Raw genomic sequence first — 72,089 nt, 5'->3', positions numbered from 1 at the left:
GAAATGGATCAGGGTTCCACTTAAGGAAGCAGTCTAGCCATGAACTGACACAGTTGCTGTGCTGCTCTGTGGGGAATTGCTCCTGGTCCTGACCACCTAGTCTCACTGGCACCTACAGCAGGGGACAATGGCCAACTGGAGCCGCAGTGATGGTGGCCACCCCTTCTGCCCTGGGAATTAAGTCTTCTTAGGCAGTCTCTGGCCTGCTGTGTTGGCTGGCAGGGATTCCAAGCCAGTGTGTTTTAGCTTGTGGGGTTCTGTGGAAGCGAGGCCACTTGGCTCCCTGGCTTCAGCCCCCTTCCCATAGGAGTGGACAGATATACTGCCTCATGGGAATTCCCAGAGCCGGAGTATGCAAATACTCTGTCTTGGTGCCTGCTCAAATGGCCAGCCACCCAAGCAGCTGCCATGTCTTTACAGTTCTGTGCTTGGGACGCAAGGCCCTGGTAGCATGAGCTTGCAAGGGGAACTCCTGATCTGTGGGTTGCAAGGATCCATGAGAAAAGCATGGTTTTCAGGGAGGGGTAGCACAATCCTGCACCACCTCCTTTGGCCCAGGGAGAAAGCTTCCTTTGCCCATGCAGCTCTTGGGTGGGCCCTTGATGCTTTTCCTTGCTTTCCCTGGGTTGCACCAACCACCTAGTCAGTCCCAGTGAGAGAAGCTTGGTACCTCAATTGAAGATGCAGAATTCACTTGCTCTTTTCATCCTTCTTGGTGGGAGCCGCAGAGTGGAGCTGTTTCTATTTGGTCAACTTGGCTGCTCCCGCCCTCTGTTTCTTTCTCCTCACCTCCCCATACACCCTATTTTTTAAAAAATGACCTCTACTGTTATTTATATTACTGCCAATTTTGTAGTTTCATTACGTGTAAATAAACAATGATCAGGTGACTCACAGTACTCATGGTGAACTTTCTCCACCTAAACCTCAACCTCATTTTCATGCCAACAATCTTATATGTGCAAGAAATGATTGATTCGAACATTCAGTCTTGAAAAGTCATCTGAGGAATATACTAATGATTAGATAAACAATGTATTCTTTCCTGATTTTAACCCGTGGGTATATCAAGAATATAATTTGACAAATAATATAAGTTGACAACATAAGTTGAGAAATAATATAGATAATGATATTGAATGAAGTGCTTTTTATCTAATTTTTCTAATTTGCTTGTCATTGCATTGCTTCTGGTCAAGATGTCCATTTATCTATATTGCTAAATGAAAATTTTTAATTATTACTTTTTAAAATTTATGCAGGCACATAGTAGATGTATAATTATTTATGGGGTACATGAGATAATTTGAAACAGGCATGCATGTGTAATAATCATGGAAAACAGAGTATTCATCCCCTCAGGCATTTATCCTGTTACAAAAAATCCAATTTTACTTTTAGCTATTTTTAAATGTACAATTAAGTTATGACTACAGTAACCCTGTTGTGCTAACAAATACTAGGTCTTATTCATTTTCTATTTTTTTCTGTACCCATTAACCATCCCTGCCTCACCCACACCCACCCACTACCCTTCCTCCCCAGCCCCTGGCCACCATCCTTCTACTCTCTATCTCCATTAGTTCAATTGTTTTGATTTTCAGATCCCACAGATAAATGAGAACATGTGAAACTTGTCTTTCCATGCCTGGGTTAACATAATGACCTTCAGTTCCACCATGTTGCAAATGACAGAATCTCATTCTTTTTTACAGCTGAGTAGTTCTCCGTTACATATATGTACCACATTTCCTTTATCCATTCATCTGCTGATGGACACTTAGGTTGCTTTCAAATCCTGGCTATTGTGAACAGTGCTGCAACAAACATGAGAGTGCAGATATCTCTTTGATATACTGATTTCCTTTCTTTTGGGTATATACCCAGCAGTGAGATTGCTGGATCATATGGTAGATCTATTTTTAGTTTTTTGAGGAACTGTGAACTGTTCTTCATGGTGGTTGTACTAATTTACATTCCCACCAACAGTGTACAAGGTTCCCTTTTCTCCATATCCTTGTCAGCATTAATTATTACCTGCCTTTTGGATAAAAGCCATTTTAACTGCGGTGAGATGACATCTCATCGTAGTTTTGACTGACATTTCTCTGACGATCAATGATGTTGAGCACCTTTTCATATACCTCTTTGTCATTTGTATGTCTTCTTTTGAGAAAAGTCTGTTCAAATTTTTGTCCATTTTTTAATTGGAGTATTAGATTTTTTTCTTATAGAGTTTCTTATATAATCTGGTTATTAATACCTTATCAGATGAGTCATTTGCAAACATTTTCTCCCATTCTATGGGTTTGTCTCTTCACTTTGTTGATTATTCTCTTTTCTATGCAGAAGCTTTTTAACTTGATGTGATCCCATTTGTCCATTATTTGCTTTGGATGCTTGTGCTTATAGGGTATTACTCAAGAAATTTCTGCCAAGACCAATGTCATTGAGAGTTTCTTTTAATTTTCTCTTAGGAGTTTCATTTTGATTTGATTTTTTGCATATGATGAGACATATTGTTCTAATTTGATTCTTCTTCATATGGATATCCAGTCAGTTTTCCCAGCACCATTTATTGAAGAGACTGTCTTTTCCACAGTGTATGTTCTTGGCACATCTGTCAAAAATGTGTTCACTGTAGGTGTGTGGTTTTGTTTCTGGTTCTCTATTCTGTTCCATTGGTCTATGTGTTTGGTTTTATGTCAGTACCATGTTGTTTTGGTTACTATATTTCTGTAGTATAATTTAAAGTTAAGTAATGTGATCCGGTTTTGTTCTTTTTGCTTAGGATAGCTTTGGCTATTTTTTTATGTCAGTACCATGTTGTTTTGGTTACTATATTTCTGTAGTATAATTTAAAGTCAAGTAATGTGATTCAGTTTTGTTCTTTTTGCTTAGGATAGCTTCGGCTATTCTGTATCTTTTGTGATTCCATATACATTTTAGGATTGTTTTTTCTATTTCTGTGAAGAATGTCATGGGTATTTTGATAGGAGTTACACTGAATTTGCAGGTTGCTTAGGGTAGTATGGACATTTTAACAATATTGATTCTTAGAACCCACGAACATGGAATGTCTTTCCCTGTTGTCGTGTCCTCTTCAATTTCTTTCATCCGTGTTTTATAGTTTTCATTGTAGAGGTATTTCATTTCTTTGCTTAAGTTACTTTCTAATTTTATTTATGGCTATTGTAAGTTGGATTACTTTCTAATTTCTTTTTCAGATTCTTCACTGTTGGCATATAGAAATGCTACTGGTTTTTGTATGTTGATGTTGTACCCTGAAACCTTGCTGAATTTATCAGTTCTCATCATTTTTTTTTGGTGGATACTTCAGGTTTTTCCAAATATAAGATCATATCATCTGCAAACAAGGATAATTTGACTTTTTCCTTTCCAATTATATGCCATTTATTTCCTTCTCTTGTCTGATTGCTGGGACTTCCACTACTACATTGAATAACAGCGGTGACAATGGGCATCCTTTTCATGTTTCAGATCTTAGAGGAAAGGATTTTAAGTTTTCCCTATCCAGTATGACACTGTGGTATGACATATATAGTGTTTATTGTGTGGAGGTATGTTCCTTCTATACTAAATTTTTTGAGAGTTTTTATCATAAAGGGATGTTGAATTGTATTACATTTTTCTTGGCATTAATTGAAATGAACATATGGTTTTTATTCTTCATTATTTTGATGTATGTATCACATTGATTAATTTGCGTATGTTGAATCATCCTTGCATACCTGAAATAAATCCCATTTGGTCATGATGAATTATCTTTTTAATACATTGTTGAATTCAGTTGGCTGGCATTTTTGTTGATTTTTGAGTCAACATCAGAGATACTGGCCTGTAGTTTTCTTTTTAGATGTGTCTTTGGCTTGGGTATCAGGGTAATATGGGCCTTGTAGATGAGTTTGGAAAGATACCCTTTTCCTGTATTTTTCAGAATTGTTTGAGTAGCACTGGTGTTAGTTCTTCAAATGTTTGGTACAATTTAGCAGTGAAGCCAGCATGTCCTGTTATTTTCTTTACTGGGAGACTTCATATTATAGCTTCAATCTTGTTCATTGTTATTGGTCTTTAATATTTTGGATTTCTTCATGGTTTAATCTTGGTAGCTTGCATCTGTCTAGGAATTTACCCATTTCCCCTGGATTTTCCAATTTATTGGCAGGTAGTTGGTCATAGTAGCCACTGATGATCCTTTGAAATTCTGCAATCCCAGTTGTAATGCTTCCTTTTCCATCTGATTTTATTCATTTGGGTCTTTTCCTTTTTTTTCTGCTTTAATCTGCCTAATGATTTGTTGATTTTGTTTATCTTTTCAAAAGAATAACATTTTTTGTTTCCTTGACATTTGTATTGCTTTCTTCATTTCAAATTCATTTATTTCTACTCTGTTCCTTTTTATTTCTTTTCTTATACTAATTTTGGGTTGTTTGCTCTTGCTTTGCTAGCTTTTTAAGATTAATCATTAGGTAATTTATTTGAAGTTTTTCTTCTTTTTTGATGTAGGCACTTATATAAGTGCTTATAAATTTCCCTCTTAGTACTGCTTTCACTGTATCCCATAGATTATGGTATGTTGTGTTTCCATTATCATTTGTTTCAAGAGTTTTCTTCTTAATTTCTTCACTGATCCACTGGTCATTCAGGAGCATATTGTTAAATTTCTATGCGTTCGTATGGTTTCCAAAATTCCTCTTCTTGTTGATTTATAGTTTTATTCCATTGTGGTCAGAGAAGATGTTTGGTATTATTTCAATTTTTGAATGTTTTAAAACCTGTTCTGTAACCTAACATATAGTCTGTCATTGAGAATGGAAATATCTATTAAGTCCATTTGTTCTATGGTGCACACTAAGTCTGATGTTTGTGGATTTTCTGTCTGGAATACCTGTCCAATACTGAAAGTGGGGTGTTGAAGTCTCCAGCTATTACTGTATTGCGATCAATCTCTCTCTTTAGCTCTAATAATATTTACTTTATATATCTGGGTGCTCCAGTGTTGGGTGCATATATATTTACAACTGTTATATCCTCTTGCTGAATTGACTGCTTTATCATTACATAATGACATTCTTATGAAGGTAAATCCTGCCAAGATAAAATTCTTCCCTTCAAGGCAGTGGGGTCCCTTTTATCCCAGAAAGTGTCTAGAAATGTTATGTGGGAGCTCAGGCCTGGAATGGGGGCCTCAGGACCCAGGGGTGCTGCAGAAAAGGCATAAGCCAGTGCCTACTTCTGAGGCCCCTGGGGAAAGGGCAACACACAGGCACAGGCAAAGATACTTTGCAAGTGAAGGAAAAGTAAAAGAAAAATTCTCTACCCCTGGCAGATGGACAGCTGTATTAGTCCATTTTCACACTGTGCATAAAGACATACTTGAGACTGGGAAGAAAAAGAGGTTTAATGGACTTACAGTTCCACATGGCAGGGGAGGCCTCACAATCATGGAGGAAGGCAAGGAGGAGCAAATCACATCTCACATGATGGCAGCAGGCAAAAAAAGTGAGCTTGTGCAGGTAAACTCCCCTTTTTATTTATTTTTAAAATTATTTTTATTTACTTATTTATTTTGAGACAGAGTCTCGCTCTGTCACCCAGGCGGGAGTGCAGTGGCACGATCTTGGCTCACTGCAAGCTCCGCCTCCCAGGTTCATGCCATTCTCCTGCTTCAGCCTCCCCAAACTCCCTTTTTAAAACCATCAGATCTCATGAGACTTATTTACTATCACGAGAACAGCACCAGAAAGACCTGCCCCCGTGATTCAATTACCTCCCACCAGGTCCCTCCCACAACACAAGGGAATTCAAGATGGGATTTGGGTGGGCCAACCATATTGCACACTCGGCCCCTCTCAAATCTCATGTTTTCACATTGCAAAACACAATAATGCCTTCCCAACAGTCCCCCAAAGTCTTAACTCTTTTCAGCCTTAACTCAAAAGTCCACAGTGCAAAGTCTTATCTGAGACAAGGCAAGTCCCTTCCACCTGTGAGCCTGTAAAATCAAAAGCAAGTTAGTTACTTCCTAGATACAATGGGGCTACAGGCATTGGGTAAATATACCCATTCCAAATGGGAGAAACTGACCCAAACAAAGGGACTACAGGCCCCATGCAAGTGCAAAATCCAGCAGGGTAGTCAAATCTTAAAGCTCCAAAATGATCTCCTTTGACTCCATGTCTCACATTCAGGTCATGCTGATACAAGAGGTAGGCTCCTGTGGTCTTGGGCAGCTCTACCCCTGTGGCTTTATAAGGTACACCCTCCCTCCTGGGTGCTTTCAATGGCCAGTGTTTAGTGTCTGTGGCTTTTCCAGGTGCACAGTGCAAGCTGTCGGTGGATCTAACATTCTGGGGTATGAAGGACAGTGGCCCTCTTCTCACAGCTCCACTAGGCAATGCTCCAGTAGGGACTCTGTGTGGGGGCTCCCACCCCATATTTCCCTTTTGCACTGCCCTAGCAGAGGTTCTCCGTGACAGCCCCACCCCTGCAGCAAACTTCTACCTGGGCATCCAGGAGTTTATATACATCTTCTAAAATCTAGGCAGAGGTCCCATACCTCAATTTTTGACTTCTATGCACCTGAAGACTCAACACCACATGGAAGCTGCCAAAACTTTGGGCTTCAATCTTCTAAAGCAACAGCCTGAGCTGTACCTTGGCCCCTTTTAGTCATGGCTGGAGCAGCTGGGATGTAGGGCACCAAGTCACTAGAATGCACACAGCAGAGGGACCCTAGGCCCGGCCCATAAAACTATTTTTTCCTCCTAAACCTCTGGGCTTGTGATGGCAGGGGCTGTCGCAAAGGTCTCTGACATGCCCTGGAGACATTTTCCCCATTGTCTTGGTGATTAACATTCAGCTCCTCATTACTTATGCAAATTTCTGCAGCTGGCTTGAAATTCTCCACAGAAAATGGGATTTTTCTTCTCTATCACATCATCAAGCTGCAAATTTTCCAAACTTTTATGCTCTGTTTCCCTTTTAAAACTGAATGCCTTTAACAGCACCCAAGTCACCTTCTGAATGCTTTGATGCTTAGAAATTTCTTGTACCAGATGATAACCTAAATCATCTCTCTCAAGTGTAAAGTTCCATAAATCTCTAGGACAGGGGCAAAATACCGCCAGTCTCTTTGCTAAAACGTAACAAGAGTCACCTTTGTTCCAGTTCCCAAGAAGTTCCTCATCTCCATCTGAGATCATCTCAGCCTGGATTTCTTTGTCCATATCATTATCAGCATTTTGGGCAAAGCCATTCAACACGTCTCTTTCCAAACTTTCCCACATTTTCCTGTCTGCTTCTGAGCCCTCCAAACTGTTCCAACCTCTGCCTGTTACCCAGTTCTAAACTCACTTCCACATTTTCTGGTATCTTTTCAGCAATGCCCACTCTACTGGTACCAATCTACTGTATTAGTCCATTTTCACACTACTGATAAAGACATACCTGAGACTGGGAAGAAAAAGAGGTTTAATGGACTTACAGTTCCACTTGGCTGGGGAGGCCTCACTATCACGGTGCAAGGCAAAAAAGAGCAAATCACATCTTATATGGATGGTGGCAGGCAAAAAAAAGAGCTTGTGCAGGGAAACTCCCCTTTCTAAAACCATCAGATCTCATGAGACTTATTCACTATCAGGAGAAGAGCATGGGAAAGACCTGCCCCCATGATTCAATTACCTCCCACCAGGTACCCTCCCTCAACACGTGGGAATTCAAGATGAGATCTGGGTTGGGACACAGCCAAACCAATCAACAGGTAACCATCTTTGGCCTAATATTCCATCACAGCAAGTAGAAGTATCCTACTCCTGAGGTAGTAGTATGAAACTCCTACAAAGACCAACTACAGATAGAAGGCAGAGTTTAGCCACAACACAGAGAACAGACAAAGAGACAGGAAAAGTCCTCATTCCTAAGGCTCAGGTACACAAGACCTCCCTAGTGAAGATGGACTAAAAAGACAGAAACTCTCTGCCATCTCCCTGAGATGGCAGACTGTTTGGCATCATCCTTACCGAGTACTAAGTAAAGAGGAGAGAATTTAAGTAGAGTGAATGGAAAATAAATAAATGGTTGAGTTGACACTTTGTTGTGAAAGCACAAGAACCTCACTTGAATTCTCATTTAGAAAATGATTCAATCTTCAATTAGAAGTATGGAGAAAGGCTGTGTGTAGAAGAGATAAATTGTACTGAAAAAGGATCAATGGATCTGTTCAAATAATTTGCAAACAGAATAATGAACAAGATCTTTGAACATTTATTTTAACCCCATATTTTAAAAAAAGAATTGTACAGAATATCCTGAAAGGGCTATCAAAACAAGTTAGCTCTAAAGCATATCAAGTTGAATCAGTTTATCTAAAAAATAATACCATATTTGTTTTAGAACAGTAGATAAAAATCCAATATTATGTCTTTATAATCAGCTAACAGATCCAGTTACTTCACTGGAGCAATGCTAGTATGATAATAATATCATATTCAATATAGGAAATTCTTCATAGCAATGTGACCTTGTTAATCTACATAACCTCTGTAAATATCAAATTTAGCACCTCCACAATGGACGTATAATGAGCTTCAAAGCATATTCAATTAAATATTTTAGTAAAGTGGCTTAAATACTGTCTTACATATCAAAAATACTAAATTACTCAATAAATGTTTCTGTACTCATAATTACAATCATCATCATCATTTCATAATATTACTATTTAGTATAGTAAAAGACACACACACAATTCTTCCAAGCAGTAAATTTATCTTCCTACAAGGAGTGTGCCAGTAAGTAAATATTCTCTAATTGACCAAAATATTAGGATGTGTGATTATTAGTAGCATTGTGTACTTTCAAAAAATGAATTTAAAATTTTGTGAATGTCTATTTTGAGTATACTAAATTGTCTTAATTTCAGTCACTTGAATTATGTAAATGAGCTTATTTTTATCTTATGTGAAATGTAAACCCACAACATGTTAAAAATACTTTAAGAAATAATGCTGTAAAATTTCTTAAGCAGAACCATAAATGTGCAGCATTGCATCAACTCACTTTTTAAATATACATTAGAAGCCTATTTGTGCTCATCCCAGGAAACAAAGCATAGAAATTGACTGAAGTATCAGACCTTAAAATTTTTCTGACCATTAAATTGGTTTTCAGGGACTTGCTTTCTGTTTGCACAATGAAGTCTATTCAGTAAAACTATTCAAATTAATTTCATGGTGGTGCCTCTCCTATTATGACCTTCCTGCTGCCCATCTGCTTAATAAATGGAAAATGAAAGTTGTACTAAAGAATAAAGTTTAAAATATTCATATAAGCAACTAATATTTTAAACTATATAATATTTCCTCATCACATTAGTAGAGCATCTTTGTGTTTTAAAAAAACACAGCAAACATTCTGTTTCAAGTACAACAAAGTTAAGAGTTACTCAGTGGAACATTCTATTTAAATGTGTACATCGTAAAGAAAACAATTTGCACATGCTTTGTCTTAATAAAATGGTACAATGACTGACTAACTTCTCCATTTCAGGAAACCAGCACATCAAAGTCTACAATTCAATTATGCAATATTAAGGTACAGATATTCTTATAGTACTATAAAATTATTGCCCCAAAACTCCATTTTCAATATGATATGAATATTATTTAATAGTATGTTCAAAAATATTTTGAAGTGAATATCCATGGAAAAATAATTTTATTAACTGAATAGTTTTAAGTATTTTTGAATGATCACTTAATAATGAGTTTAGTGGATTATTTTGTTACAATCTGGCAAAGTAAATCATATGAACATTTTCTTGTTTACCTGCATCAGAGTAGGCCATCTTTGTTATATATTTTTCTTACGTGTAAAACTGAATCAAAGTAATTTCTGATAATAGTAGTTACATAATTAGCAAATACTCCATTATCTTCAATCGTTTATAAATGAATTTATTTCACCACTAAATTTTATATTGGAATAATTGTTAGCCAAAATGGAATTCAACCAGATTAGAGAAAAATTTTCACTATATCTTAGCCAAAATAGAAAGTGGTATATCCATATCCAGAAAAAATACCTTCTTAATTTAATGAGCAATTACTTAAACACTAAAGCATGAAACTTTATGAGCCTCATTATTATCTTTATTTTCACAGTGTTTGTTTCTGAAAGTCATAAAACTAAATGGGTCTTCATAAAAGCTGGGTACTCTTTGACCTTTTATAGAAGTAAATTTTGAAAGTGAAATAAAACCCCCTTAGTAAATCACCTTAATTTTTCCTCAATATTAATTGCCATGTAATTATACCTATATTTTCTGGCAGATTGTAAAAGGAAGTATTTCATTATTTTTAAAATGTTAGTTTTTCATCTTCCTGTTAGTAACTCCAATCAGTATTATTTTCTTCGGGGCTCTCAATAAACCCTTTCTGGTCTGCATTATATTTCCTTACTGTAAAAGCCTGGCAAAGGAAGACAATACTCAAAATGGGGAAAGACTGGTTACATTCCCAAGAAAATAATGCCTACCCCAAATAAATGCCATGAAAGGGGCAAAAACCACCAATTAACTGCTCTAAAAAGTATTAAAAGCTTAACTAAAGAGCCAGAAGTTTAATAGCACACAATCACTTAAGCTCCTACTATGTACCAGGCACAGTGATAGGCCCTGGGGATATAGTGAACACAAAACATAGTCCCTATTATATGGAACTCAAAATGCAACAACAAAATATAAACATTAGATAATTAAATGTGAAGGGCATAAATTTCAAGCTCCTTCATAAAGTATTAAATATAACTTAAATGGAGAGATATGCTACGTAAATAGAAAGACTAAAACTTCTGATAGTATCAATTCCTCCCCCCTCAAAAAATAGGTATGTGCGCGCGCGCACACACACACACACACACACACACATTTTTCCAAAATCAAGTTATATTTGCAACTTAATCCCCATCCTATGTCACACCTACGTCACCCGTATCTGTGGAAATTGGCAAACTTATTCTAAATGGTCAACTGATTTTCAATGAAAGTGCCAAAGAAATTAAATCAGACTTAAAGATAATTTTCTCAAGAAATGGTGCCAGAACAATTATGCGTTTCTATAGTAAAGAAAATTAACTCCTAGCTTCTACTTCACACGATGCACAGAACTTAAGAACATATCCTATGCTGAAATAAAAATATAAGTTTTAAGGGTTTTAGAAGAAAACATTGAGTATCTCTGTTACCTATAGTAGAAAATGATATATTCAATAAAATGTCAAAATAAATACTACAAAAAAGATTTTGCTTCATTAAAATTTAAAGTACCTGCTCAACAAAAGATACCATTAATAAATTAAAGATACAACCCATAGACTGGGAGAAAATATTCACAATATTCTAACAAAGCACTTGTATCCAGAATACACAAAAAATTCTTACAATTCAATTACAATTGTATTCAATTACAATTCATCATTTTTAAAGGATGAGTAGTGTATTTTCAGCAAACAAGCGACATAAACATACAGAAAGCAGGATAAATGCTTTGTAGAATGCTTTTTAGAATGGTCAAAAAGCAAAAAAAAAAAAATTATGTTTAATATCATTTGTTATACAGAAAATCCATATCAAAAACACAAGATGCCACAACACAACAGTTAAAAATGACTACAATTGAAAAGACTAACAACACTCAATGTTAGTAGCTGTGTGGAGCTACTGGAATTCTCATGTATTCCTACTGAGAAAGCAAAATGGACCAACTTGAATGTGGGAATATGTACTAGCAGTTCATACAGAGTTAAACATCCATCTATCCCTCGATCTAGAATTTCCACTAAGCTTTTATAAAAAAGAAATGAAAACATATTCCTATCAAATATTTGTGCCTCAATGTTCATAGCAATTTTATCTTTAATAACCAACTGTTGGAAATAACTAAATGGAAAAAGGATAAAAAAGTTGTAGTATGCATTATACAACAGAGTACTACTTAGCAATAAAGAGGAACAAATTACTGATACAGGCAAAAATAATACACTGTACAGACTTTATGCTGAGTATAAGATGCCAAACACAGTAATATGCTGTGATTCCATTTATGAAATTCTCAAACAAATCTAAAGTGAAAAATTTCTGAACAGTGATTGCCAGGACACAGAACAACTGAGAAGGGACATGAGGAAAACTTTTGGATAGATAAAAATGTTCTACCTTGAGATGAGTGTGGAGGTTTAAGAGTTTATCTGTTTGTCAAATTATATAGCTAAGACACATATTTCAATATATATAAAGCACAACAAAAAAACTGTAAAAAATATATAATAACTTGAGGTGTAGGGAATGGGTGAGAGTAAAAGAATGACAAAAGTAGAGTGTTGATTATCCTGTAGGTCTATGAGGTTCATTAGTCTATACTGTTTACTTTCTTTGAGTATATAGTAAGAAGGTAACATGAGATCTACCCCCTTAACAAATTTTTAAGTGTACAATACACTATTGTTGGTGGTAGTACAATGATACATAACAAATCTGTAGCATTCATTTTTGTTTACCTAAAACTTTATGCCCTTTGACTAGTAGTGCCCCATCTTTCTCTCCCCTCGTCCCCTGGAAACCACCATTCTACTCTTTGATTCTATAAATTTTGCCATATTAGATATCTCATATATGGGGAATCATGCAGTAATCACCCCTCTGTGACTGGCTTATATCACTTACTGTAGTGTCCTCAAGGTTCATGCATGTCCTCACATATTACAGAATTTCCCTCTTTTTAAAGGATGAGTAGTATTGCACTGCATGAATGTACCATATTTTTTTACCCATTCATCTGTCAATGAACATTTAGGTTGTTTCTATAATTTGGCTGCTGTGAATAATGCTGTAATGAACATAGGAATGCTAATATCTGCCTGAGATCCTGGTTTCAATTTGATTCACTTCAAATAAATACCCAGGAGTGGGATTTCTTGATTATATGATAGTTCAAATTTTAATTTTTTGAGGAACCTTTATTCTGTTTTCAGTGATGACTGCACCATTTGCATTCCCATCAGTAATGTGCAAGGCTTCCAATTCTTCCACATTCACATTAACACTTGTTATTGTTTGTGTTTTTCTTTTTTTGAGTCTTACTCTGTCACCTAGGCTGGAGTGCAGTGGTGTGATCTCAGCTCACTGCAAGCTCCGTCCTCCTAGGTTCATGCCACTCTCCTGCCTCAGCCTCCCGAGTAGCTGGGACTACAGGCGCCCACCTGTAACACGCCTGGCTAATTTTTTGTATTTTTTAGTAAAGACAGGATTTCACCATGTTAGCCAGGATGGTCTCGATCTCCTGACCTTGTGATCTGTTGGCTCCCAAAGTGCTGGGATTACAGGCATGAGCCACAGAGCCTGGCCTATTGTTTTTTTCTAATAATAGCCATCCTGAAAAGTATGAGGCGATTTCTCGTTTACTTCTGATTTGCATTTCCTTGACAATTAGTAACATTGAGCATTTTTCCAAGCAGAAGCCTGTTCACATGCTTCTGCTCAAAACTATTAGCTTCACATACCACCTGGGGGAAAAAGCAAGTTTCTAGCACAGGCCTCTACCACTAACCCACTGGTTAGAGCCACTATAGCCTCCTTGCTAATCCTCTAACAAGCCAACCGGTCTCCACCATGTGCTCTTCATACTTCCTTTTTCCTCTGCCTGGAATTCCATTTTCCCAAGTTTATACTCGGCTTTTTCCCTCAGTCTCTTCAGGTTTCTGATGTGCTCCCCTGCCCCGTCCCACCCCTTACCAATCCTACATAAAACAGCACCTCGTCTGTCTCCTTTACGCATGTTATTTTTCTTCATAGCACTTACCACTATCTAATATAAGTTGTATTTGTCAATATTCACATGTAGTCAATGGTTATCCTAATGTACTTAAAAAGTGTCAACGGTTTGGAGTTAAGAAAAGGAAAAGAAGCCTGTCACTAAGGTAGGAGGGGCAGCACAGTATGATGTCACAGATGCTAAGGGAAGATAGGAATAAAAAACAGGATATACAAATGGAAAAAAAAGACTGCTAAATTTGGGTGTCAAACAGTTCTCTGGTGTCCAAGGCCAACTGAGAAAAAGTTAAATGAAAGCCAGACTGCAAGATGTTCAAGTTCAAGTACAATGGTGCTTTTAGGAATCAATCATCCAAACGAGTTTTGTTTTTTGTTTTTTGTTTTTTTTTTTTTTTGCATTGTCTACACTATGGGAAGAAGACATAAAATGCTAGTTAAAATAGGCAAGAAGATCAAGCAAAAAGGTTGTAATTAATAAAACTCATAATAGTTACTTATAAACTTCAGACCAAAGTAAATCTTTTGGCATGACAACTACCGAATAAAACAAGGTTTATGAATATAGTGTCTAAACTGTGAAAGACATAATTCTAAGTGATGTTTTATAATCTTCATTCAACCACCAAATCTCTGCAACTGTGGTCACCTGCTTTAAATGCAACTTTAGATTTCTGCATTTAAATAACAATAGGTCTATATTTCAATAGAAAATTTATGTTCTCCTTTTCTGAGAAAAACATTCTTCTTCAATATCCAGTATGGGAAATACTTGTACTTCCAATGGAACTATAAATTTTTAATAAGATCATTTTCTCCATAAAAACATCTATACAGAAATGTTCTCTATAATTATTTTCCCAACTTTATATTTTGAAGATAGACAATCTATATTTATAGATGGTACAGAGAAAACCTGTAGTCAAAAATTGGTAATGTTGACAACAGAGAAAATGACAATTGCCTGCTTTAATTACGGCAATTCAAATGATATTTTAGTGTGAAATATTTTCTCCTTTAATTTCTTTCTTCATGCTTCATCGTTCCTGAATTTAAAAAATACTAATGATGTGATTAATAAAAACCTAGAGATGACAGCGTTTAGAGTTATTGATAATAGCTGACATTTCAAAGCACTTTGTGATTTACAAAGCTCTTTAACATAGCTTGTCTCATTTAATTATCACATTATTCCATAGAAATTAACGACATTATGCAAAATAATTCCCAGTTTAACAATAAGAAAACTGGGAGTAATTCAGTAAACTGAGTTAATAAGTAACAGAGTATTAGAAGCGAGGTATTTGAACTTTAAGATCAGTACTCTTTCCATGGCAACTTTCCCCCAGATAAATATTAATTTTATAGCTGTATCATTTATTTGATTTTTCTAGATACATCACTAAATGCTATTAGTATAATCAAGAATAATATATATCTGCAACCTGACTTTTTTGTGTATTAAAAATCATTATTAGAAAAGTATTTTATATCTACAATTATTTTGCCTTAAGAAATATCCTAATTCTAAAAATATAAACATTAGCTCAAGTTCAATAAAGGGAATCTCATGTTTGTCACTAACTGCTATTTGAAAATTTATCCTCAGAAGTCAAATTGAAAAACCTAGATGATTAAACACTACCATTTGGGGCAGGCTGGTAGCATGACAGCCGTAGTTTGGAAAACTTTTTTCAAAACTTCATTGCAGCACTATTCACAATAGCCAAGAATGTGGAATCAACCTAAGTATCCATCAACAGAAGAATAAATAAATCAAATGTGGCACATATACACAATGGAATGTTATTAAACCATTTTTTAAAAACAGAATGAAACCCTATAATTTGCAGGAACATAGATGGAACTGGAGATCATTATGTTAATAAGCCAGGCACAGAAAGACAAATATTGCGTGTCCTTACTCACATGGGAGCTAAAATAGTTGATCTCATGGAGGTAGCAGGGAGAATGATAATTATCAGAGGCTGGGAAGTATGCGGGGGATGTAGGATGGAAAGGGGAGATAAAGAGAAATTGGTTAATGGATACAAACATAGTTAGATAGAAGAGTTAAGTTCTAGTGTTCAACATCACAGTAGGGTGACTACAGTTAACAATAATTTATCATCTATTTCAAAATAGTTAGATTTAAAATGCTTCCAACACACACAAAAAAATCATGTTTGAGGTGACAGATATCCTAAATACTCTTGATTTGATTACTACACATTATATGTAACCAAAATAACACATGTACAATTCCATATGTACAAATGTATTTGATACATATGTATCAAAATATCACATGTACAATTATATGTATAAATGTATGTACAAGTATTAAGTATAACAAAAAAACTACTGACAAAACGGAACAAAACTTCATTCTGCATTTTCTAAGAATGTATCAGTAGAACCAGGTTATAAGGAAGCATTTTACAAAAATGTGCTGTGAAAGCACACCATGCTTAATATCAACTCAACAAAATAAAGATTAAGCATCTAAGGATCAAGCAGCTTCCTTTCAAATCTTCCATGTCAAGTAAAGCAAACACAAATGTTCCTTGTCTAACTTTTTAGATTTTAAGTTCTATTGAATGAGATAGATTTGAGAAACAGTCACAAACTGTTAAAATTAAAACAATAATCTGATATTTTAGTGAGACAAGATGTTTTATTTGAGTGATAGATTTTAATCCTGGCTTCTTTTAACATTAAGTTAATAATCTGCATGAGTAATATGTTATTTTATATTATTGCTATTAAACATAATATTCAATAAACAACCAGTACTTAACAATGACTATTCAATGTCACTGGAGCTAAACTTATGGCATAAAGAGCTGCATTGATCTATTTAATAGAAAATTAGCAAACTCAAGCAATAATTCAAAGGAGATCAAGAACTGAAAGTGTGTCAGGCAGCACTGTGAGAAATATGCTGTATCAAATTCCCAGTGAATCCATTAGATGAATATACAAAATCATAGTGAGCATCAGGGCAAATAGTACAAAATACTTTTGAGAAATGGAACGAAGAATAGAGAGAACACTGGTTCTAGTAATATATTCTTCAGAATCATCATACACTTCTAATGTAAAATATAAAATTCTAAATGGTACATTACATCCATAGATAATACAAAATTCATAAACCTTGCAAAAACATTTCTACAAGTACGGACAATACTTGAATAAATGATATCACACAAATTATTTACTGCCATCTTTCACAAGTAAGAGCTTATTTTAAATGTTTTCTCTGCTTCTCAATGAAAAGTCATGTTTCTTTAAATTTATCAAAAATCTTAATATTATGTTCCTATATGATAATTCTATTAATCTAATTTTGGTTTTAATATGCCTCTTTAAGTGAGAAAGGCCCTCTTTTTAACTATATTTAATAAAAATGAATTAATAAATAAAACATGAACTCTGCTTCACATCTGGCATTGATTTTTCCATATAACATTGCCTCAGATGAGCAGATTCACCCCAAATTAATGCATTCACATATTCCTTGTCAGAATAACACTGGCTGTTTACCTAAAATTGTTCACCAGGAATTGCATGCCTTCCATCAATTGTAGAAAGAAGGGTGTGGAGAGATTTGGCTTCTCTTCTATGAATAAATTTATGCCAGGAAATTACTAAACAAAGGTTTCCTTTCAGTAATTCTAAGTTAGAATAAAATTTATTTTCATAAAATATATTAATCATGTACTCTTGAATGAAAAAGGAACTTACAAAATATGGTATTAGTGCAGTTTATATTTAAAAGTTACTCATAAATATGCATTAATATATATGCATTGAGGAAAGTCAAGGCTGTTATTCAACAAAATGGTAAGTGGCTAGCCCTGGGTGGTGAAATTATGGATAGTTTATGTTTTCTTTTAAAAATATTTTTATTTTCATAGACTTAGGGGTAAAAGTGCAGTTGTTTTACATGGATATATTGCATAGTGATGAATCTGGGCATCTGGTGTACCAATCACCCAAGTAGTGGATATTTTACCCATCCCTTACTTTCCTCCATCTCTCCCACCTTTTAGAGTTTCCAGTATCTATTATTCCATTCTGTATGTCCATATGTACTCATTGCTTAGCTCCTACTTATAAGTGAGAATATGTGGTTTTTGACTTTCTGCTTCTGAGTCGTTTCACTAAGGGTGATGGCCTCGAGTTCCATCCATGTTGCTGCAAAAGGCCTGATTTCATTCATTTTTATGGCTGAATAGTATTCCATTATATATAAATGCCACATTTTTTATCCCATCATCTGCTAATGGACACTTAGGTTGATTCCATGACTTTGTTACTGTCAACAGTGCTGCAATAAATGTAAGAGTGTGGGTGGAATTTTTATACAACTGGGTAGATACCCAGTAGTGGAATTGCTGGACTGAAGTCAAAACCACAAAGAGATAGCATCTTTCACCAGCCAGAACAGCTATTATTAAAAAGTCAAAAATAACAGATGTTGGTGAGAATGTGGAGAAAAGAGAACACTCATACATGCTTGGTGGGAATGTAAATTAGTTCAACCTGCACGGAAAACAGTAGATAATTCTCTTTATTTTTTTAATAAACTTTATTTTTAGAGCGGTTTTAAGTTCATAGCAAAATTGATTAGAAGATACAGAGATGTCCCATACACCTCCTACTCCCACACATGCACAGCCTTCCCCATTATCAACAGCCCACAACAGACAGATACATTTGTTAACAACTGATGAACCTACATATCATTGTCACTCAAAGTCCACAGTTTATATTATTCCTTCTGGAGAATTTTCAAATACCGAAATTCCTCTACTAGGAATAAACTAGCATTTTCCTCTCGGCTTTCTATAAATTTAATTATTATTTCAGAAATTAGCCTCTTTACAGGAGAAAATGTTATAAACCACAAAAAGATTATCAAATACATAAGGAAGTGAATATTATATAACAAATGTACCATCTCCTAAACAACTCCCTGCATTCCCTTCTTGTTGGTAAGTTACAATTGTGATAGTTCTGATCATCTGTTTAATTAATTTGCTAGTGAAGCCTTTCACATTTTTTATAACTAGAAAAATCCAGTTTTCCAAAATTAAGGCTCTGGTACATTACACATAATCAACTTCATTCAACTATTTAGTCCAAAAGAAAAACAAGAAAATGTCATTTAAAAAGTAACATACTCAGCTGCTTGTTTGTAGTGCTTCAAATCTTTCTTTAAATTTTTGTTCTCATTTTCCAAAAGCATAATCTGGGTGTAGACATCTGGAACATTCCCAACAGTTCTAAGTTCAGTCACTCCTTTCTGTATTAACTCATACCTAGGATAAAATCAAACAAAAGGGTTTATGTCATTTCTTTCTGCCAAACTGGCTTAATTTATGTACAATTCAAAAAGTTAAGTCTCAGGGAGTATTATAGTAATTACTTGCAGTGTTACATTTATAAGTTAAAATGTCCAATATTCATAATATATTTTAGAATAAAATATGACTTCTAGGTACCAATACCATCATGGTATATAAAATATAATAACAGAACATCTCCTATGTTCCAGGCACTGGTCTAGACAACAGTAAAATTGACAAAAATGTCTAAGTCCCTATTTCATGGAGTTTCCATTCTAGTGGTGAGGGTGATGAGTTCTATGAAGTTAAATAAGATGGCGAAAAGATACAGGAAGAGTGAGGTGGAAACACTGATGGCGGTGCTTGTGCTGTTTTACATAGGGTGGGCATGAATGACAAATATGACTGACAAAAGTGATATCTGAACAGAGATCTAAAGGAAATGAGGGACTGCATTATGTGGATAGTTGGGAGAGCAGCAGCTGGGCCAGATGGAAAAGTAAATGCAATGGCCCTGAACCAAGGAAGTGTTTGGCAACTACAAGAAACAACAAACAGCCAGGGTACCTGGAGTGCCTGGAACTGAAGCCAACTAAGTGACCAAGGAGAGAGTGGTGAAAGATGAGTCAGGAAAACAGCAGGGAGCCATGGTGAGGAAAGGAATTTTACTCTGAATCAGAAGTAAACCATAGGAAGGTTTTGAGACAAGTGACACTGACCAGATTTATGTCTTAAAGGGATTAGTCTAGCAAGCATAGAATCAGAGAGACCAGTTAGCAGGCTATTGCAATAGTCAAGGAGCGAGCATGGTGGCTTGAAGAAAGTTGGTAGCACTGGAGATTATGAGAAGTAAGTACCTTCTAGAAATGCTGTCAAGGTGGGGCCAGCAGGACTATCTGATGGATCAACTGTCAGGTGTTGGTAAATGAGAGAAGGCAAGTGCGACTCCAGGGTTTTTGGCTGAGCAACAGATAGCCATTTATTTACTAAGTGAGGACAAATGCAGGAGGAGCAGAGTGGTTGGAGTAATTAAGGGATTGTTTCCATTCGTGTTAAATGCCTAGCAGACATTTAAGTGAAGATAAACGTTGAGTATACATGTTCAGAGTTCAGGAAAAAAGGGTGGGCAATTTAAATTTGGTAATCAACATTATAGATACTATTTAAAGTCATGAGACTGAAAGAGACCAGCTAGGCAGTGAGAAATGAAAGTAAAGAAAGAAAGAAATGAAGAGATCCTAGGAGTGAGCCATAAACACTACACTGCTTCCAAGTTGAGGGGAAAAGAAAACACTACCAAAAAAGACTAAGCAAGAGAGGCCTGTGAAATAGAGGGAGAATCTGAGAGTTGTGCCCGGGAGCAAATGAAGAAAGTGTTCTAAAAAGGAAGAAATGAACAACAGTGACCAATCCTGCCAGGAGTCTCAAAAGAATACTGAGAATCAATCACTGAAGTTGGCACTGTGAACGTCACTACTGGAAAAAAAAAAAAAAAAAGGAAGTTTTCAATAGAGTCATGGGGACAAAAGACAAAGTGAGAGAACGACTGAGAGACTAGGAAATGAGGAAGTGGCAACAAACTTTTTTCAAGGAGATATGCTCTAAAACAGAGCATAGGGAATCAAAATGAACTTAGAAGAAGATATGAAATCTAGGGTGGTTCTTCTCTTCCTTTTTTAAAATGTGAGATATTATTGTACATCTGTATGCTTATGGGAATGACCCAGCAAAGAGGGAAAAAACTGACAATGGAGGTAAAAGAGGGATGACTACAAGAGTAGTATCCTTAAGTCAGTGAGAGGGGCTGGTATCAAGCAGACAAGATGAGGGCTGGCTTCAGGTAACATTAGAGTCTGCGAGAGAAGAGAACACTGGAGGCCAGAGGCAGTGGGGTAGCAAAGAGGGAGGTGGGAGAGATGGAACTTCTATTTTCTCAGTGAAATAAGAAGCAACGTCAGAGAATCAATTGTAGATTGTAAATAATTACAATTTTAATCACTGTGTATGGAAATCAATAAAGTTAAAAAAACAATTTAAGCACAGAAAAATATTTCAAGTAATAAAGTTATTAATAAATCCCTACAAAGCTTGCTCTAGATGAGCTAAATATTAGAGCTAAAAATTATAAATTATCAGTAGTTTCATATTATAAATCATAATTTAATGTTACATATTTATAAAGTCACATATTTTGTGTTATATACTTTATGATTTTTTCTAAAAAAAAGAGCAAGAGGACTCCCCCATAGAATATCCTGTAGATTAAGATAATAGAATCAATATTCCATCATATTTGCCACAATTTATAAAACAGGAAATAGGTAGCAATTGAATCATAAATTCAGTAAGTAAGCAATTGAATCATAAATTCAGTAAGTACTAGGAATGTGATTTATACTTACCTCAGAAGAGAAGACATAGGGATTGACTGAAGTACTAGACCATAAGCTTTCTCTGACCATAAAATTGATTTTCAGCACCTTGCTTTATTTAATGTGGGAAAACCACTAGAGAAAGTTTCTATGAGGAAAAACGTGACTTAATAGTTTTTCCTCTAAATTAAACACTATAAATAAAATAATGTGATAAAAGAAGCACAAATCCAAATACATTTATTACATAGTATATATCTCAGGATATTCAAAAATTATCAGGTAAATTTTCTACCATCCATATAAAAATATGAAAGATGACTTTAGGCTCATTTTTAGATAATAATACAAGTAATTAGGAATCTTACTGCACAAACTACAGAAGTATACTTCTCAATAAAATCTGAATTCTCATACATAATATTTTTGTGGTTTGCTTCGGTTTGCATGTATCTGTTGTTTTGTTTTAAGAAATATCCTGACTTTTTATTTCTTCTTTTTCACTCACTCTTAATGGATGCAGCTGGAAACCATCATTCTTAGCAAACTGTCACAAGAAGAGAAAACCAAACACCGCATGTTCTCACTCATAGGTGGGAACTGAACAATGAGATCACTTGGACTCGGGAAGGGGAACATCACACACTGGGGCCTATCATGGGGAGGGCGGAGGGGGGAGGGATTGCATTGGGGAGTTATACATGATATAAATGATGAATTGATGGGTGCTGATGAGTTGATGGGTGCAGCACACCAACATGGCACAAATATACATATGTAACAAACCAGCACATTATGCACATGTACCCTAGAACTTAAAGTATAATAAAAAAAAAAAAAAAAGACTGAAAAGTGTTCAGGTGGGAAAAAAGACTGCCATAACTATTAGAGATTTGAAATATAATTTGCTCTCAATGAAGTTGCCAATAAATTATTACTAATAAAATTGCATTAATGCTCTTAATATTTACCAGGAGATCCATAAACTACTTAGAATTATGTAGAGATAGAGAATACATATGAATTTCAGGGAGAAAGTGCATAGAAATTTCATAAAATTTTGTCTACATACCAAATGCATTTAAGACCCAATGCCATAAATGATGAATATTATGACAGAATTCCAGTAAACATATAAATGGTGTCAGAAGAATAAGGATATCATTTTTCCCTCATGGTGGCACCCAAGGCATAGGAGGTAAAAGACAGGGGAAAGGTCATCTAGATTATAATCTCCTTATAAGAAGCCTATAATGAGAACTTTTCCTCCATGTTTTCATAAAGATTTAGGGAAATATATTACCAACATAGACAAAATTATTTTAATTACTGTACAAACTGAGGATGTTAGAATCCCCAGCAATGTCGTGACTATCACTTAGAACCAGACAGTCCCTCTCAGGAAAAATATAGCACAGTTGAAATGTTTATTACTGGCCCCATGATTCCTCAAACCAATATAGAAAATAGGCACAAATTTGGATTCTAAATTAGTATTTTCTTAAGTCCTTTTAGTATCCAGCCAAACCAAAAGGCACCTTTATTAATTTTTTCCAAGATTCTCTTGTATAATTGCACAATATAGCCTTGTGGTTAGGAGACTGGTCTTTAAGATCAGTATGTCCCTAGGTTGACTCTGCCACTTACTGGCTATGACTTGGTGACACTCACTGAGGAGACTTCCTAATCTCCCTATCCCCTTTCCTCATCCCTAAAATAGAAATATGGCTGTGGCTACCTGCTCGATACAGTTGTTGGGAGAAGTAAATGAAATAATGCATGAGAATATACTATATCAATAAAAATGATACAAAGTACATTTCTGAGTGATAAGCCTAAGCCTTTACCCTCTTAAATATTTTTAAATCCCTCATATTTAATAAACATGATATTAATTTTATTTTAAAAATTTTAATTACTCACCTAAAAGGTTGCCTTCTTAATATCATAGTACATAAATCTGTGCAGATGTATTTACAGTGGTCAAATTTATCATAATGTAACACAGCAAAAATTAGCTTTTGCTAACTTTTATGTTATGTAGAAGAGTCACTACATTCCTGTGTTTAGCTTAATAATGACTGGGGAAAAAATATTCTTATGGGACATATAACTAGAAGCCAAGACCTCACCAATTGAAGAAACAGCAATAAGATTAAATTACAAAGGAACAAATATTTGCGTAGTGTTCACTGGGAGTCATTAATGTATACACAACACCACACATATTTCCTGTACATACTTGGGCAACATAAGGGCTATATCAAGGGTAATTTTAATTCTAGGCTCTGGCTTTAAAACTTAACCATCCCCAGAAAGTTGTAACTGTACTGCTCACATTTAAGTGATTAAATGTTATGACAAATTTTATTGTCTAAAAGCTGTAAAGTTTATTTCATGCAAATTAATGAAATATACTCTTAATTTGCAAACTCTTCCATTACTACAAAAAATTAAATTAGTAATTAAGTGTCATAAATAATTGTACTATTACTTTTGATAGCATTTTCATTACCACCCTACCTTCAGTGAAATGGTGCAAATAGGCCAAACTGGAGAGACCCAAGTGTTGAATAGGAAGTAAAAAGGTGAAGAAAGAAAAAAAATTTAAACTTTGTTTTCAAAACATTGGCTGAAAAGGGAAAAATGGTTTAAAAAGAAGTGGTAGTGAAAGGCAAAAAAAGAGTAGGAATGTATCTTTAGGGTGAGTAGTTCTGACAATGTTAATAGGGGAACAGTCAGTGTAGGAAGACGGATGACATATGCTCAGGTATGGGTACTGGAATTAGATTACCATATTTTCTCCATTTTAATTTCTTCTTTAATTTTTCCCCCCTGAGAAATTATTGTTGTCCATTGATAATTCTAAAATAGGCATACAAATAGAATTGAAGCATTGACTAAACCTGCAATGGAAATTTTTAGTGGTTCATAGAACAAATTCCTGCTACGTTCTGGCAACTCTTTTCCATAAAGGGTCAGAGAATAAATATTTTAGAATTTGCAAAACTATCTTTTCAGGCCACATCACCCCTGTTGTGACTAATTAACTTTGCTTTCACAGAGTGAAAGTAGCCATATACAATACCTAAAGAAAGGTCATGTCTGTGTTTCAATAAGATTTTATTTTAAAAATCAGGAGGCAGGCCAGATTTGGCCCAAGGATCTTAGTTTTCTAACCCTGGATTTAAAGGATTCATTGCATTTTCTGCTTGAGGAGTGAAAGAACCTATGTCAAATTTTACTGCCCAGTGTTTTGTTTGTTTGCTTATTTTAACAAACCAACAAAGGAAAATCCTTGTTTGGTCATGTTTTGAAAGATTAAGTGAATTCATAGCAATTATATATTCTAAGTGTTTTTTCCTGTGGTAAAAATGATAAAAAATAATACATTTAATTTTCCTATAATTTTACTATGTAGAATAAAGTTTTCTAATCAAAATAAAAAATGTTTCATATGAAATAAGGTATTCAATACACTGTAATCTCATTGCAAACTGGCAGCTAGGGATAAGGATAAAATTATCTGAACCACAATATTCTAAACTCATAAAGAGATACGTTATACCAATTTTATCTTATGACTAGTATGCCTAGCTTGGGAGAACTTTAAATCCTAATACTAACACTAATCTTAGTTTCCTGAAGTTTCATCTCATCAATTCAAATTGCTAAATCTAAAAGGAAAATATGACAATAGTCACCGGATTGTTAACAGTATACTTGATCCGCACTATTCTAAGAAAATCATTTTACACTTTGGACTGGCCTAACCTATAAGCATCACATGTCCTAACACACATTGTTGGAAGACAGAAAGTTAAATGAATCATATTAATCTTTCACTTTATTAGCACTGTAAATTAATCATCTACTTACTTTTACAAAAAATACATTTTCTAGAACATTTGTTAATTACATATCTTAGGGATATTTTTATTAACAATTATTTAAAATAATTCACACAATTTCTAAATTTAAGAGAAGCAGCATTATTTTTCTTCCACTGAACTTTGTTTTTCTTAGACTGTATTAATGAAAAATAATTCTCATAAAATTTATTAATGTTAGATGTGCAATTTAAAATAATGAAACTGCTCTTACGAGAATGTTATCAGAAGATAAGAACCAAAAAAAGCAAAAAATAAAAATATATACCACAGCTGGATGAGTAAAAATTGCAAATTATCCATACATTGCAAATTTATTTAAAATTGGGAATTAGTCCTAATTATAAACATCTTTAGATATATTAATCCCCTTTTCTAGAATATGCAATAGCTATTAAAGTTCAAATATATTTTTGTGTCTAATCATTTAATAAATTTATTTAAACAATGTCAGGAAATGGAAAATATGCCTGGTGACATTATTATCGTACAAAGGAATAAAGGTACAAAAGGTATACCTGCTGATTTTCATAACTAGTTATTAAAATTTTCAATTATAACAAGAAAATCTTGTGTTTAAGTGATATTCAAACTACAATTCCACTTACTTCTAAATGAAGAATATTCATAGAAATATAATTAATCAGCTATGTGAGTAGAAAAAGACAAGCCATTACACTATAAATAAAACAAGTAAAGCAGTACTGTTTAGTATAATGTCTAAATACAGGAAATATTCTCAATAATTATACGAAAATACTAGGAAATGTTTTCATAAAATATCTTTGTGTTTTATAACTCCAGGAGATATTCAAGTTTCTTGATTTTTTGAAAATCACTTAAACTTAAATATTTGGGAGAGATGTTTAATAAAAATTTCTTTGTAATTGCTATTCTGGTTTGTGTGTGTGTGTGTGTGTGTGTGTGTGTGTGTGTGTGTGTGTTGTGGTTTCAGGGCTGGAGATGGGAAAAGTTTCTAGTCATTTTTCATAGGCTGAGTCATTTCAAATTTAAGACACTTAAAAGTGTACAACTTAAATGTTAGAATTTTAAGAGAACTATTTATCTACATAATTGTTTACCATTCAGACTGAAAGCAATCAAGAGTTCTGGTCATTCCCATTTTGATCAAGAAATTGCAGAGAAAGTCTTCTATTACTTCAGGTGCTGCAGGCTTTGAAGGAAGAACTGTTTTCCGTTCCTGAAATTTAAATGTGCATTTATTTATTTTGAAAACATCAAAGCATTAATTAACAATATAGATAAGACTTCAACTCATTCATTCATCCATTCATTTTCTTTCAACGTTTGTTGACTGTTATATGCCAGGAACCATTAATATTTTAATTACTGGGGATAAAGCAGATGAAAGCAAACAAATCTCTGTCCCCATATCTATTAGTCAAGTGGATGGAGACAGAATATGAATAACTAAATAAAAAACATATACTATGACAGATGATACTAAGTACCTTGGGGTGGGGAGAAAGTAGAGGATTTAAGATAGAACCAGGTGTAGGACAAGTATTCATGTGAAGCTGGGTTGCTATGTATTTAGGGTGGTGAAGATGTCACTGATAAAACTGTTATTTTAGCATAAATCTAGACAAAGAGGCAGAATGTCTTATGTTCTGGTTTGTATCTGCATCAGTAAGTGCAAAGGCCCTGCAGCAGGAGTGTGACTGGATTGCCTAAAGGATAGTAAGAAGGTAGGTTTGCCCTTTCAATAGCACATAGCATGTTAACCAAAAAAAGAAAAAAGAATGCATGGACCTTTTAATCCTTTTAATTATCATTTAAAAAGAAATATAATAATTTTAGTACCATGACTTTTAGAAACACTATGGAAGAAATAATTACTGACAAAAGGAGCTTACACTACTATTCCATATGGAAGTAAGTAAGTCTATCAACGAGATCAGGGGTTAGCTAACAGTTCTTATAAATAGTTTGTTAGAGCACAGCATGCCCATGCCCATTTGTTTACATGTTATGTTTGGATGCATTTGCACTACATGAGACAGTTGACGAGCTGCCACAGAGTCCTTATGGCCCTCAAAACCTAAAGTACAAGTTGAGCAATCCCTAATCCGAAAATCCAAAATCTGAAATGCTCCAATAGCCACAAATTTTGAAGCACCAACATGACACCACAGGTAAAAATTTCCACATGCTGGTACTTAATACAAACTTTGTTTTATATACAAAATTATTTAAAATACTGTATAAAATTACCTTCAGGCTATGTGTAAAAGGTGTATATGAAACATAAATGAATTTCATGTTTAGAACTGGGTCCCAGTCCCAAGAGATCTTAGTGTATATGTGAAACTAAATAATCCAAACCTAAAGCTTTTGGAACTTTATTTTTGTTAAGGCTTGAGAGGAATGGGACTATGTGGCCTGAGCCATACATCATGCAGCTGCGACTTCTGCTTCTTTGATTATAGATTAAATGTCTTCATTATTGTCCTAAAAATGATTAGGAAAGATGGAATACCACCAGAGATCAGACCCCTTTAGAACACTGCCCTTCCTTGCAAAATGTTGAAGCAATCTTCCTTGGAATGCAGCAAGCTGTAATCAATCAAATCATTACAAACTACATAGTGACCTTGTATGGAAAATGTTGCAACCCTGTTAACTTATGTTTCTGCCTATATAAGTGAAAACTTAACTTCCCCACTTTGGAATGCTCACTCATTCTATTGGAGACTGTGTTTCCCAGGTGGCTATCCTCAAGCTTTGCACTTGAATAACACTAAACCATATTTTCCAAATGTCATTATCATTGATACATATTTGCAAATATTCCAATAACTGAAAAAAAAATCCAAAATCTGAAACACTCTGGTCCCAAGCCTTTTGGATAAGATACTCAAACTGTATGTAGTACTCTGACAGAACATCTTAGCAGACGTAAAACTAGAAAATGAAGACATTTCAGCAACCAACAAATGAAACTGGTACAGCCATAAAAACTATCATATCATGTAATTCAGTGTACAAAATAAATCAAATAATTGGTGGTTTCCTAAAAATACCAAGGAATAGGGAATACTAATTCTATTTTACAGAATGAAGTGCTGCTCAATAAAAATAAAATTTAAAACAAAAAGCATCATCATCTCTTGAGTGCTGTCATTTTCTTCGCATTGGCAAGAAGTCACTAATTTGTTTGCTGACCATTTGAATAAGCAGATCTATTCTCACCTACAGAAACTCAGCAGCAAGTTTTCCTTTTGCCTTCTCTTTCCCAAGCTGGTAATGGTTATATAACAGGTTACACAGAATGCACAGAATGTTTACACAGAAATCCAATGAAGAAAGCGGATCTTTGCTGCCCCAAAAATTCTTTCCAAAAGTGCTATATATAATTCAACACTGATATTTATTACTGATAGCTGCTATAATATTCACAATAGTGGTGAGATGAGGCAAATTTGGGGGCTACAGAAAATCCTGACAAATGGTTAGAGTGTAAAATTACATTTGTAAAGTTCAAGCAGAATAATTTGGAAGGAGGCAGTACAAGATGGCTGAATAGAAGCCTCCAATCATTAACTCTGCAGGAACACCAAACTGAAGAACTATTCACACAAAAAGGCAACTTCATAAGAACCAAAAATCAAGTGAGTAATCACAATACCAGGCTTTAACTTCATATCGCTGAAAGAGGCACTGAAGAAGGCAGAAAAGAGAGTATGGAGTTACTGACACCACACCTCCCCTATACCCTGGCAGTGGCCAAGTGGCATGGAGAGAAAATCTCTGTCCTGTGGGAGGAAGACTTCAGTCATTACAAAATCTTTTACATTAGAAAATAGTGCTGCATCATCACCCACAGAAAGCAACACCAGGCAGAACTCAGCCATCACCCACAGAGGGAACATTTAAACCAGCCCTAGCAAGAGGGGACTTGCCCATCCCAGCAGTCAGAACCTGAGTTCCAGAAAGCCTCACCACCACAGGCTAAAGGGTTCTGGGGTACTAAATAAACTTGAAAGGCAGTCTACACCACAAAGACTGTAATTCTTTGGGAAATTCTGATGCTATGCTGGGCTCAGAGCCAGTGGACTTAAGGAGCACATGACTTAATGAGATAACAGCCAGGGCAGTCAAGTGAGGCTTGTGCCACACCTCCCCGACCCTGGGCAGTGCAGCTCACAACTCCAGGAGAGACTCCTTCCTTCCACTTGAGAAGAGAAGAGTAAAGAGAACTTTGTCTGGCAATATAGATACCAGCTCAGCAACAGTAGGGTAGGGCACCAAGCAGGGTCCTGAGGCCTCCATTCTAGGCCCTAGCTCCCAGACAACATTTCTAGAAACTCTCTGAGCCAAAAGAGAACCCACCGCCTTGAAAGGAAGTACCCAGTCCTGGCAGGATTTATGACCTGCTGACTAAAGAGTCCTTGGGTCCTAAATAATCAGCATTAGTAGCCAGGCACTACTTGCTGTGGGTCGTGAATGAGACTCAGAGACAAGCTGGCTTCAAGTGTGAACTAGCACATACAGAGAGATGTGGTGGCTATGGGAAGAGATTATTTCTGCCTGAGAAAAAGAAATGAAAGAGTAAAGGAGACTTTCTCTTGCAGATTAAGTACCAGCTTGGCCCTAGTTGGGTAGAACACCAAGCGGGTCCTTTGAGGTCCCCGAATCCAGGCTTTTGCATTCAAATGGAATTTCTGGACCTGCCCTGGGCCAGAGGGCACACACTACTCTCCCCAAAGGGAGAGTTCCAGGTTTGGCAGCTTCAACCACAAGCTGACTGAAGAGTCCTTGGCCCTTGAGTGAACATTGGTGGTAGCCAGGCTGTATCTGCAATGGGCCTAGGCTGGTGGTAGACTTCCCTGATTGTGGAAGGGGACAGTGGAAAGAACTTTGTCTTGAGGGTTGGGAGCTAGCTCAGCTGTAGTAGAATAGAGCACCAGGTAGATTCTTAAGATTAACAAATCAGGCACTGGCTCCTAGACAGCATCTCTGAATGCACCTAGGCTGGGTGAAACTTGCCACTCTGAAGGAAAGAATACAAGCCTGGCAACCTGCTGATTGTAGAGCCTTAGGGCCTTGAGTGAACACAGGTGTTACCCAGGCAGTGATTTACAGTGAATGGGCCTTGGGGAAGACTCAGTGCTGTGCTGGCTTCAGGTCAGACCCAGCACAGTCTCAGTGGTAGTGACCACAGGGGTGGCTTCTATCAACCCTGCTCCAGCTCCAGGCAGCTCTACACAGAGAGGGAAACACCCATGGTTTGGGGGAAAGTAAAGGAAAAGTGTGTACCTGGTATTCTAGAGAATTCTTCCTGATCTTATCCAAGGCAACTTAGCCAGTACCTCTAAAAGACTGCAAAAGCCACAACATTATTGAGATTGGAGTGAATGAAATACAGTGGCAGTGACCAAAAACTTAGATCACAACACCCAAGTCCCCTCAAATACCTGGAATGCCTTCCCAAGAAGGATTCGTAGCCCCAAATGTGAAGACTACAATAAAATACCTAACTCTTCAATACCTAGACAATGATGAACATCCACAAGCATCCACAGCATTTCCATCCAGGAAAACATGACCTCACCAAACAAACTAAGTAAGGTGCCAAAGACCAATTGTGGAGAGACAGAGATGTGCAACCTTTCAGACAGATAATTCAAAATAGTTGTTTTGAGGAAACTCAAAGAAATTCAAGATACCACAGAGAAGAAATTAATAATCCTATCAGACAAATTTAATGAAGAGACTCAAAAAAATTAAAAAGAATCAAGCAGAAATTCTGGAGTTGAAAATTCAACTGACAAACTGAAGAATGCATAAAAGCCTCCTGCCAACAGAATTGATCAAGCAGAAGAAAGTATTAGTGGGCTTGAAGACAGGCTATTTGAAAATACAGTCAGAGAAAGAAAAAAGAGTAAAACAGAATGAAACATGCCTAAGAGATCTAAAAAAATAGCCTCAAAAGGGCAAATCTAAGAGTTATTGGCCTTAAAGAGAAGGTAGAGGCAGGGATGGAGTAAGAGGGAGGGAGGTAAACAGGAGGCAAACAGGAGGTAGAGAAAGACATAGGGGTAGAAAGTTTATTCAAAGGGATAACATCAGAGAACATACCAAACCTAGAAAAGATATCAGTATTCAAGTACAAGAAGATTATAGAAAACCAAGCAGATTTAACCCAAAGAAGACTACTTCAAAGCATTTAATAATCAAATTCCCAAAGGTCACTAATAAAGAAAGGATCTTAAAAGCAGCAAGAGAAAAGAAACAACATATATAGCTCCAATATGTCTGACAGCAGACTTTTCAGTGGAAACTTTACAGGATAGGAGACAATGGTATGGCATGCTTAAAGGTATGATAAAAAAAAAAAAAAAAAAAAAAAAAAAAACTTGTATCCTAAAATAGTATATCCAGTGAAATTATCCTTCAAACCTCAAATATCCATGAAGGAAAAATAAAGATTCTCCCAGGCAAACAAAAGGGAAGGGATTTCATCAACACCAGACCTGTCCTACAAGAAATACTAAAGGGAGTTCTTCAGTTTGGAAGAAAAGGATGTTAATGAACAAGAAAAAAAGCATCTGAAGGTACAAAACTCACTGGTAATAGTAAGCACACAAACACAGAACATTATAACACTGTAATGGTGGTATGTAAACTACTCATACCTTAATAGAGAGACTAAATAGGTGAACTGATCAAATAAAAAGTACAACAACGTCGAAATATAGGCAGTGCAATAAGATATAAATAGAAATAATAAAACCTTAAAAAGTAGAAGGATTAAGTTAAAGTGGAGACTTTTCAGTAGTTTTCTCTTTGCTTTTTCTGTTTGTTTATGTAATCAATGCTAAGTTGTCATCAGCTTAAAATAATGAGTTATCAAATAGTATTTGCAAGCCTCATGGTAACCTCAAATCAAAAAACATACAACAGATACACAAAAAATAAAAAGCAAGAAATTGAATCATACCACCAATAACCTTCACTAAATGGAAGAGAGGAATTAAGAAGAAAGAGAAGACCACAGAACAACCAGAAAACAAGTAACAAAATGGCAGGTGCTCCCTCCTTACTTATCAATAATAACACTGAATATAAATGGACTAAAACCACCTCCAATAAAAAGACATAGAGTGACTGAATGGATGAAAAATTAAGACCTAATGATCTGTTGTCTACAAGAAACACACTGCACCTCTAAAACTGAAAATAAGCAACTGAAAATAAAGGAATGGAAAAGATATTCCATGCAAATGAAAACCAAAAAGGGGCAGGAGTAGCTATACTTATATTGGACAAAAGAGATTTCAAACAAAAACTACAAAAAAAGACAAGAAAGTCATTATATAATGATAAAGGGGCCAATTCAGCAAGAAATTATAACAGTTGTAAATATATATGCACCCAACTGTGGAGCATCCAGATATATAAAGCAAATACTATTAGAGCCAAAGAGAGAGACGGACCTCAATACAATAATAGCTGGAAACTTGAAGACTCCATTTTCAGCATTGGACAGATCATCAAGACAGAAAATCATCAAAGACACATTAGACTTAATCTGCACTACAGACCAAACGAACCAAATAGCTATTTCACAGAACATTTCTTCCAGTGACTGCAGAATACACATTCTTCTCCTTATCACATGCATCATTCTCAAGAACAGACTATCTCTATCCTTGGGATATATATGGCCTGGCATATTGGGCCACAAAACAAATCTTAAAAAATAAGAAAATTTAAAAACCCTGAAATTATGTCAAGTATCTTCTCTGACCACAATAAAATCAATTTAAAAATTTAAAATCAATAACAGGAGGAATTTTGGAAACTACACAAACACATGGAAATCAAATATGCTCCTGAATGAGAAAAGCAAAGAGGAAATTGAAAAATTTCTTGAAACAAATGATGGTGGAAACACAACATACCAAAACCTATGAAATACAGTGAAAGCAGTACTAACAGAGAATTTTTTAGCTATAAGTGCCTGCTGATGTCCTCAAGTCCCTGTATGGACGCCACTTTGCCACCTGCATGGACCTTGGGGGACTGAACAAAGGATGACGAACACAGGAATAAAGAAAAAGACAAAAGAGTATATTTGGTAAAGGGTCAGGGGGCTCCATGCTTCTAGTAAACAAGGGCCCGGAGCTTTTTCAGTCCTCCATTATTTATTAGGTAAAAGAGATAGTGAGAAGAGGGTGACTGTCGGGTGACTGTTGGTCAGCAGTTTGATTTACAGCAGGCTTGCAAGATTGCATTCTTCAAACAATAGGCTCTAGATGTCCCAGTAGATAACCTCAAGGAGCACAGTGCCAGGGAGTTGATTGCTTTCAGCAAACCTTCTGGTGGTAGGCACAGTCATAAGTTTGCCCATATCCTGCATTCATGACAAACAGTTTGTTGTTTGATCAAATACCCTCCATTGGAATGTTGAGTTTGTCATGATCCCTTTGCCAGCTCTCTACAAGTGCCTACATCAATAATAAACAACAACTTTAAATAAATTACCTAATGAGTCATTTTAAAGAACTAGCAAGAGTAAATAAAACCTAATAAATATAAGAAAAATAGTAAACATCAGAGCAGAAATAAATGAAATTAAAATGAACAATACAAAAGATCAATAAAACAAATGTTGGTTTTTTGAAAAGATAAACAAAACTGACAAAACATTAGCCAAAAAAAAATTTTTTTAAGTAGACTCAAATAAATACAATTAAGAGGAAAAAGGAGACATCACAACCAATACCAAAGAAATTTTAAAGGATCATTGGAGGCTACAATGAGCAAATACATGCCAGTAAATTGGAAAGCCTAGAAGAAATGGATAAATTCCTGGACACACACAACCTACCAAGGTTGTAACATGAAGAAATCCAAAAGCCAAACAGACCAATAACAAGTAACAAGATTGATGGCATAATAAAAAGGCTCCCAGCAAAGGAAAGCTCAGGACACAATGGCTTCACAGCTGAATTGTATCAAACATTTAAAAAAGAACTAATTCCACCCCTACTCAAACTATTCTAAAAAACAGAAGAAAAGGGAATTATTCAAAGTTCATTCTATGAGGCCAGTATTACCCTGATATCAAGGCCAAAGACATGTGAATAAAAGAAAACTACAGGCCAATATTCCTGATGAACACAGATGCAAAAATCCTCAAGACCATATTAGCCAATTCAACAACACATTAAAAAGGTCATTCATCATGACCAAGTGGGATCCATCCTTGGAATGCAAGGATGGTTCAACTTATGCAACTCTATCAATGTGATACATTATAACAAAAGAATGAAGATCAAAAATCATATTATCCTTTCCATTGTTGCTGAAAAAAGCATTTGATAAAATTCAACATCTCTTCATGATAGAAACCCTCAAAAAACATGAAGGTAGAAGAAACATACCTCAACACAGTAAAAGCCATATATGACAGACCCACAGGTAGTATCACACTGAACAGGGAAAACCTGAAAGCCTTTCCTTCAAGATCTGAAACATAACAAGGATGCCCATTGTCACCACTATTACTCAACATAGTACTGGAAGTCCTAGGTAGAGTAATCTGACAAAAGAAGGAAATAAAGGGCATCCAAATCAGAAAGGAAGAAGTCAAATTATCCTTGTTTGCAAATGCTATGATATTATACTGGAAAAAAACCTAAAGTATTCACCAAAAAAACAATTAGGACTGATACATTCAGTAAAGCTGCAGAATACGAAATCAACATACCAAAATCAGTAGCATTTCTACATGCCAACAGTTAATAATCTGATAAAGAAATGAAGAAAGAAATCACATTTACAAATAGCTACAAATAAAATACCTATGAGTTAACTTAACCAATCAAGTGAGATATCACTACAACGAAAGCTATATAACAACAAAATGGAAAGATAGTCCATGTTCATGGATTAGAAGAATCAATATTGCCAAAATGTCAATATTACCCATCTCCCATGTACCATGACATCTCCCATGTACCATGAAAGGTGCTGGGAATTAAATATGAATAAGACACAGTTCTGTCTCGAGAAATTCAAAGGCTTATTTAGTAAAAACAGAACATTATAATACAGAAGCTCTTTAGTTACAAATTTTTTTTTTTTTGAGGCGGAGTCTCGCTCTGTCGCCCGGACTGGAGTGCAGTGGCCAGATCTCAGCTCACTGCAAGCTCCGCCTCCCGAGTTTACGCCATTCTCCTGCCTCAGCCTCCCGAGTAGCTGGGACTACAGGCGCCCGCCACTTCGCCCGGCTAGTTTTGTATTTTTAGTAGAGACGGGGTTTCACCGTGTTAGCCAGGATGGTCTCGATCTCCTGACCTCGTGATCCGCCCGTCTCGGCCTCCCAAAGTGCTGGGATTACAGGCTTGAGCCACCGCGCCAATTCTACTTATGTATCCACAGATATCATACATGCAACCATTATGTATGCGTAAGAAACTTTAAGTTGCACTTTTATCCCTATTATACATTATATACAACTCTCATTATGGCTTTTAACTTAATTATGAGGTTAACAAAACACCACAAAATAAGCACAAAAAAGCAAGCAATCTACAAACTAGCAAAACACGGTCTCACTTTGCAAACTGCTGAACGATCAAACATTACTGTAGCCACACGTGACCCAAAAATCTGTTGAGGACAAATAATGGTAGCTCTAGCACATTGCTTCATTTTGTCTATGAACATTCTAAAGCTGACATTTCCTACTTGTATTCGTACTTGTAAAATGCTTCAATTTCAAGAAATAACTGATAGTATAACCAAACTACACAACTGTTACAGATTAATAACATTTCCTATCTTCTCAATATTTTTCAAGAATAACTTTAAATATAATGAAAATATATTTAATTCAGAATTCAGATCATTGAACCTACCAAGAAAACGGATAGTATCAAATACACGATTTAAAATTTATAAAGCAAACCATGCAATCAATTCTCAAATATTTAATCTATACTACCCATGTTTAAAGGAAATCATAAGAACTTGGCCCAGCGCGGTGGCTCACGCCCGTAATCCCAGCACTTTGGGAGGTGAAGGCGGGCAGATCACAAGGTGAGGAGATCGAGACCATCCTGGCTAACACGGTGAAACCCCGTCTCTACTAAAAATACAAAAAAATTTTAGCTGGGCGTGGTGGTGGGCACCTGTTGTCCCAGCTACTTGGGAAGCGGAGCTTGCAGTGAGCCGAGACTGCACCACTGGACTACTCTAGCCAGGCGACAGAGCAAGACTCTGTCTCAAAAAAAAAAAAAAAAAAAAAAAAAAGGAAATCATAAGAACTTATTTAAATGTCAACTATTCAATAAGTCATTTTTGTTAATATTTTAACAAATAAGACAATTTACATTATTTCAACTTAACTTTCCTAATAGTATCATAATCTTTTACTTGCAATCTTCAATGAAAATTTTAAGAGGTCTGTGCATAGAGATTACCGTATCCTTTAACATAGAAGAAAATATATCTTGTTTATGAATATATATAAGATCAGAACAAAAAACTGTTTTAACAAGCAATAAGTATTCTTTAAAACAGAAAGTCCATAGCACAATTCAAATTGCTGAAGCTTAAAATACTTTAGAAATAAAAAGCAAATTAAAAAATATAACTAATATGCTTATGATAAAATGAATCTATATTTAATTTTAACAGCTTAAGGACAACTTCTGTGAATTTTCAGCATAATACTGTTCCTCCAAAGAATTTTTTAAAGTGAGGTAAAAAGAAGCTAAATGAGAGTCAATCAGCTATAGGCATGCCAGAAATCAAGAATGTTAGCTCATGTGAGGTTATGATAAAGAAAAGCTTCCAGTAAATTGATAAAATAAGAATTACTGATATTTGGCTCAGAAGATACAACAGCTACTACAATGGATTTCTTCCTCAACTGCCCTCTGATTTATCTTTGCACTATAAACACTTTCGAGCATGATGGCCGAAAGAAGCAATTACAGTTTTGTTCATAGTTTTTTCATTCAATGATTCATTTATTCATTCTCTTATTTAACTGCTATTTATTTAGTGCCAACTATGTGCCAAGCTCTGTATTAGCCACATGTACTTTACCAAATACCAATACAAATAAGCGGTAAAGAATTTGTCAAAATCCTTAGTGACGTGAAGCAAGAGGATGATGAGAAGTGAATAAACATATCAGTTCCACGTCACTGAAAATGCTATTCCTACATTTTAAAACTATTCCTACAAATTATTGCTTTGAGATATCCAACAGACTAGTAAGTTTATGTAATAGACTTCACTTTGTGTCTACCAAGAAGAAGCTATGTCCATGGGATGCATTAGAGAACGTCATTTACTATGAGCTGTAGCCCTCCATTTACAACAGAATACAATTAATTCTGGCCTGAAAAAATCTTCCTCTAAAGCTTTTATTCCAATTTTGAGTGGACAGATATTTTGAAAAGGAGTTATTGGACTTTTAGATTGAAGAAGTCTACAGAATATGGAAAGAACGACATGGTATAATATGCAGTAAAGTCTCACATACAATTCCATACTAAGGAAGGCAAATCTGCAACCAAAAAGGAGTTTCACAAATTCCTTCACATTTCTTAGTAAAGGGGTTAATCACTGAAAGAAAACATCCTTCTTAATGTTGTACAAAATAAAACATTTTAAAAATATTTTTGCCATCATATTAAATGGTTCACAATTTTAATGAGTTTTCAATTTTAGAGGAATTTTTTTAGTTTTACGCACCTTTCTTAAAAGTTTTTTAAAAGTTTTACGCACTTTTACGCATCAGTTTTACGCACTTTCAGCTCATTGTATTATAATCAAAAATCATCCCCCACCACATTCTTTAACATAATTAGTTCATAAGCCTCGCAAGAAAAAGTCATAATATATTAAGTATTCCTTGTAAGATTAATAGTTTCATTTAAAAAAACACAAAATGTTTACAAAACAGACTGTAGAACTTGCATATAATACTAAATTCTAAACATAAATGTTAAAAATTCTTGGTTTACCCTCCAGTGAGATTAATCAGAGTTCGGAGAGAAGGTGTCACTTGATACAAAGTCATGCAAGAGTGACCATGATGTGGAGAATGGCAATCCAAAAAAGAGTAAATATGACTGCTTATCTTAAAGTGAAGGCTTGATCACAAATATACAGAAATGAAAATGATACAACATGGGACTGGGCTGCACTAGTAAGTATTTACATTTAAAAAATTTTCCAAACTTCATATAAAAAGTACTACTGCTAAACTATAGACTACACTAGTGTTCAAATTCTCACCAAAATTTCAGTATCTGTAGCCTGTTCTTGGGCCATCTGAATTGCTTTTGCTAGATCTTCTTCACCTTCTGGGATGCTAAAATTATCATCTGGTATCTAGTTCACAGAGAAAGAGAAGGACAGGAAAAGTGAACAGAAATATAAAATACTTTATTTCACTTCAGAAATAATTTTTCTTCACAAATCAAAGGATCAAAGAAATACTTTATGTAAAACACCATGTCATTCTGAAGATCCATAAAAAATGAATAACTGCTTTCTTCTGACTTCCTTGAAAATGTCACTAACTGTCACTTCTAATAAATTCAAGATTACTTTGTAGGCAACTGCTTTTATCTATAATAGAAAATACAATCTAATAATTCTGCTGAAGAAATAACAAGGCTATCTAAATATTACCATTCTCTCCCCATCCCAAGTGCTCTCCACCATCACTTTTCCATAACTACTAGCAACTGAAAATCTCTGGTTTATTAAAAAATAAAACTCACTGAGCATTAAAATCTTGAAAGGACGTGATGGATTGTAATTATATTAATGACAGTTAAGACTTAACACAAGCTTCTTATGTACTGATCACTGGTTTAGGCCCTTTACATTTATTAACTCATTCAGGAACTTCATGTGGTACATATAATCTCCATTTCACCAGTAATAAAAAGCCTGTCTCCAATCTTCATTCCATCTCTTGCTCACCCAGGCTCGCCAGGCTTATTTCCACACAGTTTCATTCACAGCCTCTGTCATCTACCAGTGATTTTATCCTCCAAGTGTCCAAAGTAATGATAGGTCTCGAGAACAAAGAATTAAAGGAAAGCTTTGAGATAGGAACCACATTAGACAGAAGTACAGTTAAGCTGGAGGGATGCCTAAGGCCTGAGCTCCAACTGGGCAGTGGGAATCTAGGAATCCTTGACAAGAGTAGACTGGATGACAGGAAGGAAGTGCCTCCTGAACAGAGATAACAGTTTATGGTAGGAATCTACAGGTAATAAGGAGGTGAACCTGAAGGACAATTAACATGAAAATAGAAAGAATCAGACGTATTATCCAATTTAAATGTTTAAATAGAATTTTCACATCTCATTCTTAATCAGCTGATACAAGCTAAATTCAGTAGAAAAACTAGTATCTCTTAAGAAAAAAGAAATGGTCTTACATGTTTAAGAAAATAAAATGAGCACTTCATGAGAATGACTGCAATAAATTTACAGAATAAACACCTAAAATTAACATGTTACCTCTTCATATTCATAGTCATCTTCGGATGCTTCAGTTATGGTGACCTCTGAATATCTTGTCAAGTTTTAATCTCAAAAAATATAGAATAAAATTATTACACAAAAATTGATTTGACCTTCAAATATAATATTGGATTCAACTATCTCACCAAGAAGTTAGTAAATATATATAATTTAATCTCTAAAAAATTTGTCTTCCTCATATAGCCTATAAATGTAGATATTTTAAAACAAAATACTTCATTATTTTCCACAACTCAAATCCATGAAAACCTACATTTCTATCTGTCTGTCTGACTGTTTACTATCTATCTAATGATTTTCAAATTGATTCTATCAAGGCTTATGAAAATACATATAATATCATAAGGTAGCGTGAATTAGAAAGAGATAAGGAAAAACAGTAAATTTTTCAAATTCATCTTAAACCACAATGAATTTTCCAGAGCTCCTGAGTTAACTATTCACAGTACGTGAATAAAATACGACTTTATTTGATTTAAAGTACTGTGAATGAACAAAACAAATGCACACCAATATTTAAGTAAAGAACACATATCAATGTTTTTATCAGTAAAATGTAACTTTTCCATGTATCTCCATTTTTAAATTATCTTTATGGGAAAGATAACTTAATTTTTTAAGTGAATATAAAGTATACAGCCATCATAATTCAAAATTTCATAAATACTGAAGAAATTAAATATCAACGGAAATGATTCTAACATAAAATAATTCTATGAGAATTGCTTTAAGACTTTCAAAAATTGTAAGTTACTCTAATTACATATGAAAACTTCAAGATAATATTTTATGTTAAATCACAGTGCACACCTTCAATGCTTATTGCTGTTGTTGTTGTAAGGTTTACATTTTTTTTTTATTACACTGACTTGGTTATGCCAAGTTTAAAATGTGTGAATTAAACACTTTAATGCATGGTAGTGGTTATGAAAATCAAAGAGAGGATTAGCCTATTTTTCATTTGCTGCTCATTATAAAATGTCTCTGGTATTAATGCTAACCAAGCGTTAGCTGAAAGGGTATATAACAACTTCTGTTGTTTGTAACAAGAATAGATAACGCTTACACAGTATTTAATAGGAGACAGGAACTGTTCTAAGGGTTTTCCATGTATTAACTAATTTCATCTTCATCCCGTCTATGAGGCTGGAACTATAACTCTATTTTACAAATCAAGAATCAGAGGCATAAGGTTCCACAGCTAGGAACTAAAAGAACCCAGATGTTTAGGTTTCACCATATTATATTGCTTCTCCATGTTCTGTGCGGGTTTTCTGTGCTACATAAATACATAAAGTGCTTGCCAAATATTTTCCTCAGAGATCTAAACCTATAAATGTATTATTGCTACTAAGCTCCATCACAAGTAATCATTCTCCCCTGTATTTCTTACCCCTATCACTTGCAGGAGACACTTAAGCCCCATTCCATTATGACCAACCCTCAGACACGAGGTATCTGTCAAAAGGTCAGTATTTTATTGTCAAACATGAGTAAGTGCCTCTCCTAATAACATAGCGAAAAGTAATTAGGCTCAAAAATAGCTAAATGATTAAACAACAACCACACAAAAATAGTTGCATACTTGCAGTCTATTCCATAACCTTAATTCATCCATATTAAATACTACAAGGAGTAAAATATCTCCTTTATTATCTATTACTATAGAACAGCTTCTAATAGCATTTGCCTCACTCTCTAATTCCTTGCCATCAGCCTCTTTAAAGAACATAAGGCTTCTACTAGAAATCTGTTCAAGATATTTTATCTTTCACTAACAATGTATTTCCAACATCTCCCTAATCCCCAGTTCCAAAGCCACTGTTACTTCTTATTTAACACCCTACTCCAGATACTGAACCTGAAGATCATGCTAAGTGAAAAGTTAGATACAGAAAGACACATACTGCATAATCTCACTTACACGTGGAAACTAAAAAAAAATTCCAGCTCCACAGAAACAGACATTAGAAGGGGAGTTACCAATGAACAGAGGGTAGGGAGAATGGGGATGTTCGTCAAAGTTGCACAAACATTCATTATAAGATGAAGAATTTATGGAGATCTAATATATAGCACACTAAATATGGCTAATGATAATGTAGTGTGCACTTAAAATCTGTAAAGAGAGTAGATCTTAAATATTCTCACCACAAGTAATATAAAAATGAAAAGGTACCTATACGAGGTAAACAAGTCAATTAGCTTGAGTGTGGTAGTTATTTCACAACGTATATGTATATCAAAATACGTTGTACACCTTGAATATATGTAATTTTGTCAAGTACATGTCAATAATGCTGAAAAAGGAACAATATGCATTTATTATACTGTAGTTCCTCTGGGTCAAGAACTAACTAATGGTTTAGCTCGTGCAATCTGACTTGGGGTCTCTCATGTCACAGTCAAAATGACAGCAGGATTAGGGTCATCTGAAGGCTGAGATGAGGCAGCAGGATCCATTTCCATGGCAGTTCACTGACATAGTACTAGTTTCCCAGAAGACCTCAGTTCCTCCCCATGTGAGTCTCTCCACAGGCTACATGAGCATCCTCAAGATGTGGTGGGCTAACTACCCCCAGAAGAAGCAGTCCAAGAAAACAATGTGGATGCCACAATAGCTTTTCTGACCAAAGATCAGAAGTCACACATCATTTCTTCATTATCCTAGTGGTTACATGGGTCATGCCTATTCAATGTGTGAGGATTACACAAGAGCATGAATATTAGGATGTGGGGCTCACTGGATGCGTATTAGTTCATTCTCACGCTGCTATGAAGAAATACCCAAGACTGGGTAATTTATAAAGAAAAGAGGTTTAATTGACTCATAGTTCTGCATGGCTGGGGATACCTCAGGAAACTTACAATCATGGCAGAAGGCACTTCTTCACAGGGCGCCATGAGAGAGAGAATGAGTGCAAGCAGGGGAAATGCCAGACACTTATAAAACCATGAGATTTCATGAGACTCACTCATTATCACGAGAGCAACATGGGGGAAACTGGTCCTATGATCCAATTACCTCTACGAGGTCCTGCCCTTGACACATAGGGATTATTACAATTCAAGGTGAGATTTGGGTGGGGACACAGATCCAAACCATATCAAGGTGTCATTTTATTTTAGAGACTGGCTTCCTTCCATACTATGAGTGTTAAAAGAGTCAATATATGTAAAGCATTTAGATTAGTGCCTGGCTTATAGTAAATGATACACAAGTGTTTGTTGTCATTTCTTTTCTCACTCTGGAAAGAGTATCTATGGAAAAAAAATCTCTTAAATTTCTCATGCTGTTGTTCCCCCATATGTTAAAATGAATAAAAGACATTTTAAATTTCCCTCCAGTTATAGATTTATATATTTCTGATAGTTTTATATGAGATAAAATTTCCGAAGGTTCAGCTAGAGGAAGTCAACCTCTTTTCAATGAAAAAGCATGACCCCTTCTGAGAGACAGCTCCTAGAAAGTAATTTTGTATACAGTCATTTGTATGTCTTCAGAAAAGCAATGCCATCCTTCACCATGTACACATTATAATAATTTCAAAAAGAATACTCTAAAATCTTCTGGATAGACATTAAAGTTGTAAATAAGCCAACCACTGATAAGATTACATGAGGAAGATGTCACATGGCAATACACAGCAGAAAAAAAGTGATTTGTCCTGAAAGCATAGAAAATATCAAAAAACACTTATATACTCCTACCCAGCAAATATTCTAGACAATGGCTTTTTTATCACCTAAATGTATTACTTTCCCACAATCAAAAAAGATTAAGAGGAAACATAAATACCATTTTACAAAGGTTAAAAGTATTTTCACATGGACCAAAACAATATTTATTCTCACAACAACCCAATGAAGTCAAATGGCACAAATACAGTCATCTCTAAATTAAAAATGAAGAAACTGAATCAGAGATTAAAAGATTTGCCCAAGATCACATAGCTGTTAATGACAAAGATAAATTCCTGAGATACAAATGCCATAAATGTGCTGCTACATCATACTGTTTCTACAATGAGACAATAGGAATACACCATATTTTTTTACAAATATCCTAGGTAATGAACTCACCTATTTTTTTCCAAAAACTCTCAAGTATTACATTAATAACAGGTAAATCAAATCACACAAATAGCTCAATTTGAAGACCCCCAGAGGAAAGAGAAGCAGAAAAGAGCTACCGACTACAGACTCAAAATGAAATCTAACCAAGGGCAAGAGATTGATGAGACAATACGTCAGGTAGTGGACAAAACAATCAAACTAGGAAGATACATATTTTGATTTTTATGTATCCACAATATAATTTATACTTAAAATTTCCCAAAGGCAACTCAGTTTAAATGTCACGATGTTATTAAAGACATAAATGTACTCTGACACTTATGTTTGTATGCATCTGTTTACCTGGCTAGCTAGCTGGCAATAGGGACAGGTGCACAAACTGATCCTAAAGTGATTCTGTAGCAGTTTGCAAATATACACACTATATAAAATGTGACAAATAATGAATGTGGAATTTGGAGGAGAAACGAAAATAGTATTATAGAAATAAGATTAAGATGCAGCATATACCATAGGTCTCATAAGATTGTTTAAAAATAACCCCCAGATTTGACTCTAAGCTTCCCAGTAACTAGGGTAAAAAGGGACATGGAATCAGACACTATCTCTGTATCGACCCAATGAAAACAGATGAGTTTCTCAACAGATATCCAGCAATATCTGGTTCCAAAGCCTGAGAGAAATGACATTCTTGGGTTCTCACAAAAAGAATAGTGCATCGTAGAGATATCAATCCCCTTGGCCCTTGGGATAGCATAAAAGGCAGAGTGAAGTAGGATGTGATGGAGTACTGTATATGAAAAACTTTGGAAAGCATTGGTTTGTATAGCAATCTTGCCAGAGTAGAAAAGGTTAATTCGTCAAGAATGATAAAACTCTGTATACTCTGGTTTTACTTTCACTGAGCAACTTTCTCATCCGTAATTTAATCTCTTAGGTGATCCTACTCTCTAGGAAACATCCATACAATTAAGCTAATCACAGTTCTCATGCAAAGTTATTTTTCTACTGAAATAATAAGTTAGCATTCTGGCCTAAAACCAGTTTCTTAATGTCAAGCTGCCTTTGAGCCCTTACAAAACTCCCTTCCCTCTAACTGCCTAGTATTCCTTCGAAGAACACTGGTGAATTTCAGTTTCAAAATTTTCTTCTGCCCCATCTGTTCCCCTCATATATGGTTCTTAGTTCTTACCTATCTGCACACTTGGCGTTGACTTGACACTTAATACTGTGCCTGGTTTTCTAGACTGCTCTTGCCTAGGGTAGTGTCCATGGCTCCCCTTTTCTCCCTGCCCTGAAGCCACAGCCTACAGGAACATCCAAGTTCAGACCAGGTTCTGTATTCCTAGTCATAACCTAGACACAGACTGAGGCTCCCATTCCTCCCAAATCTCCATTTGCTCTGGAAGGAATTTAGTAGCACTTGTGAGTTTCATAGCATGAATTAGTTCCCTGGTATTTGGTCACCATGGATGAACTATCTCATGGTTTCTGCACTAGCAGAGCCTGCACCAGATCCTGATACTGTCAATCTTTTCAGAAAATAGGAAAATGTAACACCCACACTGAAACTGCCAGGGAGCCCTAAGCCCATCACAGTACTACAGAGAACACAACTGCCAGAAACCTCAGTGAGACATTTTGGTTGGCCTAATGGCGCAGAGCTTGAGGTGCCAACTGGTATGAGGGAGAGACAAATAACATTCCACAAATGAACCAGAGCCAGAAACCAATGAACAATTTTCAGATGCGAGCAGCATACAAAGTACCTTACACACTGGTCTCTTCCACTGCTGCATTTGTAGGTAGTGTTTACTGCCAGCAGCAGCAGCAGCATCTTTATAAAGAACTGGAGTGAAACATATAGCTAATTATATTTTACATGATTTCCCAAAGCTACTATAGACAGAAATCATTTTGTAATCGTTGCCATCACTGCAGAGCCAACGTACACAGAGGCAATCTAAAATCTAGCCTGATCTTCCATGATCAACATTTTACTTATTAAGCTGAAATAAAAATACCGTAAATAGCAAATATCATAGTCTTGGTCCCTTTCTTAGGAAGGCCAGTTTAAATAACTGAATAATATAGACAAAAATGGAAGGTAGCTAGCATGCTTGTGGTCATATTCCCTTTTGCCAATTGCTCCCTGCAGTTTTTACCACACAGTCTTCATGAGGACTCAGAATTCTTATTAATATCCTATACCAGGGAGCCGCTACCAATTCAACAGAATTGGTAAGAGTGGAAATGTACTGGCCACTCCTGTTCTAGATAGCTATTGCGTATCTTCTACCTTTATAACTGGAAAATAACTTCTGTTCAGCATATAAGACTCATAGTGCTCATGGAAGCTGATGGTGTAAGTATTTCCAACTTCTAAGCCAGCAGATCCAAAGATATGGGCTCTACATGTGATATTTCTATCTGAAAATATAAAGGCTAGAGGTTAAGATATTTATCTACAGGCTTGCTACTTCAATTACAGTCCTTGGACCAGCAGCACCCGCAGCACTGGGAAGCTTCTTAGCAATGCAGAAGCTCAGCCCCCTTGCCAGGCTTATTGAACTAGAATCTTCATTTAAAGATCCACAGGTGAGTCACCTGCACATTAACATCTGACTAAAGGACACAGAGCAAAACACATTTTTTTCTCTCCAAATAGCCTATGACTTTCACACAGGTGAATATCAACACTCTGGATTTAGTAACATAGTTCTTAGTCTGTCTACATGCAGGTTGTGTATCCTTTTCATCTGAATATACATAGGGTATGTATGTTCTAATATCTAAGAACCCATGCGTAAAGTTCCAGTGATAAGAAATACACTATTAGGATTCATAACAATTATTAAGGATTTTAGAAATGTCTTTTCACTTAATACTACAAACATTTCAGAGAAGTACCATTTTATAACAGAAGAAAAAGTGGCTAACACATGTATCTAAGAGAATGTTAGTTTAAAAAAAGAAAAAGAAATCTATGCATCCACCTTTCTAAATGTTTTACTTAACTACAATGTTTAGCTTTAAAAAAAAAAAGTTAAAAACCATACTGTAAATTTTAAAAAAGGAAAGGCCAGGTGCGGTGGTTCACGCCTACAATCCCAGCACTTTGGGAGGCCGAGGCGAACCATCCTGGCTAGCACAGTGAAACCCCGTCTCTACTGAAAATACAAAAAAAAAAAAAAAAAAAATTAGCCAGGTGTGGTGGCAGGTCCCTATAGTCCCAGCTACTCGGGAGGCTGGAACAGCAGAATGGCATGAACCCACGAGGCGGAGCTTGCAGAGAGCCGAGATCATGCCACTGCACTCCAGCCTGGGTGACGTCTCAAAAAATAAAATACAATAAAATAAGGAAAATTTCAATTTTAATTAAAGTTATCAGTGAACATTACTATTGCAGTGAAAGACTAGATAGAACAGTTACTTAAGAAGACAGCAAACTGGTACATTGGCTCATGTCTGCAATTCCAGCACTTTGGGAGGCCAAGGCAGTAGGATGCCTTGAGCACAGGAGTTCGAGACCAATCTGAATAGCAGAGTGAGACCCCCGTCTCTACCAAACACAAAAACAAACAAACAAACAAAATTAGCTGGGTATGGTGCCGCACATCTGCAGTTCCCGCTACTCAGGAGGCTGAGGTAGGAAGATTGCTCAAGCCCAGGAGTTTGAAGCTGCAGTGAGCTATGATCATGCCACTGCACTCAAGCCTGGGTAGCAGAGCAATACCTCATCTCTTAAAAAAATACTTTTTTTTTAAACGTAGCATGGTAGAGGTTAAGATATTTATCTATAGGCTTGCTACTTCAATTACAGTCCTCAGTATCTCAGATAAGGGCATCAGTCTAGTGTGATCCTCGTATTTCAGGGTCTAGAGTCCTTAATTTTGGAGTTTCAGAAAGAGTTGACTTTGGGACTCCATCCAGAGCTGATTAGCTTCACAGAACTGGCTTAAACTTACTCAACTCTCAGAAATTGCTGCCGGGGGTTGGGGAGACCTTTTCAATGGCAAGTAAACTTACACCTATCATCTAAAAAGCCAAATCCTTAGTATTAGAATGCCTAGAGAGAGGAAATAATCACCAGCTAGAGGAGCCAGATGTCCATGTAGAGGGAGATATGTAACAAAAACAATACCTTGAGGCTCCACTTTCCTAGGGTCCACGTATTCATTTACTCCTCCTTGAACAAAGTCTCTTTAGACAAGGAACAACAAAATTAATTAACCCTTAGCTTTCTTAGTACAAATTCATTCTGGCCTTCCAATTGGAACTGGGCAGTCCCAAATGTCTGCAGCCACACATTCATAGGCAGCCCTACCTCACTGCAATTGAAAACCTCACCCAAGTTGTGTTGATTTCTAATAAGAGATTCATTCGTTCACAAAAGACAACCAACTTTCTTTCTAGGTTCTGGAGATACCTACTTGACCCTTTACATGTCTATCACATAGCTAAAATCTCACCTTATATTTTACAATACTGCAAGTATTTTTCTAACGATGGGTTCTAGAGAGGATTCATGTACTCCATAACTCAATTTCTTAGTGTTCTGATAATAGCTAAGAACAATGTCATGTATGTTTGTATCTCACCTTGTTGAACTCTAAAACATAAAAGCAATGATATTCTGAGGTTCCTTAGAAGAGAAATAGGTGGCACTGTTATAGCTAGGAGATTACAGGGAAGGGGTGTTGCAAGGTAAGAACTCTTTTTCCTGAACATAGTGTGTAAACCATCATAAAGGACATGGGACCTTTACTGATGTCCCCCCCAAAAGGCGGATCCTGGCTATGTTTCTGGTTTGGACATTAGTCTAATCATATTCTTCATATTTGAGTATTTAAAAGCAGAAAAATGAGAGATTTCCTAAAGAATTCAAGTCAACTTCTTTCAAAGTCTTGCTCGGTATTGATAGATCATTGTCTAATGTACCAGGAGCATCTGTTCAGTCATAAAAAAGGGAAGTCCAGACCAAATGCAGATTAGAAGTCATTGAGTATATGTGGGAAGCAGAGGACATCAGATTTCTGATTCATCTGTGCATATTATAACTTTTATTTACCCACCACAATAGCTCAATTAAATTACCTGAAAGCAAAAACTTTTAACCAAAATAAGTCTCACTTTAGCAACGATCATAATTGCCTTAAGAAACAATGCCAAATAACATTACACAGGCAACTCTTAATTAACCATGTGAAGAGAGCCCAGGGATACAGGAAAAATGGTATTCACAAGCAATCCTCAAACTTCATTTCAACTGGGGGTTGAAATGACTAAACCTCTTCCCTCAGCATGGAATACAGCAAAATTAACTGGTTAAATGTTTAACTGTGTATCCCCTGACTACCCTTTGGTTAAAATACAAAATAGTAGTCAGTCAAGCAAAGAAAGAAGAGAAGTAAATGGGTTGGATAATTCACACAGTGGATAGTAAAATCCTAAAAAGTTACAGTTGCTTATATGTATTAAAGTTCAAATAAGTGTGATTATTTGAAGAAGTCTTTGTAAGACAGGTTTGCAAACTGCTACATCTTGGCAGGTGGGACTCAGTGAGCTCCCTGCAAATTAAGGAAACCTGATTTTCATTGCTGAAAGTTCTGTCATGTTAGACTCCTACCATTTATTTCACAAAGATGTTTGCAAAAAGTTACCTCATTGTGTCAATCTCATGTTAACAATTAAACTATGTGTTTACGGAAATAATTTTAATGCAAACAAAATTACAAGATGCCTGGTTACCATTTAGTAGCGAGGGCACTGATACAGATACGCTTAGGAAGAATTATGAAAATCGCTGTTAAACTTAAAGAGGAATATTACTGGAAAAGACAGCCTATTAGATCTATGAAAACAGTATAAAACCTCACTTATGACACTAAAGCACCCACATATTTCTTTCAAATTGATTTCAAGTGATTCGAATTTCTATTCCTGTAAAAGTCATTTTGGCACCCAATAAAATACTACATATTTTCTTTAATCTTTCAACTAAATTCTTCACAGCACTCTGTAGTGTGGATGTGTACTGAGGCTGAATCAGGACAGATTAATCGGCTTGTCAAAGCTCACAAAATGAATCATTGCTGGATTTCTGAAATCTTGAATTAAAGCTGGGGAGGATATCAGTTGGACAAAAAAAATAAGATTTGGCAGATTTTGGAGTTTCCTTGGTATCTTTAAGAACTGAACAGATAATCATCTCTTTCTTACCGCCTGAATAAAGGACTTAGATGTCTTTTTCTCATGAACCCTCCCCGTCTCCCTAGTAAGGATTAATCTATATAACTAGAGGAAGGGAGTTCTAAAGCCTTACACAAGAAATAGTGGACCTAATTATCCACACATGGTTATTCAATTGTTCTGTTACTTCCGGTAAAAATCGTTAATCACTATCTGCTTTCTTCCTAACATCTCTGAGCTGTGTTCACCAGATCATTATTTGCTCAAGAAAAAAAAAAAAAAAAAATGTAACTATACTGTTATTATTATTAAATAGTCAAACTTGGAACTACCCAGGAAGATAATGCTATCAAAACTAAGCTTTTAAGCATTAACTGGACCATCCAACTGGATCGTGGGTTGGGTATTCTGAGCTTCAGCTTCTTCAAGTCCAACGGCAGAGGTCTTTCCCTAGTCTCCTAACGTTCCTCCGTTGAATTTATTGGGACGGCTTTCTGAAAGACTGAGAGCATACTTTGGAAACCCATTATTTGCAAGGAGGGTTGAAGCAATTTGCTGTGCTGCCTTAACATAAAAAGGAACCCTTCATCCAAAATGTACTGAGTGGTTACTAAGTATGAGGCCTTGGAAGGTCTCCCAACCCTTCTAACAGGTAGGGGACACCCTGCGCTACTAAGGGCGAGAAATTCAGTGAGTGGCTCTCAGGAAGACTGTGGTGGCAAAAACAGCGCCTTGCAGTCCAACAAAGTCTCCTCCGGCGGGTGGCCCCAAGGCTCAAAAGGCGCCCCCAGTGGGAGGCCCTCGCCTTCGTCCCAACACCCATTACCCTACAGCGCAGCAAGCCGCGCCTCCACGGGAAGGATACGCTCCAGGTAGTAGGCGCCCTCAGCCGCCACCGCGTCCGCCGTGTCCCTCGCGTCCCCAGCTGCGGTCAAACCCATGCCCAACGCCTCTTCCAGCACCCTCACGGCGGAGCTCGGTATCCCTCGCTGAGCTGCCATCTCTGGCGCTCCGAGCCCCAGCCACCTGCCGGCCCACAGCCGTCCCTAAAGGCAACAGCGAAGACGCTGCCCAACGGCCCCAGGCAGCTCTCGCGAGATCCCGGCATCTCTCACCCCCCGCCCCACGGGAGCCCGGGACACTGAAGGGTTGCCAGGAGTCCAGGGAGCTGTCGCCCTCCCGGGCGTCCCGGTTACCGTGGCAACGTTGTTGCCTAGTTAACGCGAGAGCTCAGGCGCAGCTCTCGGAGCGGACAAGATACAATAAACAATTGGGTTGCATTGCACCTTCCTACCCAAGCAGCTTGGTTTTCTTTCGCTTTGACCCTGTAATTTCTTTCCCACTTCGTTGTCGTCTCTGAATTACCTTTCTCTTGATTCTTGCCCATTAGCAGTCCTCTAATTTCAGATGTTTGTAGATCCCCAAGTGTTCCCAGGGAAAACTAGTAGACAAGGTGAGTTCTCAACACCTAGAATTTTTTTTTTTTTTTTTTTTTTTTTTTTTGAGACGGAGTCTCGCTCTGTCACCCAGGCTGGAGTGCTGTGGCCGGATCTCAGCTCACTGCAAGCTCCGCCTCCCGGGTTCACGCCATTGTCCCGCCTCAGCCTCCCCGGTAGCTGGGACTACAGGCGCCGCCACCTCGCCCGGCTAGTTTTTTGTAGTTTTTAGCAGAGACAGGGTTTCACCGTGTTAGCCAGGATGGTCTCTATCTCCTGACCTCGTGATCCGCCCGTCTCGGCCTCCCAAAGTGCTGGGATTACAGGCTTGAGCCACCGCGCCCGGCCAACACCTAGAATTTTTTTTAAAATGAAAAAATAAAGTTCTAGAAATCATAATTGAAAGACTGACCCTGGGGAACTACCAGACGCTTAGCAATAAAGAACTATGGTGTTCAGCTTTGTCAAGTCCTTTCTTGTGATCTTTAATGCATTTAGCTGGACATCTGTTTTGAGTTCGGTTCCACATACTAAGACTTGGAATAGTATTTGTAGCATTGATTCTCGCCAAGGTAAAAACAGTTGCATAAAAATTATGAGCTACAAATTTGGTCCTAACAAATGTATATAGTTGACACTTGCCCAATCATGTGTAGTCTTATTGCTATGAGAGGATCTTCCTCAGGTTATATTGCGTATGTATCAGAAGCAAATTCAAGGCCCTTTTCCTTGCAAATATTTGGGTTTTTTTCCCCCCTTAATTTTGTTTTAGGTTCAGGGGTACAGGTGCAGGTAAGCTCATGTCGCAGGGGTTTGGTGTATAACTTATTTCGTCAGCCAGGTACTAAGTGTAGTACCCAATAGTTATTTTTTCTGATCTTCTCCCTCCTCCCACTCTCCTCCTCAAGTAGGCCACAGTGTCTGTTGTTCCCTCTTTGTGTCCATTTGTTCGCATTATTTAGCTCCCACTTATAAGTAAGAACATGCAGTATTTGGTTTTCTGTTCCTGCATGAGTTTGCTAAGGATAATGGCCTCCAGCTCCATTCATGTCCCTGAGAAGACATGATCTCATTCTTTTATGGCTGCATAGTATTCCATGGTATATGTGTACCACATTTTCTTTATCCAGTCCATTGATGGGCATTTGAGTTGAATCCATGACTATGTTGTCATGAATATCAATGAACATGCATGTGCATGTGTTTTTATGGTAGAACAATTTCTATTTCTTTGGGTATGTACCCAGTAATGGGATTGCTAGGGCGGATGGTATTATTTTTCATTCTACATTTCTTGATGAAAACTGGAAGCCAGTGATCCCATAAAAGCTCCCATTTATTACCAAAAGATAGCAGTAACTTCCTAAGGAGGTGTTTGAGACTACCTGTGTCAGAGCCAGAGAGACAGCTTTCAGAGCCTGCTTCCATCACTTACTAGCTATGACACACTGGGCAAACTACGACTTAATGCCTCTAGGCCCTAGTTTCACCATTTGTAGAACAAAGACAACAATATTACCTACTTCAAAGTGCTGTTGCAAGGGGTAAAGCAACATAAAGCATTAAGAACTTACCAGGAACATAGAAGACACTAAGAAGTGTTAGCTGTTATTTCTATTAAATGTGTTTGATTTTGTTTATTTTTTAGAATAATCAAGGGTCACAGGTAGATATAATAGTCGGATAATTCATTCCTGGTACCTATTCTTTTACTACTCTACTCTTTGTCCTTGAGTTCTCACATCACACATTTCCTGAGTGCTCATTAAATGCAAGGAACAATTACAGGAGGCTGAAACTACAGAGAAGAATTCTGACATTAGAGAATCCACAGCTTTTATAGAAAGGTTGCTCTTTGTTTCAGAAGAAGGCATTACCTCATCTCTCAAGGTTGTTTCCTGTAAATCCAGCCTTCACAAATGACCGGAGTAAGGAGTGGTCAAGGCCTTACATTTTTGGCATATCCAGCAAGACATGTAGGAACATAAAAGACATGAAGGAGGATCTCTCAGAACAATTACTGTTTACTTTTGTTTTTTTTTGTTACAATGGCTCATCATTCTGACATTTTAGATGTAGTGTGTCGTCTTCTGCAGATGTTTGTCTCCTGCCTCTTCTGTATGACCTTAATTAAGTTCTCTGAGCCTTAGTTTCCTGTTCTGTAAACCAGAGATTTTAATACCTACCTTACTAAAATATAAAGTGAAAAGCACTTATAACCATGTCTGGTATATCAAATGTTTTCAGTAAATAATCGTTAATAAAATTTGCTTAAAATATTGAATGAATATGCAAGCTTATTGGATATTATATTTGTAAGAAACTTAAACATACAGAAACAATTTAAGATAAAACTTAAATATTTTTAGAAATATGCAGCACTCAGCCAGGCACGAGGACTTACACATGTAATCCCAGCACTTTGGGAGTCTAAGGCAGATGGATCACAAGGTCAGGAGATCAAGACCCTCCTGGCTAACATGGTGAAACCCCGTCTCTACTAAAAATACAAAACATTAGCCAGGTGTGGTGGCACACGCCTGTAGTCCCAGCTACTCAGGAGGCTAGGCAGGAGAATCACCTGAACCCGGGAGGCAGAGGTTGCAGTGTGCTGAGATCATGCCACTGCACTCCAGCCTGGGCAACAGAGCAAGACTCCATCCCCCACCCAAAAAAAAAAGAAAGAAAGAAAGGAAAAAAAGAAAGGAAGGAAGGGAGGGAGGGAGTGAAGGAGGGAAGGAGGAAAAGAGAGAAAGAGAAAGAAATATGCAGCACTCAAAAAAGGGAAAGAGTTTAATAGGGTCATATAAAATGAATAAATTATGACCAATATCCACTGCTTAATGCAGAGGAGAAATGGGAAAAAAAATCTTCTCCAAAGAGTTCAAAAACAGAAGACTTAAGATTGAAAGAAGTATCATTAACTGTACTCCTCAAAAAAATGAAAACCTGTAAGTCTAATTCTATGAAGTTTCAAGTAGCCAAAGTTTTAATTCAGAGTTACTAATTTGATTATATCCATTTCATGGATTTCAAAATTGGAAGTCACCCAAGATATGTGTGGTTCAACTACAACTTGAAACGCATTTCACAGGGACCTAAGCAGAAGTGGTTTTGAAAATTCCAATTAAAGCTACATTAACATTTTATTTTGTAAACCTTTTGGTCTCCACAATGGTCTGAAAAGCAATGAAATAAAAGCAAAAAATAATTTTAACAAATATAAACAGAACCAATAATTGCATTCAAATAAAAACATGATGCAACCTTTTAGGAAGACTGCTGATATCTTAAAACTAGCATGTATTTTCAAGGAACAAATTTGCAAATAAATTTGTTACATTTGAATTTTTATTCTGTTAATAACTAGTTTAATTAAAAAGAAGTGTGAACACTTTACTAAGAAAAAACAAAAAATTCAGACCAAAGTGATTGTTTGAGTTATAATGTCTTTCCATCCTATAATATTTCCTTTTCAATATACTGCACAAACTTCCTTGGAGTGGAAAAAAAGCACCTTAATATCTTGATGAATGAACAGCAAACTATCTACTTTCCCTTTGAATGTATTACTGAAAAATGTAAATAAAGAAAACCAATGGAGACAGTAGAAATAAAGCAACAACCACAAAAGACAACACATTTTATCTCCTCCCAGCCTAAATGCTCCATTTATGTAAAAGTGAAATTATTTTAAAAAGCAAAACCAGAAAGGAAGCTGACAATGGATGTACTCTTTGTATTTGTAGTTTTAAAGCAGAAAATAATTACATGCAATAATATAGTAAAGTACTATTCAATTTTCAAAAGTTATGAGCATTCATTTGCTATAGATAGAGCCCAAGCCATTTACTGATGCATCTTTTTATAAAAGTAACTGTCTTATTTTCTTTCAAAACTTAACAGTAAGTGGTGGCCAATTTTAGATTTCTGAATTCATAGAAGTAGTACTAATTGACTACAGTGGAAAATTATCATTTCAAACATACAGCATATATATTTCCCTTTTTCACCAACAACCACTGAAAATTCATTTCTCTAGTGTTCTGAACCCACGTAATTCAAACAGGGTCAATCCTCTGTCTCTGGCAAGGAACATATGTTCCAGGTTTAACCCAAAAGAATACCTCATTATTCTTGGCTACTGTGATCAGTTCTGAAGTTGGTATGTGTCTTAAAAGGAGCCAAATTAGATTTGGTAAGAATTTGTTGGAAATTTTGGGAGATTCTTACTCTGCCCCTTGGGACTTAGTTCTGGAGTTGCTCCAGCATGATTGCAAGAATGAAGAAATTATCTATCTCAGAATTGAGTCAGCATGGAAGACCTGAGTGGAGAAAGAGAAAACTTGAGCCCAGATGCAATGACTTGAACCCGTAGCATACACACATGTATTTCTTTGCTCTGTCAGCTGAGAGGGCCTAGAAGCAACAACACCCCCATTATAATGAGCACTTCAGATTTTAGATTTTAATACCATTTTCTAATTAAAAGGATGGAGGGCTCCTTGGAGAGACGGCTGGTTTTAGGGCTTGATGGGGAATAAACAAGATGAGCCTAAAGGATCTTACTGTTCCAGAAAGTAAAAAAGATCCCGCCTCTGAAAACAAATCTCAAAGTGATGGACATAGGTCAAAGGGACAGAGAAGCCAATTGTCCTAGGTGAAGCTAGGATGATTTGAGCAACCAAATTAATAAAGTAGTACTGAAGTATAACTCAAAGTATAAAATAAATATCTGTGAGTCCATACTGATACAAATAGATGATTAAATGATAAATAAATGAAGGAGAAGAATGGACAAATCTCCTGTGATGAATAATTTCAAGTAATTTATGTAGATACTCTACATTCCAGGAGATGGAGCATAGCTGCACATTCCTTGAGTATAGATTACACATAGTGAGTTTCTTGTATAGTAAAATCCCAACTTGACAGTGCAGAAAGCTGATAAACACCACCTCACCAGGTGATCAAGATTAATATCAACAGTGATAAGTCATGTTGGTATTGGTATTATGTAATGAGAATGGCATTTCATCTCTGTGATCTTTCTCCCCAGAACCCATAAGCACGGACCAATCAAGAGAAAACATCAGATAAATCTCAGTTGAGGGAAACTCTACAACATACCTTAGCCAGTACTTCTCAAAACTATCAACATCATTGTGTTAGTTCGTTTTCACACTGCTGAAAAAGACGTGCAAGACTGAGCAATTTACAAAAGAAACAGGTTTAACTGGACTCACAGTTTCATGTGGCTGGGGAGGCCTCATAATCATGGCAGAAGGCAAAAAGGAGCAAGTAATTTCTTACATTGATGGTGGCAAGCAAAGAGAGCTAGTGCAGGGAACTCCCGTTTTTAAAACCATCAGATCTCATGGGACTGATTCACTACCACAAGAACCATATGGGAAAAACCACCCCCATAATCCAATTATCTCCCACCAGGTTCCTCCCACAACATGTGGGATTATGGGAGTATAATTCAAGATGAGATTTGGATGGGGACACAGCCAAACAATATCATTCCCCTCTGGCCCCTCTCAAATCTCATGTCCTCACATTTAAAAACCAATCATGCCTTCCCAACAGTCCCCTAAAGTCTTAACTCATTTCAGTATTAACCTAAAAGTCCACAGTCCAAAGTATCATCTGACACAAGGCAAGTCCCTTCCACCTATGAGCCTGTAAAATCAAAAGCAAGTTAGTTACTTCCTAGATACAGTGGGGTTACAGGGATTGGCTAAATACAGCCATTCCAAATGGGAGACATTGGCCAAAACAAAGGAGGTACAGGCTCCATGCAAGTCCAAACTCCAGCAGGGCAGTCAAATCTTAAAGCTCCAAAATGATCTCCTTTTACTCCATGTGTCACATCCAGGTCAAGCTGATGCAAGAGGTGGGTTCCCATGGTCTTGGGCAGCTCCACCCCTGTGGCTTTGCAGGGTACAGTCTCCCTCCTAGCTGCTTTCATGGGCTAGTGTTGAGTGTCTGCAGCTTTTCCAGGTGCACAGTGCAAGCTATCAGTGGATCTACCATTCTGGGGTATGATGGACAGGTGGCCCTCTTCTCACAGCTCCCCTAGGCAGTGCCCCAGCAGGGACTCCATGTGGGGGCTCTGATCCCACATTTCCCTTCTGCACTGCCCTAGCAGAGGTTCTCCATGAGAGCCCCGTTCCTGCAGCAAACTTCTGCCTGGACATCCAGGTATTTCCATACATTCTCTGAAACCTAGGCAGAGGTTCCCAAACTCCAATTCTTGACTTCTGTGCACAGGCAGGCTCAATACCACAAAGAAGCTGTCAAGGCTTCAGGCTTGCACCCTGTGAAGCCATGGCCCAAGCTCTACTTTGGCACCTTTCAGCTATGGCTAGAGTAGCTGGGATACAGGGCACCAAGTCCCTAGACTGCACACAGCATGAGGACCCTGGAACTAGCCCTCAAAACCACTTTTTCCTCCTATACTTCCAGGCCTATGATGGGAAGGGCTGCCATGAATACCTCTATTATGCCCTGGAGGCATTTTTCCTATTGTCTTGGGGATTAACATTCGGTTCCTTGTTACTTATGCAAGTTTCTGCAACTGGCTTGAATTTCTTCTCAGAAAATGGGATTTTTCTTTTCTGTCACATTATCAGGCTGCAAATTTTCCAAACGTTTATGCTCTGCTTCCCTTATAAAACTGAGTGCCTTTAACAGCACCCAAGTCACCTCTTGAATGCTTTGCTGCTTAGAAATTTCTTCTGCCAGATATGCTAAATTATCTCTCTCAAGTTCAAAGTTCCACAGATCTCTAGGGCAGGGGCAAAATGCCACTAGTCTTTTTATTAAAACATAACAAGAGTCACCTTTGCCCCAGTTCCCAACAAGTTCCTCATCTCCATCTGAGACCAACTCAGTCTGGATTTCATTGTCCATATTGTTATCAGCATTTTGGGCAAAGCCATTCAAGAAGTCTCTAGGGAGTTCCAAACTTTCCCATATTTTCCTGTCTTTTTCTGAGCCCTCCAAGCTGTTCCAACCTCTGCCTGTTACCCAGTTCCAAAGTTGCTTTCACATTTTTGGCTATCTTTTCAGCAACACCCCACACCTGGAACCAATTTACTGTATTAGTCTGTTTTCATACTGCTGATAAAAACATACCTGAGACTGGGCAATTTACAAAATAAAGAGGTTTAATTGGACTCACAGTTCCACGTGGCTGAGGAGGCCTCAGAATCATGGTGGAAGGCAAGGAGGAACAAGTCATGTCTTACATCAATGGCACCAGGCAAAGAGAGCTTGTGCAGGGATCTCCTGTTTTGAAAGCCATCAGATCTTGTGAGACTTATTCACTGCCACAAGAACAGTATGGGGGAAACCACCTCCATGATTTAATTTTCTCCCACAGGGTTCTTCCCACAACATGTGGGAATTATGGGAGTACAATTCAAGATGATATTTGGGTGGGGACACAGTCAAAACATATCAATCATTAAACAAGAAAAGTGGGAAACTGTCACAACCAAGAGATCCCTAAAGAGGTATACTGACTGAATGCAATGTGGGATCCTCGGGAAAAGAGAATATTATGTAAAAACTAAGGATTTCTGAATAAAGTATGGACTTCATTTAGTTACTAATAATGTGTCAATAATGGTTCATTAGATGTAACAAATGTATCATATTGATGTAAGATGTTCATAGTAGGGCAAACTGAATATGAGTATATGGGAACTTTCTATAATATCTTTGCAACTTATTGCTAAATCTAAAACTATTCTGAAATAAAAAATTGATTTTTAAAAAGTTGCTTGAACCTTTATTCTAGCATTTCCTTAAACAAGCCTCACCATTGACCTTTCTTTTAAAACAACAAATTCCTTTTGCTTAAGTCAGTTTCTGTTGGGCTGTCTGTCACTTGCAGTTCAACAAGACCTCCTGGTAAATTGACTCTGTGTGGAATCACCATTACTTCCATACTATTTGAAGATTTATTTTGCTGCCAAGAGTTTTTTTCTTAAAATATCTGATATACAATAACATTGTATTGTGTACTTTAAAATGTGTTGAGAGGGTAGACCTCATATTCAGTGTTCTTACCACATACAAAAAGGGCTAATATGATGTGCCTTTGTGAATTTAGACCTGAAAGTGCTATTCTCACCACACAGATGAAAAAATACAGTTTGTTTTCATACATAGGAGAAAACTGAATGGGCTACCTTTGAAGTCCAGGGCACCCTCCTCTATTTTGTTCACTTCCTCATCAGGCACTATGTACAGACTGAGAAGAGAAAGACTTCAAAAGAGTGGTCAAGACAGCAACAAAGACAATGACTGGAAAGACAGAAGAATTGTGCAGAGAAAGAGGTAGATAGAAATGGAAGTCTGTTGTTCCCTTCTATGTGTCTATGTGTTTTCATCATTTAGCTCCCACTCACAAGTGAGAACATGCCGCATTTGGTTTTCTGTTCCTGTGTTAGTTTGCTAAGGATAATGGCCTCCAGCTCTATCCATGTCCCTGCAAAGGACATGATCTCATTCTTTTTAACAGGTGTAAACTATTCCATGGTGTATATGTACCACAACACCCCTGAACTTAACTTAAAGTTAAAAATAAAAAATAAAAAAGGAAAAACTGGGTTAAGCTATACTGTCTTTGTAACTCTTCTGTAAATCTAAAATTCTATCAAAATAAAAAGTTTTAAATGTATTTAAAAAAGAAATGGAAGTCTGACTTAGGAAAGCATTATGACAATTTTAGCAGTGAACATTTAACACACATCTGATGCCCACTTTGAGCAGTGGGGACTTGCCTATGAAAATTCCACTGTTTGATATGCAGTGGGGTATACAGCAATTTCCAAGACAGTCTTGCTGGAGAGAGCCTTCTTCCAGCCATTGCAATGTTCTCCTGCTACTCAGTTGTCAGATCCTATACCTGAAATACAGTAGATTTATCTAAAGTATTGTATAATCCCTGATTGACTTTAACATTCTTAGCATGTCTGCAATTATGCATATTACCAGAAAGAAGAAAGAGAGAAAGAGGGAGGGAGGAAGGAAGGAAGGAAAGGAAGAAGGAGAAGAATTTTTTTTCTAAGCATATAATGCTATGCTCAATTCTTTGTGGATAATGGGAACAAATTGAATTGTTCCCTGTATAAAAGATAACTCATTTTAGCTCCATGTCCTTCCTGGAGGTATGGAGGTAGGAAAGCAAGTTTGATAGTGAATAGGCCAGTTAGTACATTGCATCCAGGCTGGTCAGATCCTAGGACTGTTGAGACAGATTCTTGTGCACAGAACCACACAAATCAGAGATTCAGAAAACATGAGAGTAATGAAAGCTAAGACCCATATGTGAAATACATAAGGGTTAGTCAGATTTTAACTAAAAATTTATTTTTTTTTAGAGACAGGGTCTCCCTCTGTCACCTAGGATGGAATGCAGTGGCATGAGCATAACTCACTGCAGACTCGAATTTATGAGCCCAAGCAAGCCTCCCACCTCAACCTCCTGAGTAGCTGGAATAACTGAGACTACAGGTGCATGCCACCATGCCCAGCTTTTTCTCTTTTCTTTTCTTTTCTTTTCTTTCTTTTTTGAGACAGGATCTCACTACATTACCCAGGCTGGTCTTGAACTCCTGGCCTCAAGTAATCTTCACACCTTGGCCCGCTAAATTGCTGGGATTAGATGTGTGAGCTACCATGCCAGGCCCCCAAAATATATATTTTTTTTATGATAAGCCACTTCTTCAGTTCAATATGTGTACTTGCTTTAAACCCTACTTTGAATCTAAATTACTTCCTTGATGTTAATTGAGTTAAGCTCTAGAGGTACCCTCCTACCTGACACAGACACACCCTGATTTTCAGGACTTACATATTTCATAAATCCTTGTCAATAACTTTATAAATTAATTAGGCACAAGCAGATGATTGTAAAGTTTTCATAAAATTTGAAGAAGGAAACTAACTTGTGTTTACAAGAATATCACAGGAACTTTAGAGACAGTGGTTGCTGATGACAAACTAGAGCAGGAGAAAGGGTTCCTGAGACAAGGATCGTACAATTATGCTGACAGTTATGAAGGCTCCAATTTTCCCTACTTTAACTACAAACTATGAAAACTGACATCCTATCAATATTCCCTAACATTACTCTTGCATTTACAGCACAATGTTATTTTTAAATTCTTTAGTAATTCCAATATCCAGGCAAAGTTTACTTATGTAAATCTCCCAATTCATTACCATTTTTTCATATTTACATACTTTAAACAGTCAATGTCTTGGAATCATTTTTTGTTTTTACATAGAAACATTTGAAACATTAAAAAAGAAATAGAATATAAACTATTCAGATGGGTGAACTTAGCAGCCAGGGAATATTTGAATAAGGATGATTGTTCCCAGAGACTGAGAAAGTTGAAAATTACTGCTAGTTGATCACAGATTTTTAATAAACATCCCAGAAAATCCAATGGCTACTCTATTATAAATTTGAATTTAGAGGGAAACAAATATTCTATTTTCTAAGAAAGCTTCAGTCATGAAAAACTGCCTCTCTTCAGTAAGATCACTCACAATTTTGGCTTCTGAGAGTGAAAAGTAATGTGGAAAGTGTGTCTGAGACACTGTCTTTCTACCTGACCTTACTGTGAAGGACACTCAGCTAATTGCCCTCTACCACTCCAAGGACTCCCAGACCACTGTCACCCATACAGTCATGCCTGAGTTCTGCTGATGCCACCATGAAGGCATCTACTTCTTGGTGTGGTGAGCAGGCACAAGATAAAGTCTAATTTAAGAATTAGGAGCAATTTCATGATTTTTGCTAGTTTTCCAATGCTGAGACTATTAGAACAATGACAGCTAACACATACTGGATGCTGTATCTGGAATGTTTTATTTGATCCCACAATAATCGTTTGAAGTAGTTGCTGAGAGAGCACTGAGAAAACTCAGATGCATACAGAATACATATCCTGCACAAACTACCTTGTTTAAGCAGTGCTGACTAAGATGTCTTCACCCCTAGGGCAAGCAATTGTCTCTGATGTGGGAGGATTAGCCTGGTAGTGAAGCTCAACCAATATCCCTCCTCACCCTTTCCATCTTTGAACCACTTTTTCTCTTACTTTTGGTCTCTGCGTACAGTAGAGAAAACTGCTCCCTGGGAAATCACCTGTTCCTTTGGGGTTAGGATGTTCTCACATTAATCTACACTAAACTCTAAACAAATAAGAGAGTGATGATTCAGTTTTTCTCCCTCTCAAGCGATTATCTCTTTTCTTCATAAAAAACATGTTTCCCATTTTTCATTTGGCTTTTCAAATATATTTTGCTATAAAGTAGGTATAGTAGGCCACCAATTGTGTAAAGCAAAGTAATATGCATGCTTGTATAGTCTTGTATACTTTTTCTTTTTTCTTTTCTTTTTTTTTTTTTTTTTTTTTTTGAGACAGAGTCTCGCTCTATCGCCCAGGCTGGAACGCAGTGGTGTGATCTCTGCTCACTGCAACCTTCGCCTCCCAGGCTCAAGCAATTCTCCTGTCTCAGCCTCACAAGTAGTTGGGACTACAGGTGTGCACCACCATGCCCAGCTAATTTTTTGTATCTTTAGTAGAGATGGGGTTTCACCATGTTGGTCCGGCTGGTCTCGAACTCCTGACCTCGTGACCCACCCACATTGACCTCCCAAAGTACTGGGATTGAAGGCGTGAGCCACCCCACCGCACCTGCCCCTTTCTTTCTAATTGAAGCTGATCAGAGCGGAAGAGTCAAGAATGTACCACACACTCGGCAGGAAATGCTCCTCCTCAAATTTTCTGTCTCTGGAATACCTTAACCCAAATTAGTGTTGATTATTAAAACTTCTCTTACACACATACTAAAATATTTACCATTTAGAGTCTTATAATTGACTGGGTTTTAAAATGTTAAAAATTTAAATGTAACACAATTAAAGTTTCAGAGAGAATTCTGAAATACTCTTGTAGAAAAACTTGTCTTCCTGTTTTCTTACTGCTAGTATACATGGATGCACTTCTTCAAAGTAACAAAAAATCATTACCTTTTAAAAAGCAAATGCTTAGATTGTAGTGCTTGACCAACATTAATTAACATACGTGTAAAAATTATTTATACCTTTAGCAGAACTCTTTTTGTACCTACCATTCTTTGGAGTAGCAATGAAACTCCAGAACTGTAATAAGGGAAGACATGTATCTTTTCAATAGTGTCGCATTTCTAAATCAACTGTTATATCACTGAAGGTAAGCATCAGTGAGTCGGCATAATTTTTCCTGCTTCATGATCTCTGGCATAGTCAAAATATGCAGAATATCCAGTGTAGAACAATGGCTGCAGCTAAAGGCGAGGATCAACAGTCAAGCAGGAATTATATGTGGAAATCACTGCAAGCCGTATTTAGGCACTATATATAGACTTTATCCTAAAATTAATAGGAAGCCACTGACGTATTTAAATTAGAGATTAAAATGACCAAATATCAGGGGTTGTAACTTTTAAAAAATTATTCATAACTTATACTTTTAATTAAAAACACAATTATACATAAATGTATATACATATGTTTGTGATTATGTATTTATTAAATGCAGTCTTTTTCATTTCTTTTTTGTTTGCTTCATTCTCCTACATCTTCTTACTCTCCCCCCTACATCAATTCACTCCCTGCAAAGTCAATTGTTTTGACAATATGATACATGTTCTATATTTTTCTTCATGCTCCTCTGCAGCTCACAATGGCCCCTGAATATCACTTCGTGTTCTTGCTAAGTAGGCTAGATTGCAAGACTTACCAGTTTTCTCACACCAAGCAGTTTCTCTTGTCACATTAGTAACAACATAGGTCAAGGAGACCACGGTTTGACTCCCTATCACAACTTGACTTCCTATTGGGTAACTTTTTGCTCCCAGTAGGAGGGAGACTAGCTTCTTTGCTGCATACTACATTTTTTTGTTGCTCAAAAAGTACAGGACCCTTGGCTCTATTGTTCCATTCTATAATGCAATCCTCTTCTTCTGCAGATGTCACGTGGCTTTCCATGTGACCCCTGTGAGACTCCAGGACAAAGGGAACTATTACAAATATGAAAATGATCATTCTGTTTGCTATGCCGTGAGTAATAAAGCTCTTAGTTTCTGACCCAGGAGTCTCATGTTTTCTATCAAATTCTGTAAAACATAAGAAGGCTAACTTGTTAGTTTGCAAATAGAATAAAATCTCAGACCCTTTGCAGTATTGATATTCATATAATTCAAATATGTATATTCAGATAAAAATAAACAAAGGGCTTCTTGGTTATTTTATGTTTTACAAAAATGGATGACATTATATTTATCTTTTCTCCTCTTGCTTTTCTTACTCAAAAACACCTCACAGAAAAGCATCTAAGTCAACTTGCATTAATACAGTTTATTTTAGGTGGCTATATTTTATTCTTTTATGTACATATAATGGAATGTATTTAATCTTCCCTATATAATGCCACCATGAGCACTATCACAATAAAATTCATGTACATGTAATTTTAATTAATGGTGCTTTGCTTTTTATAGTAAAGTTTCTGAGAATTACAGAAGAGCTGGATCACAGGATGTATTTGTTTTTAATTTCAATGGCTATTGCCATATTGCTTTCCCCCCAAAAATATAAAACCTCACATTTTTATCTGTAATATATACACATACAGCTTTCTCTTTAATGTTTGATTCTTCTTTGGGGGTAACCTGATATCTCAATATTACTTTAGTTTTCATTCCTCAACAAATAGTGAACTACATAGTGTCATTTTTGTGCTTGTTGTCATTTCAATTTGCAATATTGTAAAATGTCATCTATCATTTTCTTATTTTCTTTCTTTTCTTTTTGTTCTCTCCAATATTCAGTAGGGAATTCCCAAAACATACGCTTTCTTCACTTCATCCAAGTAAAATCACAGAATTTTAAGAAATCTACATATATTTCATTTATTCACAAATTTTATACTGACTTTATACACGCTGTAAAACTCAGAATTGTTTTCTAAAGCTAGTTACCCATTATTGTAACTACTCTGTGTACTTTTTTTTTTTTTTTTTTTTGAGACGGAGTTTTGCTCTAGTTGCCCAGACTGGAGTGCAGTCATGCAATCTTCACACTCTGCAACCTCCACTTCCAGGGTTTCTCTATACCAATGTCATATTGATTTGTGTTTAGTGGTTTTCAGTTTTGATATTCTGGTAACTGGAAAGTCAAGATCCTTTTCTTGGTCCTGTAACATACTCTCTTAAGCTCTTTCAGGCAATAAACATTAATATTAATTTATACATTTCCCCCTCCTAATGAAACACTTTGGGATTCTAGCGATAACTTAAATTATTAATTTTAGAAGAAGTGACTTCCAAATGATAGTAAACCTTCCTAAGACATATTAGGCCTTCCCATTTGTTCAATTTTGTTTTATGTCTTTTAATAAGATTTCATATTTTTATATCATGAAATATTTCCATTTCAAACATGTATTAGAATAATAAAAATCACTTACTATATATCTTTTTCAGAGATTAAACAAGGATTCTCTCACTTGAGAAAATATCTATAACTGCCTGTTATTTTTATGAGTTCCTTGATATAAATCGATTAATTTTGTCCTATGAAGTATTTTCTAGTACTTCATTTCATTTAACTTGTTTAATAGTGACTGGATTTAGCCAGAGTCCTCTAAAAACTATTTTCAGGTAAAATTCTATTTAATTTTTAAACTCATTTCTAATCAATCTTTATTGGTTGCTTCCTCTTTATATATTGTGCTGTAAAACACCAAATAAATAACAAAGAAACATGGTACATTCAAATAAATGAATTAATAATTTAAGATCCTGGTTGATTCAGGTTTAATCATTTCATACTACTTTCTGTTCCTACAGACCCCTATAGGCTTCCATTTCTGTCTTCCTACTTTCTTCACCTCCCTATATTTAAATTTTAGATGATTTAAGCTCTATATGTGATTTTTATGGTCTTCAGAGAAAAGAAATAGAGTCAAAATGTAATAATATTTATTCAATACATATTTGTTTATTTTATGGACAATGCTTAGTGCTACACATTAGTTATAAGATGCAAGTGGGGATTTAAAGATGAATAGCATATGGTTCCTTGTGTCAGGAAGCTTACATTCTAATGATTATTCTTATCTGAAAAATTATGCCAGAAAGTTACCGTTTTAGTAACATATAGTAACCATAAAATGAGACAAATGTTACCAAAACAATGACAGAGGGGAGACACAGCTTGGGTTGAGAATAAAATGAAGACTAACAAGGAGGAAAACAATTTCAAAAAGTGAATTCTACAATATATAATGACATGCAGCTATAGAGAATATATTTTGAAAATAAATTTTAAAATTTATGATACCATAGTTTAGTTTCTATTTAAAACTGTAATACCGATTATATAACTTCAAGGTACAATTATCTTTCTGTCAAGTGGCTCTGGAAAGTTCTCTAAGTTTAGTGCTCAGACCAGCAGCAGTAAGATCACTTGGAAACTTGATAGAAATGAAAATTTTATGTTTATTTCACCAAAATCATTCCTGTATTTTTATTTATATCTGTTTTTAAATAGAAGATAATTCTTCCCAATAGATCTGAAATCTTAGCAAGGAAATAGTTTAAAAACAGAAGGTTATCCAGGAAAATGATAGTTCCATACTTCACAAATAAGTATATGCAAATTCAGATAAACTGTCAGTGATTTAGCAAATATACCAGTTTAACGTGCATTTAATCATTCTCAAAATATTTGAAAACTCTTGATTATCTAACCATTAAGTCAGAAATGTGAATGCTAATTTGCAGTTCATCAGCTTATAGTCTAGAATTTCTGAGACCACAAGAGGCATCCATTTATCTTCCTGAGAGTCAAATTTTTAAAAATTTTTAAAACTTAAAATTATTTAAAATTTTTAAAATTTTAGATTTTTAAAAATAGTATTATTTCTACTTAATTTCAATTTGATATTTACATAAATGTGTGAGCATAAACAATATGTGGTAGTAAAAGGCAAATGTACTTAAGTAAAACAAAAAATGGAGCATGACATCACCAAATGGGAATTAGTGGTTGGTTTTGTAGAAGTTAGTATGCTGCTTTATTTATTTTAAAATATGTTTGTTCTCAAACTATAACTGCAAAACAGCAAAAGAACTAACAGGTTGGGCATGGTGGCTCACACCTGTAATCCTAGTACTTTGAGAGGCCGAGGCAGGTGGATCACCTGAGGTTGGGAGTTTGAGACCAGCCTGAACAACACGGAGAAACCCCATCTCTACTAAAAATACAAAATTAGCCAGGTGTGGTGGCAGATGCCTGTAATCCCAGCTACTCGGGAGGCTGAGGCAGGAGAATCACTTGAATCTGGGAGGCGGAGGTTGTGGTGAGCGGAGATCACACCATTGCACTCCAGCCTGGGCAACAAGAGTGAAACTCTGTCTCAAAAAAAAACAAAAAAAAAAACAAAAAAAACCACACAAACATAGCTAACTTCATTTTTGGTTAAGGGGCCTTTATCCTTCCTGTACATAGGCAAGGATAACTATAGAGCACTGAGATACTACACAAAAACAACCACAATATAGTTTTTTAAAACTAACCCTGGAATCAAAGGGTAGGTATGTAAATGACTATGTTTTGCTAAAGATTTATAGGAACACTGTGACCTGATCAAGGACAAAATAATTCCCAACCTTCTTAGAGCCTTGCTGGTGCCCAGATGTCTGTGATTATCAGTCACCTCTTCATCCCAACTCCCTTCTATTCTCTTGACCCTTAACATAAAAAGAGCCTGAAATTTGTACTGACCTAACTTATTGTAGGATGTAAGTCCACCATCTTCTTGGTTTACTGGCTTTCCAAATAAACCTGCTGTTTCTCCCACCAACTCATGTTTCTCCTGTTTGGCTTTTGAGCAGCGAGCGAGCAGCTGAATCTGGTTACAGTTTTATGGCGCCCAATGTGGGGCTGTGTGCCTTGGGTGTCCTAGCCTGCCTGATTTCCTATGGATGGAGCAATCGGCCACAGCAGTGTTCCGGGAATTACCCATTCACACTATCAGGCAGATCAACAACCAGTCATGAGTGCCAGTTGCTCATGGCTAGCTGACACCATGACTGGAATTCCAGAGACATCCCAGCAGCTGCCAGCAATGCTTTTGTCTCAGAGATTCTCCCTTCTTCCTTCTTCATGGTGTCAGCTGCCTGTAAAGCTTTGTTGGTGCCAGGAAAAGAAATATTGACAGGCTCTAAGACTGGGTAAGTCACTTCAATATGTGCAACTAGGAACTGCCTTCCCTTCCAAGTGAGCTTTTCCTCAGAATTCACTGCTTTGTTTTTGTATTTGATTGGGGTATCCTGTGGGAGAGGGAAATAGTTGTTGGACTTTTACCCAATCTGAGAACCAGGTCATTTGAATTTGTCTGTCATATTTTGCGGGCCCTGAGTTTACACTTCAAAGGCACGCCCAGTTTTCTGGGACTTCAGTGGGTTACATATTATGGCCTGTTTTGTGCACATTTTAAAACTAATGGGCAAATTGCAGTAAGAAAAATTCAGACCTCAAATTGTCAACCTACAACTATAAAGGTAAGTAGGATCTTCTAAAATTCTATTTTTCTCTTTTCTGTCTAATTTGAATCTGCTGTTATTAAGCTACTGATGTTGATATAAAACTCACAAATGTAAGTTTATTTGGAGATTTTGGTTTTCTTATAGTGTTCAACCAGTTCTAGCTAAAATGGAATCATTAAAAACTCATTTAACTGCTCTGCCCAGTAACGCGAACAGGGAAGTCCTGGTACGCTACCGTGGCTAATTGCTCCATTGCTGTTGGAAATGGGGCGAGCTAGAACATCCATGTGTACACGGCCCCATGCTGGGCACTATGAAATTGTAACCAACACCAAGTTTGGCTACTTGCTAGTCAAAAGCCAAACATGAGAGACAAGAGTTGGTAAGAGAAAAAGCAGGTTTATTAGGAGAGCCAGCAAACTGAGAAGATGGTAGACTTGTGTCTTAAAATACCATCTTAAGTCAGTAAAAATTTCAGGCTCTTCTTATGTTAAGAGTGGGCAGAAGAGAACAGGGTTGGGATCAAGAAGTGACTGGTGATGGCAGAAATCTGGGCACCAGTGAGGGTCCAAGGAGGCTGGGAACTTCTTGGCCTTTATCAGGTCACAGCGTCCTATAAATCTTTAACAAAACATAGTTGTTTATGTCCTTACCTTTTCAAGCCAGAATTAGCTTTTAAAAACTACACTATTGTGGGGGCCACACACGGTGGCTCATACCGGTAATCCCAGCACTTTGGGAGGCCAAGGCGGGCAGACTGCCTGAGCTCAGGAGTTGGAGACCAGCCTGGGCAACACGGCGAAACCCTGTCTCTACTAAAGTATAAAAAATTAGCTGGGCGTGGCAGCGTGCGCCTGTAGTCCCAGCTACTCGGGAGGCTGAGGCAGGAGAATTGTTTGAATCTGGGAGACAGAGCTTGCAGTGAGCCGAGATCACGCCACTGCACTCCAGCCTGGGTGACAGAGCGAGGCTCCGTCTCAAGAAAATAAAAAAATTAAAATAAAAAAACTACATTATTGTTGGTTTTGCATATCATCTTAGTCTTTAAAATTATCCTTGCCTATGTCCAAAAAAGGGTAAAAGCCCCTTCAACAAAAATGGAGTTAGTTGGGCTAGCTCTTTTGTTGTTTCACTGTTACAAATCGAACTCAACACTAGATCTCTAGAGCTACTCTCATTGTGCTTATAAGGTAGTACTGTTATTAGCTTGTCAGAAAATATTTTATAGTTATAGTGAACTCGAAAAATAAATTGTTCAAACCATTGTTAATTGAAATAAATCAATGTTATATAGGAAATATATCAACCTTTTTCTGGTTGATGAATTTTTCCTTTGGACACAGCCATTATTATTGTGCTAAGAAATTTTAATTTGTAAATTCTAAATATAAATTTTTTCCTTCTTCATCCATCTTGTCCGTCATCCATTTGAGGGTTACAAGTTGTTTTCTTTACCTCTTCTTGTCTATTGTTTCTCTATTCACAGTGCTAAGCGGAGCAACAGAAGTTTGAACTCTTACTATTTAACAGTTTCTTATAAGTTGTTTAAACACCCTCGTTATTTCACATATGAAAGATACTGCAGTTAAGCTGCCAAAAATATTGAAAGAGTGCAAAGCCTCACTTCAAAATGATGTTCTAATGTGACCTCCCTCCAAAATACCAGACTATTTTCTGCTGAGGCTATGGAATCATTACAACTGGATCACAAGGTGTAATTAATCTGTATTTTATGCATAAGAAGTGGAAGTTTTTTATTTAGAAGAAAAAAATCTCTTTCAATGAATTTACTTCCATAGCAAACATAGATTAAATTAAAAACGTAACATTTTCCTAGAGTTGATCTTTGCCAGTGAATCATGAGTGAGATTCTCCTGATATATTTGAAATAATGAGTTTTGAAAGAAAAAGAGGAAGGTGGAACTAAAAATAAGAGACAACATTTTATTATTACCAATATAAAAATATTAACTGCTTATAAAATAGTAAAGAAATATACATGTAATAAATAAAATCTTGAATCAAAAAAGTTGGGTTTAAAACCAAGAGAGAGCAAATCAGGAAAACATTAAGAGAACATTTCAAAAAGCTAAAAATTGTAAAACTCCCGCTGTCTAGAATTCTTTGAATAACATTATTTGCATAATCAGATTTTATAGATATATGATGTTTTACCTCTAAAAGTTAAAAAGCAAAATTTTGGTTTGTAAATGTTTCTAAAATATGTTATACGTTTATCTGAATCCTTAAATTAAAAATTCTGCTGAGAGTGTAAGTCTGCATCCGGATGATGAAACATGATTATTATGAACATCTGCTATTTCACTACCTGTAAATCAAAGGTGCATAAGACTGGCCAATTTTAAATGTCTGCAGACTTTGTACTTTGTGATCATTTAGCTACTTTTCATAATTATGTGGTTTCCTCCATTGTGGATAATCTGCTCTCTTACTTCTACATTTATCACTGTGTCTGTATATAGCATCACTCTACAGTTTATTTTGTTCTTTCTAGTCTATATAAGACATGTTAATATTGTTTGCAAAATAATATTAAATATCTTTTGAAAGAAGACCTACTGAAACAAGTTGTCATTAACTTAGGTGGAGTTTCTTTGGCAGGAGGCTTTTTTGCTTACCTCCTGATGGTAGGTAGAACTTCTATTCAGGATAGGTAATATTGCTTGCTGGTGGATTCTAAATGGTTGAAATGTTATCATATGAGGAGAATACAATTAA

At 36.3% G+C, this 72,089-nt stretch overlaps 1 protein-coding gene and 1 long non-coding RNA gene across 2 annotated transcripts; one reads left to right on the top strand and one right to left on the bottom strand.

Annotated features, from left to right (window-relative positions):
• Positions 1 to 18,412: 18,412 nt before the first annotated feature.
• LOC104653765 (sperm-associated antigen 16 protein-like) lies at positions 18,413 to 51,392 on the bottom strand. Its single transcript, XM_030917096.1, has 5 exons — positions 51,152 to 51,392; positions 39,994 to 40,040; positions 38,753 to 38,848; positions 26,548 to 26,666; positions 18,413 to 19,176 (listed from the first exon to the last, which is right to left on the bottom strand). The coding sequence occupies exons 1-5, from the start codon at positions 51,285 to 51,287 to the stop codon at positions 19,023 to 19,025; spliced, it is 552 nt and encodes a 183-aa protein (XP_030772956.1). The 5' UTR covers positions 51,288 to 51,392; the 3' UTR covers positions 18,413 to 19,022.
• A 169-nt stretch (positions 51,393 to 51,561) lies between these two features.
• LOC104653764 lies at positions 51,562 to 60,423 on the top strand. The gene is made up of 3 exons (XR_746726.2): positions 51,562 to 51,739; positions 57,604 to 57,767; positions 58,194 to 60,423. It is a non-coding gene; the product is annotated as an uncharacterized LOC104653764 (long non-coding RNA).
• Positions 60,424 to 72,089: the final 11,666 nt, after the last annotated feature.

The sequence above is a fragment of the Rhinopithecus roxellana genome, chromosome 14 (genome assembly GCF_007565055.1).
Source record: "Rhinopithecus roxellana isolate Shanxi Qingling chromosome 14, ASM756505v1, whole genome shotgun sequence".
Classification (NCBI taxonomy): domain Eukaryota; kingdom Metazoa; phylum Chordata; class Mammalia; order Primates; family Cercopithecidae; genus Rhinopithecus; species Rhinopithecus roxellana.
The sequence above is the reverse complement of the archived record's forward strand: the minus strand, read 5'-3'. Positions and strand labels throughout refer to the sequence as shown.

Excerpts from the sequence above, each read along its gene's own strand:
- LOC104653765 (XM_030917096.1), bottom strand. The coding sequence starts at position 51,287 with ATGGCAGCTCAGCGAGGGATACCGAGCTCCGCCGTGAGGGTGCTGGAA. Across the intron at positions 40,041-51,151 it reads GGGCGCCTACTACCTGGAGC|AGGTCACCATAACTGAAGCA; the intron begins GTATCCTTCCCG and ends CAAGATATTCAG. Across the intron at positions 26,667-38,752 it reads CTACAGATACTGAAATTTTG|GAACGGAAAACAGTTCTTCC; the intron begins GTGAGAATTTGA and ends TTTAAATTTCAG.